Source organism: Oncorhynchus clarkii, chromosome 14, assembly GCF_045791955.1.
Source record: "Oncorhynchus clarkii lewisi isolate Uvic-CL-2024 chromosome 14, UVic_Ocla_1.0, whole genome shotgun sequence".
In the NCBI taxonomy this organism is placed as follows: Eukaryota; Metazoa; Chordata; class Actinopteri; order Salmoniformes; family Salmonidae; genus Oncorhynchus; species Oncorhynchus clarkii.
In genome coordinates this window covers 32,062,907-32,134,570 of record NC_092160.1, presented here as the reverse complement: position 1 = coordinate 32,134,570, position 71,664 = coordinate 32,062,907, and the positions used below count along the sequence as shown (strand labels likewise).

Here is a 71,664-nt window from a genome sequence, read left to right as displayed (position 1 = left end):
CATCAGACAGGTGAGAGGCTGGGGGGGCAGATGGGGGAGGGGTTGTATGGGTCATCAGACAGGTGAGAGGCTGGGGGGGCAGATGGTGGAGGGGTTGTATGGGTCAACAGAGAGGTGAGAGGCTGGGGGGTATATGGGGGAGGGGGAGGGGTTGTATGGGTCAACAGACAGGTGAGAGGCTGGGGGGGCAGATGGGGGAGGGGTTGTATGGGTCAACAGACAGGTGAGAGGCTGGGGGGGCAGATGGGGGAGGGGTTGTATGGGTCAACAGACAGGTGAGAGGCTGGGGGGGGCAGATGGGGGAGGGGTTGTATGGATCAACAGACAGGTGAGAGGCTGGGGGGGGCAGATGGAGGAGGGGTTGTATGGGTCAACAGAGAGGTGAGAGGCTGGGGGGTATATGGGGGAGGGGGAGGGGTTGTATGGGTCAACAGACAGGTGAGAGGCTGGGGGGGCAGATGGGGGAGGGGTTGTATGGGTCAACAGACAGGTGAGAGGCTGGGGGGGCAGATGGTGGAGGGGTTGTATGGGTCATCAGACAGGTGAGAGGCTGGGGGGGCAGATGGTGGAGGGGTTGTATGGGTCATCAGACAGGTGAGAGGCTGGGGGGGCAGATGGTGGAGGGGTTGTATGGGTCATCAGACAGGTGAGAGGCTGGGGGGGCAGATGGGGGAGGGGTTGTATGGGTCATCAGACAGGTGAGAGGCTGGGGGGGCAGATGGTGGAGGGGTTGTATGGGTCAACAGAGAGGTGAGAGGCTGGGGGGTATATGGGGGAGGGGGAGGGGTTGTATGGGTCAACAGACAGGTGAGAGGCTGGGGGGGCAGATGGGGGAGGGGTTGTATGGGTCAACAGACAGGTGAGAGGCTGGGGGGGCAGATGGGGGAGGGGTTGTATGGGTCAACAGACAGGTGAGAGGCTGGGGGGGGCAGATGGGGGAGGGGTTGTATGGATCAACAGACAGGTGAGAGGCTGGGGGGGGCAGATGGAGGAGGGGTTGTATGGGTCAACAGAGAGGTGAGAGGCTGGGGGGTATATGGGGGAGGGGGAGGGGTTGTATGGATCAACAGACAGGTGAGAGGCTGGGGGGGCAGATGGTGGAGGGGTTGTATGGGTCATCAGACAGGTGAGAAGCAGCAGCAGCAAGGTACACCACCATCTCAAGTCACAGAGAGAGCCCTCCCTCCATCACCCGATATCTGCCATTCTCACTTCACTAATGTAGTGTTAGATCACATTTCACCCAGCCAGGACAGAACCCAGCCAGGACAGAACCCAGCCAGGACAGAACCCAGCCAGGACAGAACCCAGCCAGGACAGAATACTCTGTACTATAGAACCCAGCCAGGACAGAACCCAGCCAGGACAGAACCCAGCCAGGACAGAACCCAGCCAGGACAGAATACTCTGTACTGTACTTCTAAAATAAATAGACTACTTCTTCTGCTGTTGTCAGGAGCCTTGATCAGAATGGTGCAATGTTACAGAGCCCACTGTTAGAAGAGTAGTGTGTAGACCAGATGTGATTGTCTGTTATAGAATAGTCGTGTCAGCTCTCTTCCCTGTCAAGGCCCTGTTCAGGACAACGTTACAGAAGAGACCCCTGACGTGTTGCCTGTTGTGTAGACCAGATGTGATTATAGAGTAGGGAGTCGTGTTGCCTGTTGTGTAGACCAGATGTGATTATAGAGTAGGGAGTCGTGTTGCCTGTTGTGTAGACCAGATGTGATTATAGAAGAGACCCCTGACATGTTGCCTGTTGTGTAGACCAGATGTGATTATAGAGTAGGGAGTCGTGTTGCCTGTTGTGTAGACCAGATGTGATTATAGAGTAGGGAGTCGTGTTGCCTGTTGTGTAGACCAGATGTGATTATAGAAGAGACCCCTGACATGTTGCCTGTTGTGTAGACCAGATGTGATTATAGAGTAGGGAGTCGTGTTGCCTGTTGTGTAGACCAGATGTGATTATAGAGTAGGGAGTCGTGTTGCCTGTTGTGTAGACCAGATGTGATTATAGAAGAGACCCCTGACATGTTGCCTGTTGTGTAGACCAGATGTGATTATAGAAGAGACCCCTGACATGTTGCCTGTTGTGTAGACCAGATGTGATTATAGAAGAGACCCCTGCCATGTTGCCTGTTGTGTAGACCAGATGTGATTACAGAAGAGACCCCTGACATGTTGCCTGTTGTGTAGACCAGATGTGATTATAGAGTAGGGAGTCGTGTTGCCTGTTGTGTAGACCAGATGTGATTATAGAAGAGACCCCTGACATGTTGCCTGTTGTGTAGACCAGATGTGATTATAGAAGAGACCCCTGACATGTTGTCTGTTGTGTGGACCAGATGTGATTATAGAAGAGACCCCTGACATGTTGTCTGTTGTGTAGACCAGATGTGATTATAGAAGAGACCCCTGACATGTTGCCTGTTGTGTAGACCAGATGTGATTATAGAAGAGACCCCTGACATGTTGCCTGTTGTGTAGACCAGATGTGATTATAGAAGAGACCCCTGACATGTTGCCTGTTGTGTAGACCAGATGTGAATATAGAGTAGGGAGTCATGTTAGCTGTTGTGTAGACCAGATGTGAATATAGAGTAGGGAGTCATGTTGCCTGTTGTGTAGACCAGATGTGATTATAGAGTAGGGAGTCGTGTTGTCTGTTGTGTAGACCAGATGTGATTATAGAGTAGGGAGTCGTGTTGCCTGTTGTGTAGACCAGATGTGATTATAGAGTAGGGAGTTGTGTTGCCTGCTGTGTAGACCAGATGTGAATATAGAGTAGGGAGTCGTGTTGCCTGTTGTGTAGACCAGATGTGATTATAGAAGAGACCCCTGACATGTTGCCTGTTGTGTTGACCAGATGTGATTATAGAAGAGACCCCTGACATGTTGCCTGTTGTTTAGACCAGATGTGATTATAGAATAGACACCTGACATGTTGTCTGTTGTGTAGACCAGATGTGATTATAGAGTAGGGAGTCGTGTTGCCTGTTGTGTAGACCAGATGTGATTATAGAGTAGGGAGTCGTGTTGTCTGTTGTGTAGACCAGATGTGATTATAGAAGAGACCCCTGACATGTTGCCTGTTGTGTAGACCAGATGTGATTATAGAGTAGGGAGTCGTGTTGCCTGTTGTGTAGACCATATGTGATTATAGAGTAGGGAGTCGTGTTGTCTGTTGTGTAGACCAGATGTGATTATAGAGTAGGGAGTCGTGTTGTCTGTTGTGTAGACCAGATGTGATTATAGAAGAGACCCCTGACATGTTGCCTGTTGTGTAGACCAGATGTGATTATAGAGTAGGGAGTCGTGTTGCCTGTTGTGTAGACCATATGTGATTATAGAGTAGGGAGTCGTGTTGTCTGTTGTGTAGACCAGATGTGATTATAGAGTAGGGAGTCGTGTTGTCTGTTGTGTAGACCAGATGTGATTATAGAGTAGGGAGTCGTGTTGTCTGTTGTGTAGACCAGATGTGATTATAGAAGAGACCCCTGACATGTTGCCTGTTGTGTAGACCAGATGTGATTATAGAAGAGACCCCTGACATGTTGCCTGTTGTGTAGACCAGATGTGATTATAGAAGAGACCCCTGACATTTTGCCTGTTGTGTAGACCAGATGTGATTATAGAGTAGGGAGTCGTGTTGCATGTTGTGTAGACCAGATGTGATTATAGAAGAGACCCCTGACATGTTGCCTGTTGTTTAGACCAGATGTGATTATAGAGTAGGGAGTCGTGTTGCCTGTTGTGTAGACCAGATGTGATTATAGAGTAGGGAGTCGTGTTGCCTGTTGTGTAGACCAGATGTGATTATAGAGTAGGGAGTTGTGTTGCCTGTTGTGTAGACCAGATGTGATTATAGAGTAGGGAGTTGTGTTGCCTGTTGTGTAGACCAGATGTGATTATAGAAGAGACCCCTGACATGTTGCCTGTTGTGTAGACCAGATGTGATTATAGAAGAGACCCCTGACATGTTGCCTGTTGTGTAGACCAGATGTGAATATAGAGTAGGGAGTCGTGTCTGCTCTCCTCGTTACGTCTTTGAGACGTTCTCACTGTTTCACCTTACTGTTGTGAATACTTCCCAGGTGAGGAATGTGATGTGACAACTGACACGGTTCTTATCTTCAGGTACTCCGGCATGCCCTTATTCCTCGGTATCCTTAATATTTGTAGACTGTTGTTCATAGTGAGGGAAAACATCAAACAAGACTTAACATGCATGTCACAAAGTTAAGAAGAATCAACTTGAAAAAGGCCTCAGGTTGCAACATGTCCAATTAGTACAACAAGATGAAATAGAACACAGAGACTACAAATCAATGTTTACTATATATCCAGCGTTGAAAACACAAACTGTCATAGAAGCAATTCCTGTTCAGTCAGTTCTCTCAGGTTCTTCACAAGTTAAGACAGGTGACATAAGAGGAATTAAATTGTTTTGCTGAGTGAACTCCCCTTATCACATAATCTTTCCAGCCATCTTGAAACCTCACACCACAGTCGTTGAAATAATTATTCAAGCCTTTGGAGTTTGGCACCTTGGGTAATTGCACCTGTCATCATGCTCGGTTTGAAGTGTGTGTGTGTGTATGGGTGGGAGAGTGTGTGTGGGTAGATGAGTGTGTGTATGTGTGAGTGTGCATGTATGCGTGCAACCTCATAGATAGACATCTAGGTAGACAGGCACTATAGGCCACCAACTAGTTTCCTCTACTGTGTCTCCATCCTCATTCCTCCTTAGCGTGTGACTTGGTTTACACAGCAGTCAACTGGATGTTGAAAAAGCCTCACAGAGAATCCACAGTTCAATGGAATGTCAGTGTATTTCCAAAAGCACCAGGAAGGAGTGGTTTTATCCTCTTCTTGAACCCTGAGTCATCTTCAGGTATTCCATGGGAGAAGAGAACCTCCTCAAACTGTAGACTACCGATTCTCAACTTAAAAAGTGTAATTAATAAAATACTCCAGCCTGAACTTAAACAACTTAAAGCAGGTAGAAAGTGTGTAGAAATTTTTAATTATTATTATAATTGAATCTCTGAAGAAGAAAAAATCCCTGTAATTTCAATATAGCGCTATTAGCCATGTTATTTTGGTTCATTTTGTGGTCAAGACAGAATTTATTAACATTCTTCATCAAGAATATGGGCAACATTTGATTATTGACAATGGAAGAGGTGGGGATGTTGTTCCCTTGACAATGGAAGAGGTGGGGATGTTGTTCCCTTGACAATGGAAGAGGTGGGGATGTTGTTCCCTTCACAATGAAAGAGGTGGGGATGTTGTTCCCTTGACAACGGAAGAGGTGGGAATGTTGTTCCCTTGACAGTGGAAGAGGTGGGGATGTTGTTCCCTTGACAGTGGAAGAGGTGGGGATGTTGTTCCCTTGACAGTGGAAGAGGTGGGGATGTTGTTCCCTTGACAGTGGAAGAGGTGGGGATGTTGTTCCCTTGACAATGGAAGAGGTGGGGATGTTGTTCCCTTGACAGTGGAAGAGGTGGGGATGTTGTTCCCTTGACAATGGAAGAGGTGGGGATGTTGTTCCCTTGACAATGGAAGAGGTGGGGATGTTGTTCCCTTGACAATGGAAGAGGTGGGGATGATGTTCCCTTGACAATGGAAGAGGTGGGGATGTTGTTCCCTTGACAGTGGAAGAGGTGGGGATGTTGTTCCCTTGACAATGGAAGAGGTGGGGATGTTGTTCCCTTGACAATGGAAGAGGTGGGGATGTTGTTCCCTTGACAATGGAAGAGGTGGGGATGATGTTCCCTTGACAATGGAAGAGGTGGGGATGTTGTTCCCTTGACAGTGGAAGAGGTGGGGATGTTGTTCCCTTGACAATGGAAGAGGTGGGGATGTTGTTCCCTTGACAGTGGAAGAGGTGGGGATGTTGTTCCCTTGACAATGGAAGAGGTGGGGATGTTGTTCCCTTGACAGTGGAAGAGGTGGGGATGTTCTTCCCTTGACAATGGAAGAGGTGGGGATGATGTTCCCTTGACAATGGAAGAGGTGGGGATGATGTTCCCTTGACAATGGAAGAGGTGGGGATGATGTTCCCTTGACAATGGAAGAGGTGGGGATGTTGTTCCCTTGACAGTGGAAGAGGTGGGGATGTTGTTCCCTTGACAATGGAAGAGGTGGGGATGATGTTCCCTTGACAATGGAAGAGGTGGGGATGATGTTCCCTTGACAATGGAAGAGGTGGGGATGTTGTTCCCTTGACAGTGGAAGAGGTGGGGATGTTGTTCCCTTGACAATGGAAGACGTGGGAATGTTGTTCCCTTCACAATGGAATTGGTGGGGATGTTGTTCCCTTGACAATGGAAGAGGTGGGGATGTTGTTCCCTTGACAGTGGAAGAGGTGGGGATGTTGTTCCCTTGACAGTGGAAGAGGTGGGGATGTTGTTTCCTTGTCATACAGTATAATTGCTACATGTACTATCAACATAACATTGAAAATAGTTTTCAGATTGTATTTTGGTGCTGATTTTTTTTGCTACCCAATTATTGGGTCGCAACTTAGACAACCTGGTTCAATTTGGGTCCCGAGGCAAAACCAGTTAAGAACCAATGGTCTACTGGAAGTCTATTCCTATTCACAGGACGAGCTTTGTTCTGAGGATTTCTCAGGTAGTCACCTGACATAGAAATGACCACAGCCTTATGAAAAGAGCCTTTTATTAGAATGGATCTAGTCTCGTGGCCTCAGAACGTGAGAAGCCTGGGTTCCTGAGGCTATTACATCTAATTCTGATTAGAGCCTGTGTAGAACAGTATAACTTACTGTACATGTGGAGCAGGCTTATCATGTGTAAGGCTGCCACCTGGTGGCTGTGATGTGTGAGGGAAATGATATACTGTTATACTGTATATACTGTCCACCAGCGTTTCCCAAACTAAGGATCGCGAAAGCAATGTGGGGTCATCTAATTTGAGAATGGATTTGTGGGAGAAACTGTGGTTCCTAGAACCAGTGTCACTGAGCTCCGGTAGCCGCTAGACGCGGTTGTAATAAACAGAGCGGCTTTTGTTTTCTTCCTACAAATGTTTATCTTTTGAACCGTTTAATCTACACAATATCATGACCTCATCGCTGAAAGATAAGGCTGGAACACATACGTGTCTTCTATTACCCTCAACAATGCCCACAAGCCTCAGAAGAACAATTGACAAGACCAGGCACTAAATCAGACAAGGGGGGGGGGGAAATAACTTTGTCAATGATTATGTTCTTTTATACACAGAAGAGCATACCAAATTATTGCCTGAACTTCCCAATACTTTTCTGATGCATTTCAGTCAATTCAAACCAGACTTCCTTCAGCTTTAAATACTGTCAAAGGTCCTGTCAGACTGATTTCTAATCGACCGTCATAGTAAAAAAAAATCTATATTGGCCGCTGATTCCGTCTTTTTTACATGGTGGGGTTGCGGGGAAAAAAATTGGGCCCAAAAAATGTGTTCACGGGCCAAAAAAGCTTGGGAACCCGGTTGACTTTATAAGTAAAATATATTTGAGTAGTAAAGAGGTAAACAACAACAACGAGTCCCACACAGTTCGCAACAGGACATACCAGAGTAGGGCTTCGTTTACTAGGCTACATACAGTAAATTATTGGGATCATCTGGTTACCACCAGTGTTTGGAATATATTGAGCTCGTTGGTAATACAGACCATGGGATGCCTTTTCACATGGAGATTTATTTGTCAATGGTCCGTGGGGAGTCTGTGTAAACTATGGGATTATATTGGAGAAAGGTTTATATATCATTTACTGTTCTAGTGTTTCTAAGTAGCAGCCAGGGAAACTAATTGTTCTCACTTTATGACAGAAGATCGAGAGTTTTCTGCCTGACTGGTCTTTTAACCTGAATTCTCTGCCTGACTGGCCTTTTAACCTGAATTCTCTGCCTGACTGGCCTTTTAACCTGAATTCTCTGCCTGACTGCGGCTTTTTAACCTTAATTCTCAGCCTGACTGTGGCCTTTTAACCTGAATTCTCTGCCTGACTGTGGCCTTTTAACCTGAATTCTCAGCCTGACTGGCCTTTTAACCTGAATTCTCTGCCTGACTGTGGCCTTTTAACCTGAATTCTCTGGCTGACTGTGGCCTTTTAACCTGAATTCTCAGCCTGACTGGCCTTTTAACCTGAATTCTCAGCCTGACTGTGGCCTTTTAACCTGAATTCTCTGCCTGACTGGCCTTTTAACCTGAATTCTCAGCCTGACTGAAATATCAAATCAAGTTTTATTGGTCACACACACACACGGTTAGCAGATGTTATTTTGAGTGTAGCGAAATGTTTGTGCTTCTAGCGCAGCAATATCTAATATGTAATCTGACAACAACTACCTAATACACAAATCTAAGTAAAGGAATGGAATAAGAATATATAAATATAAATATATGGATGAGCAATGAACGAGCGGCTTAGGCAAGATGCAGTAGATGGTATAAAATACAGTATATACAGTACATGTACAATGAGCAATGCAAGATATGTAAACATTATTAAAGTGGCATTATTAAAGTGACTAGTGATACATTTATTAAATTGGCCAATGATTTCAAGTCTGTATGTAGACAGCAGCCTCTCTGTGTTAGTGATGGCTGTTTAACAGTCTGATGGCCTTGAGATAGAAGCTGTTTTTCAGTCTCTCGGTCCCTGCTTTGATGCACCAGTACTGACCTCGCCTTCTGGATGATAGCGGGGTAAACAGGCAGTGGCTCGGATGGTTGTTGTCCTTGGTTATCTTTTTGACCATCCTGTGTCATCAGGTGGTGTAGGTGTCCTGGAAGGCAGGTGGTTTGCCCCCGGTGATGTGTTCTGCAGACCACACCACCCTCTGGAGAGCCCTGCGGTTATGGGCGGTGCAGATGCCGTACCAGGCAGTGATACAGTCCGACAGGATGCTCTCAATTGTGCATCTGTAAAAGTTCGTGAAGGTTTTAGATGACAAGACAAATTTCTTCAGCCTCCTGAGGTTGAAGAGGCACTGTTGCGCCTTCTTCACCACACTATCTATGTGGTGGACCATTTTAGTTTGTCCCGTGATGTGTACGCTGAGGAACTTAAAACTTTTCACCTTCTCCACTGCTGTCCCGTCGATGTGGATAGGGGGGGGGCTCCCTCTGCTGTTTACTGAAGCCTGACTGTGGCTGCTGACTGCTGACTGCTGTTTACTGATCTTCTCCTTTGTTTTGTTGACTTTGAATAAGAGGTTATTTTCCTGACACCACACTCCGAGTGCCCTCACCTCCTCCCTATAGGCTGTCTCGTCGTTGTTCGTAATCAAGCCTACTACGGTTGTGTCGTCTGCAAACTTGATGATTGAGTTGGAGGCGTGAGTGAACAGGTAGTACAGGAGGGGGCTGGGCTCGCACCCTTGTGGGGCCCCAGTGTTGAGGATTGGCGATTTGGAGATGTTGTTTCCTACCCTCACCACCTGGGGGCGGCCCGTCAGGAAGTCCAGGACCCAATTGCACAGGGCGGGGTCGAGACCCAGGGCCTCAAGCTTAATGATGAGCTTGGAGGGTACCACGGTGTTGAATGCAGAGCTGTAGTCAATGAACAGCATTCTTACATAGGTATTCCTCTTGTCCAGATGGGATAGGACAGTGTGCAGTGTGATGGTGATTGGATCGTCTGTGGAGCTATTGGTGTGGTATGCAAATTGAAGTGGGTCTAAAGTGGGTCTAGGGTGACAGGTGATATGATCCTTAACCAGCCTCTCAAAGCAATTCATGATGACAGATAGTCATTTAGTTCAGTTACCTTTGCCTTATTGGGTACAGGAACAATGGCGGCCATCTTGAAGCATGTGGGGACAGCAGACTGGGATAGGGAGAGATTGAATATGTTTGTAAACACACCAGCCAGCTGGTCTGCGCATGCTCTGAGGACGCGGCTAGGGATGCTGTCTGGGCCGGCAGCCTTACGAGGTTTAACACGTTTAAATGTCTTACTCACATCGGCCAAGGAGAAGGAGAGCCCACAGTCCTTGGTAGCGGGCCGCGTCGGGGCACTGTGTTATCCTCGAAGCGGGCAAAGAAGGTGTTTAGTTTGTCTGGAAGTAAGACGTCGGTGTCCGTGACGTGGTTGCTTTTGTTTTTGTAGGGTGTGATTGTCTGTAGACCTTGCCACATATGTCTCGTGTCTGAGCCGTTGAATTGCAACTCCAATTTGTCCCTATACTGACATTTCGCTTGTTTGATTTCCTTGAGGAGGGAACAACTACACTGTTTGTATTCGGCCATATTCCCGGTCAACTTTCCATGGTTAAATGCGGTGGTTTGCGTTTTCAGTTTTGCTCAAATGCTGAATTTCAATCAGCTCAAAGAACAGTGCCTGAGTGTGGCAGTGTTTGGCTCTGGATAAGAGTGCCAGCTAAATGACTAAAATGTCAAATGTAGATTGTCCACAGCAACTCTTGTTGATTATTCTCTACCCTCTGTGCATGTGGTGGTCTACGGTGTTAGCCATGCTCTCACTAACCCTCATGTTTTCTCTTTCTCTGTGTCCCCTTCCAGAGGGCCTGAGGCTGAGGACACCCTGGCCTGACACCGAGACGTGCCAGCCCCAATCCACCTGGCCCCCCTTTACCTGCTACCTGCCTGTTGCTGCCTCCACTGGTTCTGTCTCCCTCTCAAACCACTGACCCCCACCCCACATACTTGGATTCCATGACTTACCATGACGTCTTTATGATGAGCCCTCTGACCGCAGGGTCTTGAAGTGTGTTATTTCTGGATATTGTCTGAGCCTGCTGGCTATTAATATTGGTATTGCTCTTTCCTCATTGAAATGGTGAGTAAAGAAAGATTGTGCTTTCATTTTCAATCAAGACAATGTTAGAGATTTAATGTATGCTTTTATATGACCTATATATCTGTATTACAGACAGCAAGTCAAATAAAGATTAGTGCAAACAGGAAGTGTGACTTCTTTCCCTAATGATTTCCTAAGGCTAAGGTATTTAGGCAGTTATCAGTTATTCCACACCAAGGCTAGATGAGGCTGGATGGCAACAACACCACACACAACTACAATGCAACTAATTCATCTCATTGGTACATGACTGCTCAGTCTGTTCAATATTCAATCAATGGAAAGATGGATTTCTTGTCTGAATAAACATTGTATTAAACCTTAAAAAGCAACACGCACAGTAAAGGAAGTTTATAAAATAAAGTCATTGACAGGAAAAGTGATTTACTACATAAATTATAGTCACAGCCTTTCCCGTTCGTGTGATTAACTGGGGGAATGGGATGGAGAAATGGTTTACTGTACAGTAGACTAGTGGGGCTCAACAGGCATCCCAAAGGGCACCCTATTCCCTATTACTTTTTCCTGTGTAATGGGGCTCTGGTCTAAAGTAGAGCACTATGTATAGGGAATAGGGTGCCCTTTGGGATACAACCCATCTGTTGATGAAGCCACCTGAAATGGATGGCTGCATACCAATCATCCATCTCTGTCCTCGTGGATAATAAGGGGAAGAAACAGTCCATGTCAACCAGGACCAACTTTTTAAAGAAATACAATTTATTTCCATCTCTAGTTCAGTAAAATGAGTCGTTTTTTTTTCTGGTCACAAGCTACTCCAGAAAATTGCGGTAAACAGCGCCACACTCAGGCAGAAAAAGTCATATTCTATTCCAACCAGGCCTGTCTTTTCAAAGAAAAAACAATTTAATTCTCTCCATTTGAGCAAAAGAAGTGGTTTTGTCGTGATCACAAGAAAATCCAAACAATTCAGGTAAAGAGCGCCACAGTCAAGCAGAAAAATCTGAACGTTCTATCACATAGTGAGAACAATTAGTTTCTCTGGTTACTTGGAAATAGTTTTAAAAAGTTAATGAATAGATGACATTCACTCAGGGGTGTAAAGTAAAAATATTTTGAAGTACTTTACTTTTTTTTTTACTTTTACTGAAGTATGACAATTGGGCACTTTTTCCTCCACTGCATTCACTGCTATAAACCTGTCTCGAATATAAATCTCACAGTTTACACAGACCCACCACGGACCTTTGACAATACATCTCTGTGTGAAAAGGCATCCCATGGTCTGTTTTGTCAACGAGCTCAATGTACTCCAAACACTGGTGGTAACCATACGATCCCAATAATTTACTGTATGTAGCCTAGTAAACGATGCCCCCCTCTAGTATGTTCTGTTGCGAACTGTCTGGGACTCGTTTCCTTGTTTACGACTGAAAGATATTTGACATATCAAGTCAAAGACGAAATGAACCTCAAAACACCGGTCTCAAATGTATAAGCATAACTAGGCTACACAGAACCATGGAGAGGCATTTCACCATATTAAACCGTGTCCCAGTCCAACATGCCTAGCTCTGCCCACTGGGGCATGGCTTATGGAGGGCTCTTTGAAATCAGCGCTCCTATCGTTGTGTTCCACCGGGTCCAGTTATCTCACAACGCCGGCTTCAAACAGCTTCAAAGAAGCGGACACCAACTGTTTCACACACAGCCACTGTGGGATGCAAAATTGCCTAATGTTCTCACACAACGGCCTAATGTTCTCACACAACGGCCTAACGTTCTCACAACGGCCTAATGTTCTCACACAACAACCTAATGTTCTCACACAACGGCCTAATGTTCTCACACAACAGCCTAATGTTCTCACACAACGGCCTAATGTTCTCACACAACGGCCTAACGTTCTCACAACGGCCTAATGTTCTCACACAACAACCTAATGTTCTCACACAACGGCCTAATGTTCTCACAACAACCTAATGTTCTCACACAACAACCTAATGTTCTCACACAACAACCTAATGTTCTCACACAACGGCCTAATGTTCTCACACAACAACCTAATGTTCTCACACAACAACCTAATGTTCTCACACAACGGCCTAATGTTCACACACAACGGCCTAATGTTCACACACAGCGGCCTAATGTTCTCACACAACGGCCTAATGTTCTCACACACAACGGCCTAATGTTCTCACACAACGGCCTAATGTTCTCACACAACGGCCTAATGTTCTCACACACAACGGCCTAATGTTCTCACACAACAGCCTAATGTTCTCACACAACGGCCTAATGTTCTCACACAACAACGGCCTAATGTTCTCACCCTAATGTTCTCACACACAACGGCCTAATGTTCTCACACAACGGCCTAATGTTCTCACACAACAACGGCCTAATGTTCTCACCCTAATGTTCTCACACAACGGCCTAATGTTCTCACACAACGGCCTAATGTTCTCACACAACGGCCTAATGTTCTCACACAACGGCCTAATGTTCTGACACACAACGGCCTAATGTTCTCACACAACAACCTAATGTTCTCACACAACAACCTACTGTTCTCACACAACAACGGCCTAATGTTCTCACCCTAATGTTCTCACACACAACGACCTAATGTTCTCACACAGCGGCCTAATGTTCTCACACAACAACGGCCTAATGTTCTCACCCTAATGTTCTCACACAACGGCCTAATGTTCTCACACAACGGCCTAATGTTCTCACACAACGGCCTAATGTTCTCACACAACGGCCTAATGTTCTCACACACAACGGCCTAATGTTCTCACACAACGGCCTAATGTTCTCACACAACGGCCTAATGTTCTCACACACAACGGCCTAATGTTCTCACACAACAACCTAATGTTCTCACACAACAACCTAATGTTCTCACACAACAACCTAATGTTCTCACACAACGGCCTAATGTTCTCACACAACAACCTAATGTTCTCACACAACAACCTAATGTTCTCACACAACGGCCTAATGTTCACACACAACGGCCTAATGTTCACACACAGCGGCCTAATGTTCTCACACAACGGCCTAATGTTCTCACACACAACGGCCTAATGTTCTCACACAACGGCCTAATGTTCTCACACAACGGCCTAATGTTCTCACACACAACGGCCTAATGTTCTCACACAACAGCCTAATGTTCTCACACAACAGCCTAATGTTCTCACACAACAACGGCCTAATGTTCTCACCCTAATGTTCTCACACACAACGGCCTAATGTTCTCACACAACGGCCTAATGTTCTCACACAACAACGGCCTAATGTTCTCACCCTAATGTTCTCACACAACGGCCTAATGTTCTCACACAACGGCCTAATGTTCTCACACAACGGCCTAATGTTCTCACACAACGGCCTAATGTTCTGACACACAACGGCCTAATGTTCTCACACAACAACCTAATGTTCTCACACAACAACCTACTGTTCTCACACAACAACGGCCTAATGTTCTCACCCTAATGTTCTCACACACAACGACCTAATGTTCTCACACAGCGGCCTAATGTTCTCACACAACAACGGCCTAATGTTCTCACCCTAATGTTCTCACACAACGGCCTAATGTTCTCACACAACGGCCTAATGTTCTCACACAACGGCCTAATGTTCTCACACACAACGGCCTAATGTTCTCACACAACGGCCTAATGTTCTCACACAACGGCCTAATGTTCTCACACACAACGGCCTAATGTTCTCACACAACAACCTAATGTTCTCACACAACAACCTAATGTTCTCACACAACAGCCTAATGTTCTCACACACAACGGCCTAATGTTCTCACACACAACAACCTAATGTTCTCACACACAACAACCTAATGTTCTCACCCTAATGTTCTCACACAACGGCCTAATGTTCTCACACACAACGGCCTAATGTTCTCACACAACGGCCTAATGTTCTCACACAACAACCTAATGTTCTCACCCTAATGTTCTCACACAACAACCTAATGTTCTCACACACAACAACCTAATGTTCTCACCCTAATGTTCTCACACACAACGGCCTAATGTTCTCACACAACAACCTAATGTTCTCACCCTAATGTTCTCACACAACAACCTAATGTTCTCACACACAACAACCTAATGTTCTCACCCTAATGTTCTCACACAACGGCCTAATGTTCTCACACAACGGCCTAATGTTCTCACACACAACGGCCTAATGTTCTCACACAACGGCCTAATGTTCTCAAACAACAGCCTAATGTTCTCACACAACGGCCTAATGTTCTCACACAACAGCCTAATGTTCTCACACAACGGCCTAATGTTCTCACACAACAACCTAATGTTCTCACACAACAGCCTAATGTTCTCACACAACGGCCTAATGTTCTCACACAACGGCCTAATGTTCTCACACAACAGCCTAACGTTCTCACACAACGGCCTAATGTTCTCACACAACGGCCTAATGTTCTCACACAACGGTCTAATAACAGATATCTGTCAGAGAAATATCAAGAGTAGACTAATGATGTCACAGTGTCTAACCCCCCCCCCCCCCCCACCCCCCTCTTTTCTTCAGTCCATATGTTCCAAAACCAACCTTTACAAACATCAGCCACTACGTCATCTGGTCAGTCCAGCAATCATGGAGCTAGAAGAGAACCCAAACTGCCCTTTATAGGCTTCATTCCTGTAGACTGTTAGCCTCGTACGAATCATCCTGATCTCTCAAGCTTACATTCTGTTTCGCTACATATATCCTTTTAGCCGAAACAAAATGTATGTATGATCAGGATATACAAGGCTAGTAGGCTGTGGCCTATGCCTGTCGATTCACATTGCACAACACAATAATGGACTATTGTTTTGTTTATTATCCCATGAAACAGTAGGCCTACATCACTACTACTAGACCTATTAGACTATGTTACACTTGAAAACAAGAGAAAGAAAGAAAGAAAGAAAGAAAGAAAGAAAGAAAGAAAGAAAGAAAGAGAAAGAGAGAGAGACAGAGAGACTGGACTACCTTTATTTAACCAGGTAGGCCAGTTGAGAACAGGTTCTCATTTACAACTGCGACCTGGCCAAGATAAAGTAAAGCAGTGAGACAAAAACATCAACACAGAGTTACACATGGGATAAACAAACATACAGTCAATAACACAATAGAAAAATATATGTACAGTGTGTGTAAATGTAGAAGAGTAGGGAGGTAAGGCAATAAATAGGCCCTAGAGGCGAAATAATTACAGTTTAGCATTAACACTGGAGTGATAGATGTGCAGATGATGATGTGCAAGTAGAGATACTGGGGTGCAAAAGAGCAAGAGGGTAAGTAATAATATGGGGATGAGGTAGTTGGGTGTGCTATTTACAGATGGGCTGTGTTTTATTTATTTATTTATTTACCTTTATTTAACCAGGTAGGCAAGTTGAGAACAAGTTCTCATTTACAATTGCGACCTGGCCAAGATAAAGCAAAGCAGTTCGACAGATACAACGACACAGAGTTACACATGGAGTAAAACAAACATACAGTCAATAATACAGTATAAACAAGTCTATATACAATGTGAGCAAATGAGGTGAGAAGGGAGGTAAAGGCAAAAAAAGGCCATGGTGGCAAAGTAGATACAATATAGCAAGTAAAACGCTGGAATGGTAGATTTGCAGTGGAAGAATGTGCAAAGTAGAAATAAAAATAATGGGGTGCAAAGGAGCAAAATAAATAAATAAATTAAATACAGTTGGGAAAGAGGTAGTTGTTTGGGCTAAATTATAGGTGGGCTATGTACAGGTGCAGTAATCTGTGGTTCGTTCCAGTCATTGGCAGCAGAGAACTGGAAAGAGAGGCGGCCAAAGAAATAATTGGTTTTGGGGGTGACTAGAGAGATATACCTGCTGGAGCGTGTGCTACAGGTGGGAGATGCTATGGTGACCAGCGAGCTGAGATAAGGGGGGACTTTACCTAGCAGGGTCTTGTAGATGACATGGAGCCAGTGGGTTTGGCGACGAGTATGAAGCGAGGGCCAGCCAACGAGAGCGTACAGGTCGCAATGGTGGGTAGTATATGGGGCTTTGGTGACAAAACGGATTGCACTGTGATAGACTGCATCCAATTTGTTGAGTAGGGTATTGGAAGCTATTTTGTAAATGACATCGCCAAAGTCGAGGATTGGTAGGATGGTCAGTTTTACAAGGGTATGTTTGGCAGCATGAGTGAAGGATGCTTTGTTGCGAAATAGGAAGCCAATTCTAGATTTAACTTTGGATTGGAGATGTTTGATAGAACCATCCAGAGCAGTGATGCAGGCAGGCGGGCGGGCGGACGGGCGGGCAGGCGGGCGCAGGCAACAATCGGTTGAAGAAAGAAAGAAAAAGAAAGAAAGAAAAGGAAAGAGAGAAGGAAAGAAAGAAAGAAAGAAAGATAGAAAGAGAAACATGAAGAAAAATAACATGGAACCTTTTCTGACAAGAAATCTTGGAGATGCTACCAAATGATATGCAAATACACATGGTGCTGCTGACCAACAATGAACTGAAGTACATTTTTTCAAATTGCTACATTTCCTTATCAGTTATTAGTTGAATATTACATGTTACAATTGACAATACGGCATGTATAGCCCCTCATAGCCCTCCTTCATTATCCTCCGTCTTGAACCGTAGTCCATTGAAAAGCGCCCTTGTTTCTTTAAGATTCGACCGTCAGTCATCAACGGGTCAGTCTGTTCTTTGTGTAAGAGAGAGCGAGTTGAGGTTGATGTTTTGGAGACTGGGGACAAGTCGTGCATAATATCACCCGAACAGCACAGAACGCCTCTGTTGAGCGCACATCCTACCAGAGACAACATGGGTAAGTTATCTACGTTTGTTAACGTACCTCTAATAGGCTATTTATAGCCAACCAACCACAAACAAACGATACGTTTTCTTTGGTATTCTTTTAATGATTTTCACATTATAACATATACTATTAGGCAATGGCTGGCATGGAAGGGTAAGATTGCCTATACTCACGGGTGATGCCAGTACTATGTAATTAATTTAATGCTTCTAGAGGCACATACTGGCCTACTTTTCAGAAGTGCCTTGTCGCGTTTGCTTTCACTTACAATTTATTTTATTTTTTTTACCGAAATACCGTGTTTTAAGTAGTATTTGTTTGAGGAAAGTAGCAGGTGAGTTAATTACAGGCTACTTTGCAACAATTTGAACAAAATGGGCTTCGGTTCTTAAAAATGTTAAACTTGCTTCCTCGGGCAATACTGGGCTGTGATGTAGCTGAGAAGTTAATTGAGGTTCCTAATCGGTCCGTATGTTTATTCGGATTGTTGAGGGCCTTTTGAGGTCAGAACAGTGTAAATAGAGACAAGTGGAACTGTTTAAACTAGAGTGAGAACCCCTGCACCTGTTGCTGGGTGACTATGCTATTTTCCTTCCTCTGTGTACTGAGAAGTGCTGCTATTTTGTCAAAATAACAAAATTGCTTGAACATAAGTATTGAGACTATAAAAGTAAAGTGTTGGTTATCACTGCATGTGCTGGCGGTTAGTCAGTGTTCTTTCATTGACAAACTTTTTAATTGGTTTAAAACTCATTTCCACACTGGTGTTGTTATGCAACCTGGAAGACGGTCTGATCTCTGGCTCACACACACAACCCTGGAGTCGCCGAGTGCATGTGTGTGCTTCCTCTTCCTGCCATCTGTTATAATGGTACCAGCTCCGGCCAGTCTTCTGAGATCTTTCCCCACTTCCACCTCAGACTATTGGATATCCCTCTGGTTGTCACAAGCCTCCTTCTGCTCCTATAAACCCCAGTGTGGGTGCTGGAGGTGGCTCTGGCTATTGTTTGCTTGACATTGGTGGCCCTTGTCTTCCCACACTGCACCGGGACAAAGAACGTTGTCTCTGCAGTCACACAAGCAGCCTCTCTCTTCTTCGTCTCTCTTTCGCTGTCCTCCATGTTTTCTCGCTGTCCCCATGGTGTGAGCTGGGGTTAGTGTTGGGACAAACGGACAGATCCTCACGTCCTAACGGCCCATTCTCAGCACATGACTCTGGGGAAGAATGCCCCGTATCTACCAGACAGACCAAACACTACTGTGCATAGAAAACAGAACAGTCCAAGACCTCGGAGTAACTCAGGGATGAGCTATTTTACGACTACAGCTGGATAGTGTAATAACGGTAGCCAGATCCTTCCAGTGTACAGCTGTTGTTTATCCATCCATGTAGTCACAGTGACGTTATGTTCATTAACACTCCCCTGGTGGTGTTATAGCCTGTCTTTGTTGTTGTGACTGCTGTAGTAAGTGCCTGGGAGGATTGCCCTATGCTTCTCTACAGGTAACCCATACATAACCCTACATTAACCCCTATGTCGTTATGTCCTGTCCTATAGGTTGTTATGACTGCTGTATGAAGTGCCTGGGAGGGGTACCATATTGCTCCCTGGTGGCCACTCTGCTGTGTTTCTCTGGGATCGCTCTGTTCTGTGGCTTTGGTCACCAGGCCCTCACTGAGACGGAGAGACTCATCGAGACATACTTCGCCCGTAACCTACAGGACTACAGTACCCTGGCCTACCTGTGAGTGGCTCAAAGGCTATTGCTTTACCCCCCCCCCCCCCCCCCCCCAGGACCAGGATTGGCCACCTCTGGTTTAGATGTCCCCTAGGTCTGCTGTATAAGTATTTTCAACTAAATGGTAGACTTACTGACCTCTGTACTGATGTGTTGTGATACTTTTTCCCCTCCTCTTCTCCCCCCTGCCCCTCCGCCTCTCTGTTCTCCCCCCTGCCCTGCTGCCTCTCTGTTCTCCCCCCTGCCCTGCTGCCTCTCTGTTCTCCCCCCTGCCCCTCCGCCTCTCTGTTCTCCCCCCTGCCCCTCCGCCTCTCTGTTCTCCCCCCTGCCCCTCCGCCTCTCTGTTCTCCCCCCTGCCTCTCTGTTCTCCCCCCTGCCCTGCTGCCTCTCTGTTCTCCCCCCTGCCCTGCTGCTGCCTGCCCTGCTGTTCTGTTCTCCCCCCTGCCCCTCCGCCTCTCTGTTCTCCCCCCTGCCCCTCCGCCTCTCTGTTCTCCCCCCTGCCCCTCCGCCTCTCTGTTCTCCCCCCTGCCCTGCTGCCTCTCTGTTCTCCCCCCTGCCCCTCCGCCTCTCTGTTCTCCCCCCTGCCCTGCTGCCTCTCTGTTCTCCCCCCTGCCCTGCTGCCTCTCTGTTCTCCCCCCTGCCCCTCCGCCTCTCTGTTCTGCCCCTCCGCCTCTCTGTTCTGCCCCTCCGCCTCTCTGTTCTCCCCCCTGCCCCTCCGCCTCTCTGTTCTCCCCCCTGCCCCTCCGCCTCTCTGTTCTCTCCCCTGCCCCTCCGCCTCTCTGTTCTCTCCCCTGCCCCTCCGCCTCTCTGTTCTCTCCCCTGCCCCTCCGCCTCTCTGTTCTCTCCCCTGCCCCTCCGCCTCTCTGTTCTCCCCCCTGCCCCTCCGCCTCTCTGTTCTCCCCCCTGCCCCTCCGCCTCTCTGTTCTCCCCCCTGCCCCTCCGCCTCTCTGTTCTCCCCCCTGCCCCTCCGCCTCTCTGTTCTCCCCCCTGCCCCTCCGCCTCTCTGTTCTCCCCCCTGCCCCTCCGCCTCTCTGTTCTCTCCCCTGCCCCTCCGCCTCTCTGTTCTCTCCCCTGCCCCTCCGCCTCTCTGTTCTCTCCCCTGCCCCTCCGCCTCTCTGTTCTCCCCCCTGCCCCTCCGCCTCTCTGTTCTCTCCCCTGCCCCGCCGCCTCTCTGTTCTCCCCCCTGCCCCGCCGCCTCTCTGTTCTCCCCCCTGCCCCGCCGCCTCTCTGTTCTCCCCCCTGCCCCGCCGCCTCTCTGTTCTCCCCCCTGCCCCTCCGCCTCTCTGTTCTCCCCCCTGCCCCTCCGCCTCTCTGTTCTCCCCCCTGCCCCTCCGCCTCTCTGTTCTCCCCTATGCCTCTCTGTTCTCCCCCCTGCCCCTCCGCCTCTCTGTTCTCCCCCCTGCCCCTCCGCCTCTCTGTTCTCCCCCCTGCCCCTCCGCCTCTCTGTTCTCCCCCCTGCCCCTCCGCCTCTCTGTTCTCCCCCCTGTCGCCTCTCTGTTCTTCCCCCTGCCCCTCCGCCTCTCTGTCCTCCCCTCCGCCTCTCTGTCCTCCCCCCTGCCCCTCCGCCTCTCTGTTCTCCCCCCTGTCGCCTCTCTGTTCTCCCCCCTGCCCCTCCGCCTCTCTGTCCTCCCCTCCGCCTCTCTGTCCTCCCCCCTGCCCCTCCGCCTCTGTCCTCCCCCTGCCCCGCCGCCTCTCTGTTCTCTCCCCTGCCCCTCCGCCTCTCTGTTCTCTCCCCTGCCCTGCTGCCTCTCTGTTCTCCCCTATGCCTCTCTGTTCTCTCCCCTGCCTCTCTGTTCTCTCCCCTGCCCTGCTGCCTCTCGGTTCTCCCTCCTGTACCTCCTTCTCTTTCTACATAGTATCCAGTACTTCCAGTATGTTATCTATGGCTTGGCTTCATTCTTCTTCCTCTACTGCATCGTACTGCTGGCGGAGGGATTCTACACCACCAGCGCCACCAAGCAGACCTTCGGAGAGTTCAGGAGCACCCTGTGTGGACGCTGTCTTAGTAGCACGGTGAGAGAGTGGGGGGAATGGTGGAGGGGGTGTGAGGGTAACAGGGCGGGGGTGTGAGGGTAACAGGGCGGGGGTGTGAGGGTAACAGGGCGGGGGTGTGAGGGTAACGGGGCGGGGGTGTGAGGGTAACAGGGCGGGGGTGTGAGGGTAACAGGGCGGGGGTGTGAGGGTAACGGGGCGGGGGTGTGAGGGTAACGGGGCGGGGGTGTGAGGGTAACGGGGCGGGGGTGTGAGGGTAACGGGGCGGGGGTGTGAGGGTAACGGGGCGGGGGTGTGAGGGTAACGGGGCGGGGGTGTGAGGGTAACGGGGCGGGGGTGTGAGGGTAACGGGGCGGGGGTGTGAGGGTAACGGGGCGGGGGTGTGAGGGTAACGGGGCGGGGGTGTGAGGGTAACGGGGCGGGGGTGTGAGGGTAACGGGGCGGGGGTGTGAGGGTAACGGGGCGGGGGTGTGAGGGTAACGGGGCGGGGGTGTGACGGTAACGGGGCGGGGGTGTGACGGTAACAGGGTGGGGTGAAGGTAGAGTGGGGGCTGAGGCTAGTGGGATGGAGGTAAGAGAGTGAGGGCTGAGGTAAGCGAGTGAGGGTAAGTTTGAGGGTGGAGATGAGCGCTCAACAAAGCGGATTCATTTTTGTTATGATTCATAAATATCCATCTCTCTCTCCCTTCATCTCAGTTTATATTGATAACGTACCTGCTGGTGGTGGTGTGGCTATTGGTGTTTGCCTTCTCTGCCTTGCCTGTCTACTTCTTCTACAACATGGACACTACCTGCCACACCATCACCGTCCTGACTGAGAAGAACCCAGCTAGCATCAACGAGCTCTGTATTGACGCCAGGCAGTACGGTAAGGACATCAAACCTGACCTCACTGTAGTTCTCTATACGACCTACTCATCTATATGTAAACCTGACCTCACTGTAGTTCTCTATACGACCTACTCATCTATATGTAAACCTGACCTCACTGTAGTTCTCTATACGACCTACTCATCTATATGTAAACCTGACCTCACTGTAGTTCTCTATATGACCTAATCATCTATATGTAAACCTTACCTCACTGTACTGTAGTTCTCTATATGACCTACTCATCTATATGTAAACCTTACCTCACTGTACTGTAGTTCTCTATATGACCTAATCATCTATATGTAAACCTGACCTCACTGTAGTTCTCTATACGACCTACTCATCTATATGTAAACCTGACCTCACTGTAGTTCTCTATACGACCTACTCATCTATATGTAAACCTGACCTCACTGTAGTTCTCTATACGACCTAATCATCTATATGTAAACCTGACCTCACTGTAGTTCTCTATATGACCTACTCATCTATATGTAAACCTTACCTCACTGTAGTTCTCTATATGACCTAATCATCTATATGTAAACCTGACCTCACTGTAGTTCTCTATACGACCTAATCATCTATATGTAAACCTTACCTCACTGTAGTTCTCTATATGACCTAATCATCTATATGTAAACCTGACCTCACTGTACTGTAGTTCTCTATATGACCTACTCATCTATATGTAAACCTGACCTCACTGTAGTTCTCTATACGACCTAATCATCTATATGTAAACCTGACCTCACTGTAGTTCTCTATATGACCTACTCATCTATATGTAAACCTGACCTCACTGTAGTTCTCTATACGACCTAATCATCTATATGTAAACCTGACCTCACTGTAGTTCTCTATATGACCTAATCATCTATATGTAAACCTGACCTCACTGTAGTTCTCTATACGACCTACTCATCTATATGTAAACCTGACCTCACTGTAGTTCTCTATATGACCTAATCATCTATATGTAAACCTGACCTCACTGTAGTTCTCTATACGACCTAATCATCTATATGTAAACCTGACCTCACTGTAGTTCTCTATATGACCTAATCATCTATATGTAAACCTGACCTCACTGTAGTTCTCTATACGACCTAATCATCTATATGTAAACCTGACCTCACTGTACTGTAGTTCTCTATACGACCTAATCATCTATATGTAAACCTGACCTCACTGTAGTTCTCTATATGACCTAATCATCTATATGTAAACCTGACCTCACTGTAGTTCTCTATACGACCTACTCATCTATATGTAAACCTGACCTCACTGTAGTTCTCTATATGACCTAATCATCTATATGTAAACCTTACCTCACTGTACTGTAGTTCTCTATACGACCTACTCATCTATATGTAAACCTGACCTCACTGTAGTTCTCTATACGACCTAATCATCTATATGTAAACCTGACCTCACTGTAGTTCTCTATACGACCTAATCATCTATATGTAAACCTGACCTCACTGTACTGTAGTTCTCTATACGACCTAATCATCTATATGTAAACCTGACCTCACTGTAGTTCTCTATATGACCTAATCATCTATATGTAAACCTGACCTCACTGTAGTTCTCTATACGACCTACTCATCTATATGTAAACCTGACCTCACTGTAGTTCTCTATATGACCTAATCATCTATATGTAAACCTTACCTCACTGTACTGTAGTTCTCTATACGACCTACTCATCTATATGTAAACCTGACCTCACTGTAGTTCTCTATACGACCTAATCATCTATATGTAAACCTGACCTCACTGTAGTTCTCTATACGACCTACTCATCTATATGTAAACCTGACCTCACTGTAGTTCTCTATATGACCTAATCATCTATATGTAAACCTTACCTCACTGTACTGTAGTTCTCTATATGACCTAATCATCTATATGTAAACCTTACCTCACTGTACTGTAGTTCTCTATATGACCTAATCATCTATATGTAAACCTGACCTCACTGTAGTTCTCTATATGACCTAATCATCTATATGTAAACCTGACCTCACTGTAGTTCTCTATATGACCTACTCATCTATATGTAAACCTGACCTCACTGTACTGTAGTTCTCTATATGACCTAATCATCTATATGTAAACCTTACCTAACTTTACTGTAGTTCTCTATATGACCTAATCATCTATATGTAAACCTGACCTCACTGTAGTTCTCTATATGACCTACTCATCTATATGTAAACCTGACCTCACTGTCGTTCTCTATACGACCTAATCATCTATATGTAAACCTGACCTCACTGCACTGTAGTTCTCTATATGACCTAATCATCTATATGTAAACCTGACCTCACTGTAGTTCTCTATACGACCTACTCATCTATATGTAAACCTGACCTCACTGTACTGTAGTTCTCTATACGACCTACTCATCTATATGTAAACCTGACCTCACTGTAGTTCTCTATATGACCTACTCATCTATATGTAAACCTGACCTCACTGTAGTTCTCTATACGACCTACTCATCTATATGTAAACCTGACCTCACTGTAGTTCTCTATACGACCTAATCATCTATATGTAAACCTTACCTCACTGTAGTTCTCTATACGACCTAATCATCTATATGTAAACCTTACCTCACTGTAGTTCTCTATATGACCTACTCATCTATATGTAAACCTGACCTCACTGTAGTTCTCTATATGACCTACTCATCTATATGTAAACCTGACCTCACTGTAGTTCTCTATATGACCTAATCATCTATATGTAAACCTGACCTCACTGTAGTTCTCTATATGACCTAATCATCTATATGTAAACCTGACCTCACTGTCGTTCTCTATACGACCTACTCATCTATATGTAAACCTGACCTCACTGTAGTTCTCTATACGACCTAATCATCTATATGTAAACCTGACCTCACTGTAGTTCTCTATATGACCTAATCATCTATATGTAAACCTGACCTCACTGTAGTTCTCTATATGACCTACTCATCTATATGTAAACCTGACCTCACTGTAGTTCTCTATATGACCTACTCATCTATATGTAAACCTGACCTCACTGTAGTTCTCTATATGACCTAATCATCTATATGTAAACCTGACCTCACTGTAGTTCTCTATATGACCTAATCATCTATATGTAAACCTGACCTCACTGTCGTTCTCTATACGACCTAATCATCTATATGTAAACCTGACCTCACTGTCGTTCTCTATACGACCTACTCATCTATATGTAAACCTGACCTCACTGTAGTTCTCTATACGACCTACTCATCTATATGTAAACCTGACCTCACTGTCGTTCTCTATACGACCTAATCATCTATATGTAAACCTGACCTCACTGCACTGTAGTTCTCTATACGACCTACTCATCTATATGTAAACCTGACCTCACTGTAGTTCTCTATATGACCTAATCATCTATATGTAAACCTGACCTCACTGTCGTTCTCTATACGACCTAATCATCTATATGTAAACCTGACCTCACTGTAGTTCTCTATATGACCTAATCATCTATATGTAAACCTGACCTCACTGTAGTTCTCTATATGACCTACTCATCTATATGTAAACCTGACCTCACTGTAGTTCTCTATATGACCTACTCATCTATATGTAAACCTGACCTCACTGTAGTTCTCTATATGACCTAATCATCTATATGTAAACCTTACCTCACTGTAGTTCTCTATATGACCTAATCATCTATATGTAAACCTGACCTCACTGCACTGTAGTTCTCTATATGACCTACTCATCTATATGTAAACCTGACCTCACTGTAGTTCTCTATACGACCTAATCATCTATATGTAAACCTGACCTCACTGTAGTTCTCTATATGACCTACTCATCTATATGTAAACCTGACCTCACTGTACTGTAGTTCTCTATATGACCTAATCATCTATATGTAAACCTGACCTCACTGCACTGTAGTTCTCTATACGACCTACTCATCTATATGTAAACCTGACCTCACTGTAGTTCTCTATACGACCTACTCATCTATATGTAAACCTGACCTCGCTGTAGTTCTCTATACGACCTACTCATCTATATGTAAACCTGACCTCACTGTAGTTCTCTATACGACCTACTCATCTATATGTAAACCTGACCTCACTGTAGTTCTCTATACGACCTACTCATCTATATGTAAACCTGACCTCACTGTAGTTCTCTATATGACCTACTCATCTATATGTAAACCTGACCTCACTGTAGTTCTCTATATGACCTAATCATCTATATGTAAACCTGACCTCACTGTAGTTCTCTATATGACCTAATCATCTATATGTAAACCTGACCTCACTGTAGTTCTCTATATGACCTAATCATCTATATGTAAACCTGACCTCACTGTAGTTCTCTATATGACCTACTCATCTATATGTAAACCTGACCTCACTGTAGTTCTCTATATGACCTAATCATCTATATGTAAACCTGACCTCACTGTAGTTCTCTATACGACCTACTCATCTATATGTAAACCTGACCTCACTGTACTGTAGTTCTCTATATGACCTAATCATCTATATGTAAACCTGACCTCACTGTAGTTCTCTATATGACCTAATCATCTATATGTAAACCTGACCTCACTGTAGTTCTCTATACGACCTACTCATCTATATGTAAACCTGACCTCACTGTACTGTAGTTCTCTATATGACCTAATCATCTATATGTAAACCTGACCTCACTGTAGTTCTCTATATGACCTAATCATCTATATGTAAACCTGACCTCACTGTAGTTCTCTATACGACCTACTCATCTATATGTAAACCTGACCTCACTGTAGTTCTCTATATGACCTAATCATCTATATGTAAACCTGACCTCACTGTAGTTCTCTATACGACCTACTCATCTATATGTAAACCTTACCTCACTGTAGTTCTCTATACGACCTACTCATCTATATGTAAACCTGACCTCACTGTAGTTCTCTATACGACCTAATCATTCATGTAGATTCCGAGTGCTCAATTCAATTCATTAAAATCTACTCTGGAAATCTGGAGTGACGTTTCCAACTACAAAAGCTGAAAATTGACAGCAGAGAATCAGAAGTATTTTTTCCATTTCTTTCAGGGCTTCTACCATGGAATGCGTTGCCAGGCAAGGCTTGTGGAATGACACTATCCACTGTCTGCACAACCAGAGAGGTCAGTCATACAGTTTCTCTCATGATGAGACTTGGCAGACACGAGGACACAAAGCGTGTGTCTAGAGCGTCGCCGCGTGTCTAGAATTGACACATGATTACTTTGACTCATCTCTGATTTTGTTCTTTTACAGTTCCGTCTGACCTACGACCTGTACATCGCAACGTTTGCCGGGGCTGGCATCACACTCTTGGCGCTGGTGAGTGACCCTGCCCTAATCTCTTAACTGGGAGAGCATTGGCTACAGCCTTACAATAGAGTCCCATGTGACATAGTCAGTGTAGGTGTTCAGGAATGGCAGGCCTCCATGGCTGATGAGTCTCACTGTAGCTCTCTGTTCTTTCACTTCTCAGCTGATTCTGATCATAGAAACACTGTAATAACGTCATAACGGCTGGTACTTTTCCTGCTGGGAAGATCCCATAGTTACATTGCCATATCAGTACACTGTTAATGTAGCCTACTGTAGATGCTCAGCATTACACTGAGATTGTCATGGAACTCGATGAACATAATAAGTGTGAAATGGTGCTCAATTCTGTCTTCGTCTCTTTCCTTTTGTTCAATGCTCTCCTTTCATTCTCTCCTTTCTTTCTTTCTCTCTCTCTCTCTAGCTCACCTACATGGTGTCCACCACCTATAACTTTGCGTTGCTGCGGTACCTGGGGAGAAAGGGTATAGGCACACGGTGTTAGACTCTCCATCCGACAGAGACACCCAGAGGGGACACTATGACTCCCTAACACCCCTCTACCTATCTTCACCACCACCAGTGATCGATACCTTGAGCGAATCCTATTCTGTCCATTTCCCCTTCCAGACCCATCAGCCTTTCCCTGTACTGTCTCATTGCACAACGGGTGGATGTGTTGTTGAGAAACCCAGACGTATACTACCTTTTTCTACTGCTTTGTCACTGTCTTTTTCATGTTACGTTTAGTTTGCTCTGAAGCCGTCTTCAAGTTTTCTGTGTTTCTGTTATTCTCCATGTGTATTTTTGTCGTGTGTCACCAAATGTTTGTAAAGATTGATGTAATCTTCTTCATATACTGAGGTGAGTGTACATGGCAAATACTCCTCCATGTTTTATCTTTCCTCAATTTTAAAAAGAAATCACATGTAAAACCTAACTAATCATTTTGGTAACATAACAAAATGTATATTTGACATATCTTCAGTTATAAATGTCACGCTGACTCTCATGGTTCGGGACTACTTGCCTAGTTTAGGCTATGGGATTCTAATCTGTTACTATGGGTACCATCCCTCACATCTGGTTGCCATGGTGCCAGACAAGTGTGCATTTGCAGTTCTTCTCTCTGACCTCAGGTCCTTTTCTCACGGGCAGCAGAAAGGCCTCAACAATGGAGGCCGCCCCCCTTAGAACTTCTTAGAAAACTAACCAATCAGATGGGGTTCCTAGGGTCCACCTGCCTGGGCCCCCGGGTGGGAGGTGGAACAGGGGGTGGGGGGGGGGGTGTGTATGTGTGACAAGGCCCCTTTGTTACTATAAGGACCTTAGTCTGTGACAAGGGTCATATTGAATGTCTTTGGGAGAAGGTCTTCATGACAAAGACAGGGAGAAAGGCTGAAGTCATCTCTCAATGGCCTGAATACAACCCTGCTGTGACGAACCCACTGCTGCACGACATCCCATCTGTTGGAGGTGATGGACCCTGTGAAGGGACTTGGAAAGAAAAGGGTTAACGTTTGTTTGAATTTGGGGATATCTCATCTGAGAAAAGGGACAGCATTTTTAGTGCGTTTGTGTCAAGACTTCTGGTTGGAACAGATGTAGAGAAGTCCTTCATTTCTGTTTTTTTTAATGTTAAGATGGTAAAGTTGTTACAGCTGCTTATTTTTTTAGCAACCTTTTTTATGTTATTTAGAAGATTAAAACCTCTTAAGATGCTTTACTCTGATTGGCACCACATTGAGGTGATTTTAGTATTGCTCTCCCTTCTGGCGGTATTGATGGTATCGTCTGCAAGAGATGAGGTTCCGTTATAGAGGCCAAACGATGCAGTTTGGTCTCTGTAGCTGTCTAGAAAATATTAGTAGTTATTGTATAACACCCCACTACTTACTGTAGATAAATGTACTAATCTTAATTCCAATTTACTTTGTTTTAATCAAAAGACGGCTTCTTTAACTAACAACATATCTTGTAACATACTGTGAGTGTAGGTTATCCAATTGGATGAGCGCTTTATCCAGCAGCACAGGTTGGTTTTGTGAATTGACAGCTGGCTGTTTCTTTGTGTTTTATGAAAACTGTTGGTTTGGTAATAAAAGATGTCCTCTCCTTTTTTAAATAAGTTATTCTCTCTTTTTGTTACGACCGGGTATCGAACCCATGATGTTCATGCTACTCTTAAGGCTCCTCGATGGGGCATTTTATTTATTAACATTTATGTCAAGTCTGCCACGGGAAACTGGGCTGCTCATCACACAAACGTAGCTCACTGAACCAACTCTGTTACACCTCTATCGGTAAATGTGTTGTGAGAAAAGCCTGTTTTTGTGCCTTGATGCTACTGAAGGCCATGTCATCCTGGGGCTGTTTCTCTTCCCCCACAGATCCACTGCTGCCTCCAGCTGGCAGTCAGACAGGTGGACCTAAAGGAAGAGAGGAGGCAGGAGAAAGACCAGAGGAAAAGCTATGAGCTGTACGGTAGACTGCAGAAGGACATAGGAGGGACACTGCGCTCCCCTTACGCCCCCCACATCATATCTGATAGTCTACCTCCTGACTGACCCCCCCCCACCCCCCTCATTCCTCCATGGTAACCCCTGAGAACGATCAGTTGGAGCTGACTCCCTAAACTTGAAGTTTCCTGTACCCAGATTTAAACCTAATCCTGGATTTAAAAGCACTTTCAGTGGAGAATCTCCATTGAGCATGCTTTTTAATCCAGAACTAAACCTACTAATCTGAGTCTGGGGAAACTGTCCCGTGAAAGGTTCCTCCCTAATATTGAATACAATTATTTGGTTTATATCCTTAGTCTTTAAACCCACACACGTTATTGTCTTATCCCAGTGGGTGGTTTAGTTTGGAGAGCTGTTGAGATTCCTGCAGAGTATACTTTCTCCTGTTTTTGACCTAGCTGTTTTAGAACCAGGCCAGATCCATTGTCAGGATATTATTCCATGTTAAAATATATTCTTTATGTACAGATTATCTGACACTAGCCCATACATGGGCTCTGAAGTCCTATGAAGTTAAGTGTGTTCATTTTGTAGGTTTTACATGACTTGCATTCCAGCTTAAATTCCCAGTTAGACTTTGAGTTGTACACAGTGGCGATATGTTGGACAAAACAACCCTATTAGGGCCCTGCTTTTTTAATATTTAGTTTGTTTCTCTGAAGGGATGAATTTGATATATAACCTTTCAGATGTGTTTTGCTTTTCTTTTGGCCAAATCAAGGTAAATAAAGATGTGTTTACTGTTACTATCCCGTTGTTATGATCTGATTGTAACAATGTACTTTCCAAAGAATCAGGTACTCAAAAAGAACCTAAAAACCACAGAAGTCAGTTCCCGTATTTGGTATGTTGCATGTTTTTGGTTTTATTAGTTGTCGTACATTATTGGATAGTATTCACACCTACACCAGTCTTTCTGCATCCCATATGGCAACCTATTTCCTATATATAGTGCCCTCATTTTAACCAGGGGCCATAGGGCTGATTCCCTATATAGTGCCATCATTTTAACCAGGGGCCATAGGGCTGATTCCCTATATAGTGCCCTCATTTTAACCAGGGGCCATAGGGCTGATTCCCTATATATAGTGCCATCATTTTAACCAGGGGTCATAGGGCTGATTCCCTATATATAGTGCCATCATTTTAACCAGGGGCCATAGGGCTGATTCCCTATATAGTGCCATCATTTTAACCAGGGGCCATAGGGCCGATTCCCTATATAGTGACATAATTTTAACCAGGGGCCATAGGGCTGATTCCCTATATAGTGCCATTTTAACCAGGGGCTATAGGGCTCTGATAGAGTTGTGCACTATATACGGTATTAATAGGGTGCCATTTGGGATGCAGGACTGTAAAGGGACAGTCTTAACCTCCATAGGGCAATGAAGAGGTTAAGGAAGGTTTGATATTGGCGTTACAAGCAAATCAGCAGATATACAGTTATATTCCTACATCAACTCTATGATAGTCAGTTATACACCTCTTACTCAGCTCAAAGCAGGCTAACAAACACTTAGGTGAGGTTAAAAATGATATTTTAGTCAGTTCGTACAGTAGTATTGAGGATTTCATTGATTGTACAGTTATTTCAGGAATGAAACGAATGCCCTTTTACAATGTACAAGTAGCCATGTCTTGGTGCACTGTGGCAAGCAAATAAACATTACTGTGTACATGTCTTATTCAACATATAGATTAAAAACAAAAACAGGTCATCAACATTGGTTAGTGAGACAAGACTAGATGGTGAGGAGGACATGAACTGTATGTTAAGAGTTTGACAGATGGAATACATTCTCGGGAATATAGTTGACATAGCAGTGGAATGTGATGTCTCGTAACAGACGTCCAGCCCTCTTTCTATTGGGTAAAATACATGTCGTTTTTTCATCTGTTAACACTTTGTTACAGAACATTCCAACTGTACTTGTTGTACTGTTCTTCTAAATACCACAGGTTGAGTAAATTGACAATCAACATCTTCAATAGATACAGGTGTACCGCGACGTCAGCGTGAACATCACAGTGCTGAAGTTTCAGTGAACGGCTGGATCTTTCACAGTGGACCCCTCTGCTGTACCAGACAGTCATTTCATTTGAATCGAGAGGCAGATGACTTCCTGTAGATTGGTACCGCACACAAACATAACTTTAAAAAGACAAAGACATGTAAGTTGAATCAGTGAATTTCACATGCACGCAAATAAAATAACGATGTATTGTAGTAGTAATGCAACACCGCATTGGTTGATTAATGTGGTAGGCATAGCAACGGTACCATGGTGACGACTAGGTGAAATACTGGAAACAGACAACTGAAGTGTCAACTGTGGCTTCAGGCATCAGAAGTATTGTATAAACATCAGTAATGCTATTTTCCTTCAAATAATGACCAAATAAGGTCCTCAAAATGTTTCAAACTGATCCTTTGATTTTGGCTTCATCGTTCAAATCCAGTGAGGGCAGGCCAGCATAGGTCACCAATGATGTAAAATAACAGGAAAAAACTAAGTACCCAAAAATAATGCTTTTAAGATAATCCTCACTTGTGTTTCCCTCTTATCAATACCTACGGGAGAAAATGCTATATCTGTACATTAAAAAGGTACAATTATTTTTCTGTCTGTTCAGGTTGTTTCACATTCAAATAAGACGAGTAGAGAGGTGGCTATGATATCAGATGAAGGACTGGAATGTTCTTATATTCTGTCTAGAATGTTCTCTGACTGGAATGCTCTACAGCTACCAATGTTCTAGATAATATAATATAATAGAATGTTCCAGAACTGTCAGAATCTTATATTATCTAGAACCTAGAATGTTCCAGAACTGTCAGTGTTCTAGAGCAGGGCCCATGCGGTAGACAGGCAAGGCAGTAGGGCTGAGAAACAAACCATCACTCTTCCTTAGTGACACACCAACCCAAACATAAGTTACAGTGCCTTGCAAAAGTATTCATCCCCTTGGCGTTTTTCCTATTTTGCTGCATTACAACCTGTAATGTAAATAGATTTTTATCTGGATTTCATGTAAGGGACATACACAAAATAGTCCAAATTGGTGAAGTGAAATTTTAAAAAATTACTTGTTTAAACAAATGACAACTTTAAAGCAGAAAAGTGATGTGTACATGTGTATTCACCCCCTTTACTATGAAGCCCCTAAATAAGGTCTGGTGCAACCAATCACCTTCAGAAGTCACATAATTATTTAAATAAAGTCCACCTGTGTGCAATCTAAGAGTCACATGATCTCAGTATATACACCTGTTCCGAAAGGCCCCAGAGTCTGCAACACAACTAAGCAAGGGGCACCATGAAGAACAAGGAGCTCGCCAAACAGGTCAGGGACAAAGTTGTGGAGAAGTATAGATCAGGGTTGGGTTATAAAAAAATATCCCAAACTTTGAACATCCCACAGAGCACCATTAAATCCATTATTAAAAAAATGGAAAGAATATGGTACCACAACAAACCTGCCTTTAGAGGGCCGTCCACCAAAACTCACGGACCAGGCAAGTAGGACATTAATCAGAGAGGCAACAAAGAGACCATAGATAACCCTGAAGGAGCTGCAAAGCTCCACAGTGGAGATTGGATTATCTGTCCATAGGACCACTTTAAGCCGTACACTCCACAGAGCTGGGCTTTACGGAAGACTGTCCAGAAAAAAAATAAGCAAACACTTTGTGTTTGCCAAAAGGCATGTAGGAGACTCCCCAAACATATGGAAGGTACTCTGGTCAGATTAGACTAAAATTGTGCTTTTTGACCATCAAGGAAAACACTTTGTCGGGCGCAAACCTAACCTCTCACCACCCCGACAGTGAAGCATGGTGGTGGCAGCATCATGCTGTGGGGATGTTTGTCATCGGCAGGGACTGGGAAACTGGTCAGAATTGAAGGAATGATGGATGACGCTAAATACAGGGAAATTCTTGAGGGATTGTTTCAGTCTTCCAGAGATTTGAGAATGGGACGGAGATTCACCTTCCAGCAGAACAATGACCCTAAGCATACTGCTAAAGCAACGAGTTGTTTAAGGGGAAACATTTAAATGTCTTGGAATGGCCTAGTCAAAGCCCAGACCTCAATCCAATTGAGATCTGTGGTATGACTTTGCTGTACACAAGCAGAGCCCATCCAATTTGAAGGAGCTGGAGCAGTTTTGCCTTGAAGAATGGGAAAGAATCCCAGTAGCTAGATGTGCCAAGCTTATAGAGACATACCCCAAGAGACATGCAGCTATAATTGCTGCAAAAGGTAGCTCTACAAATTATTGACTTTCGGGGTTAATAGTTATGCACGCTCACAAGTTGTCTTATTTCTTGTTTTTTTTACCCCAAAAATATTTTGCATCTTCAAAGTGATAGGCATGTTAGGTAAATGATACCCCCCCAACAAACAAAAAAATATATTTTAATTCCAGGTTGTAAGGCAACAAAATAGGAAAAATGCCAAGGGGGTGAATACTTTCACAAGCCACTGTAGATGGTAGAAAACCCACAGTAAATATCAGAACCTAAATGAACTAATGAAAAGCAAACGGGGATCTGCTATAAGCCAAACAAAATAACTGTTACATCTAGAAGGAATACACTTTATTAAGAACATATCATTGGTGTCAAGAGAGACCGACTAAAAAAATGAAAGGGATCTCACAAAAAAAAACGGTGTGTACCGTAGTAGGTAAGGGATGAAATTAAAACAGGCGTCTCCTGCAACTCTCACACGTAGACATAACACTTCTGATTCAGACAGGCCTAGAAAGCCTAAAGGACGAGAAAATTAACACTTCTGATCCAGACAGGCCTAGAAAGCCTAAAGGAGGAGAAAATTAACACTTCTGATCCAGACAGGCCTAGAAAGCCTAAAGGACGAGAAAATTAACACTTCTGATCCAGACAGGCCTAGAAAGCCTAAAGGACGAGAAAATTAACACTTCTGATCCTGACAGGCCTAGAAAGCCTAAAGGACGAGAAAATTAACACTTCTGATCCAGACAGGCCTAGAAAGCCTAAAGGACGAGAAAATACTGTCGCATCTGATATAGATACAAACTACCTCAGATATGTACCCAGTGTTGAACAGATATGACAGAACAGAAACATCTTTCCCTTTTTGGAGAAAATCAAACAAATCAAATCCCTTTTTATGCCGTAAACATTTGTCCTGGTACAGTAATGTGTGTAACCAATGTTGTCAGTTCTTAAACAAGAGGTATGACTGGATCAAGTCCAGCTTCATGTAGAGGTCTATGTCAGTGTATTAAATATCTATATGTATTATATTAAATGATATTCCTCTGGTCAGTCAACACACCATGTCTATATGTATTATATTAAATGATATTCCTCTGGTCAGTCAACACACCATGTCTATATGTATTATATTAAATGATATTCCTCTGGTCAGTCAACACACCATGTCTATATGTATTATATTAAATGATATTCCTCTGATCAGTCAACACACCATGTCTATATGTATTATATTAAATGATATTCCTCTGGTCAGTCAACACACCATGTCTATATGTATTATATTAAATGATATTCCTCTGGTCAGTCAACACACCATGTCTATATGTATTATATTAAATGATATTCCTCTGGTCAGTCAACACACCATGTCTATTTGTATTATATTAAATGATATTCCTCTGGTCAGTCAACACACCATGTCTATATGTATTATATTAAATGATATTCCTCTGGTCAGTCAACACACCATGTCTATATGTATTATATTAAATGATATTCCTCTGGTCAGTCAACACACCATGTCTATATGTATTATATTAAATGATATTCCTCTGGTCAGTCAGTCAACACACCATGTCTATATGTATTATATTAAATGATATTCCTCTGGTCAGTAAGCCAACCACTGTCATGAGACCTGACAGTGTGATAGGTACTTTGACCAGAACACGATTCTATGAGACCTTAGAAGACTTAGCAGACAGACAGATAAAGAAATGAATGAGAATGTTGCTGTGCCACAAGCAGCCTGTGCTCTTGGAGAGGAGAACAGAAATGACACATGAATATTATCAGATTAAAATTACTGTTCTGTAAGAGGGCTAGGGTAGCCTAGTGGTTAGAGCTTTGGACTCGTAACCGGAAGGTTGCAAGTTCAAATCCCCAAGCTGACAAGGTACAAATCTGCTGTTCTGCCCCTGAACAGGCAGTTCCTAGGCTGTCATTGAAAATAAGAATTTGTTCTTAACTGACTTGCCTAGTTTAATAACAAAATATGCTGAAAACATTACACAGGGCAGATACATGAAGCTGGATGGATGTAAAGAGCAGTTTTGTGCTATACTGCTGAAAGCAGACCGAGTTGAACAACATGGTGTACCTGTTACATTGTACCTCATTGATAAACTTTAAAATTCAGATGTGTCGATACCGACAACCCAACACTCTTTAAAATCAGCTGCATTGATAGCCGATCATCAGTCTCAGCAGCTTGTACCTGCATCAGGTAAGTAACCATAGAGATCAGTGGAGAGCAGAACAGCTCTCTAGCCCTCAGGATGCTACAGGCTGGACGGAGAGAGAAACCAGTCCTTTCAACCAATCAGCAGCAAGAAGAGCGCGGTACTTTACGGTTGCCGTGGAGATCGATAGTGCTACTCAACAGCGTGTGGTCGATCTGATCCTCCGCCGCCAGAACCTCCCGTACCGCTGCCTCGAATGCCACTCCCACGTTAGTATCGTCCTTAGCACTGGTCTCGAAGTAGGGACAACAGCCGTTCTCCTCGCACCAGGCCCGAGCCTCATCCTCCCCCACCTCCTTCCCCTCCTCCTTGTCCACCTTGTTGCCCAGGACAACGAAGGGGAACCTCTCTGGGTCTCGTACGTCAGAGTAACACATGAACTCTTTCTTCCAGCTGGCCAGGTTCTGGAAGCTGTGCAGGTCGTCTACAGCGAAGGTGAGGAGGCAGCAGTCGGCGCCACGGTAGAACGGTGTCCTCAGTGATTTGAAGCGCTCCTGACCCGCCGTGTCCCAGATCTGAAGGGTCACCAGGCGCCCGTCCACCTGGAGGGAGGAAGTGAATGAAAACATGAATTGTCCCGAAGAGAAACCTTTACTGTCCCCAAAGACAATTAGATTTGTACATAGTATACACCGCCATCATAAAGATATAAAACAGTAGGCAAGAATCAATGACAGTAGTAAAACAAAACCTTAATAAAACACATTTTGTCAAAAAGTAATCCACTGCACTAGCCTATAGAGAGAACAGAACAAATTACTGCTCAACCTGCCCACCCCAGGAATTTAAATTAACAAACCGAATTACGAACTGTATCCACATGTTGTCTGCTGTAATTATTGCATGTACTTATGTATCTATGCACTCACGTGCAGATGCTCTGGTTTGTTCAGATGCAAGACACATTATAATAATTATTATTATTCAATTTCAGACAGACCTTGGCTCTATCTCCTCGCCGCCTCCTCCTCAATCTTATTGGAGAAAGTCCAAGGTCCCTCCCCTCATTTTAAATTTTGAGACGAAGGCAAGGGGATATAATGCCACGAATGAAGAAAAGATGAATTCAGAAAGGGCTCTAAATCTGACCTCCAGGTCTCTGTTGAGGAACTCGACCCCGATGGTGTGGAAGGACTGGGCGTCGAAGCGGTCCGTGACGTAGCGGTTCATTAAGGAAGACTTCCCCACGCCACCGTCCCCCAGCAGGATCACCTTTAACAGCAGGCTCTTCCCACTCATCACAACCCCCCCGCCGCTGCTAGTCTCCGCAGCTCACCAGGCCGTTCCGTGGCAAGGCAACCCTCCCTCTGCTGACAGGCTGGCTAGCCTGGAGCCAAGCCTTCTAGCTGGGTTACTGACCACTGTGACCCAGCCTTCACCTCGTGCTAGGCTACTGGGGTAGTACTATCAGGGTCAATGCAACCTGAAGGATGAGCAGAGAGATTTAAAAAATATATCAAATCAAATGTTATTGGTCACGTACACATATCTGGCAGATTATCGCGAGTGTAGCAAAATGCTTGTTCCTAGCTCCAACAGTGCAGTAATACCTAACAATATAAAACATGCAAATCTCAAATATTTTAAGAAAATAATTTAGAAAAATATAAATAGTAGAATGTCAGAGTCCGGAATATACAGTTGAAGTCGCAAGTTTACATACATTTAGGTTTGAGTCATTAAAAACACATTTTTCAACCACTCCACAAATTTCTTGTTAACAAACTATAGTTTTGGCAAGTTGGTTAGGACATCTACTTGGTGCATGACACAAATAATTTTCCCAACAATTGTTTACAGACAGATTAGTTCACACAATTAGAGTGGGTCAGAAGTTTACATACACTAAGTTGACTGTGCCTTTAAACAGCTTGGAAAATTCCAGAAAATTATGTCACGGCTTTAAAAGCTTCTGGTAGGCTAATTGACATAATTTGAGTCAATTGGAGGTGTACCTGTGGATGTATTTCAAGGCCTACATTCAAACTCATGGGAAAATCTAAAGAAATCAGCCAAGAAAGCCAAAAATTATAGAACTCCACAAGTCTGGCTCATCCTTGGGAGCAATTTCCAAACGCCTGAAGGTACCACGTTCATCTGTACAAACACTTGTACGCAAGTATAAACACCATGGGACCACGCAGCCGTCATACCACTCAGGAAGGAGATGCGTTCTGTCTCCTAGAGATGAATGTACTTTGGTTCGAAAAGTGCAAATCAATCCCAGAACAACAGCAAAGGACCTTGTGAAGATGCTGGAGGAAACAGGTACAAAAGTATCTATATCCACAGTAAAACGAGTCCAATATCGACATAACCTGAAAGGCCGCTCAGCAAGGAAGAAGCCACTGCCCCAAACCCACCATAAAAAAGCCAGACTACGGTTTGCAACTGCACATGGGGACAAAGATCATACTTTTGGAGAAATGTCCTCTGGTCTGATGAAACAAAAATAGAACTGTTTGGCCATAACGACCATCGTTATGTTTGGAGGAAAAAGGGGGAGGCTTGCAAGCCGAAAATCACCATCCCAACAGTGAAGCACGGGGGTGGCAGCATCATGTTGTGTGGGTGCTTTGTTGCAGGAGGGACTGGTGCACTTCACAAAATAGATGGCATCATGAGGAAGGGAAATTTGGTGGATATATTGAAGCAACATCTCAAGACATCAGTCAGGAAGTTAAAGCTTGGTCGCAAGTGGGTCTTCCAAATGGATACATGCGGGGTAGACCCTGACAATGAGCAACAGAACTTAGGCCTAGACAGAACCACATCAAGTGGCTGTCTTTCACCAGGAGGAGAAGTGGAGAGAGAGAGTAGCTAGAGACAGAACCACATCAAGTGGCTGTCTTTCACCAGGAGGAGAAGTGGAGAGAGAGAATAGCTAGAGACAGAACCACATCAAGTGGCTGTCTTTCACCAGGAGGAGAAGTGGAAAGAGAGAATAGCTAGAGACAGAACAAGAGAGAGTGGTTACTAAAATTAACAAACTAAAATAGCAGCAGCCTTAAAAATGGTAACAACAATACTGATACAACAACAATCTCTCTTCTCACACCCACTGTATCTGGAGCTATTTGCAAGTGATGCCCCTCCTGTATGAGATGTGCTGGGTATAGAGATGTGTAAGATCACCGGGGTGGTTGTCCTTAGGGACACCTGATAGGGGTGAATGACCCAGAGAAACTCCCCCTCTAACAAACCCAGGGATTGGTTGAGCTGGAGATTGGCAAGTCGTAAAATGTACTACTGATGAGCTAAAGTTACTCTGCTGTACATCACGACGTCCATGTTGTTGATAACAATGTATAGGAAGCAACGCTGAACCCGTGTACAGTATGGTTGAAAATCACATGGGAGAAGTACGTATTAATGTGACATGGTTCTTGATTTACAATACAGCTTTTAGTAAACTGCTTCTTACTATGCCACATATCTGGAATGTGGATGAGAGATCCCAAGAATAGATCGTTAGCTATTTCTCATTACCACAACAAAACATTTTCTGAATCTTGTTTTTGTCATAATTACTTGTGTATACATATTTTTTTTTATGTACACATTTGTATAAAGAACAAAAGGCACACTATCAGATTAAGCCAAAAATAACTAAAGTATTTTTATTTTCCTAAATATCGGTGCAATAAGGTAATGATAAGCAGGTTTCAGAGATGAGGGTTTTATAGTTTGAAAAACTGAACTGAGCTCTATTAGAGATTCAGTAACCCAATACATCAAACTGTGTCAGTTGTTAATCCCAAATGACTTGCATAAAACTAAAATCACTGATCAAAATGCAATTGACTAAAATACCCCTTATTTTAGCCTAAGTATAAAGGACTGTAATTACGTACATGTATCTTCAAAAATCCAAAATGGACTTAAGCATTAAAAAAAGTTCCTTAAATGTAACATTTCCAAGGTCTTTCCAGGTAATATTGCTGTATTAGTACATGGATGTGTGTGGTTCTTTAGATGTATTTGTAAATTGAACGGGACGGCATAAAGTATCTCAATATGTGAGATATGGACCAAAAACTGTCTTGGGATATCAAACAACAGTATAAGTAAGTGCTAAAACAGATTCCTGTGCCATAATAGGGAATAACCTACTTTAAGTGGAAGTTTCTCTTTGCTGAAAAAAACAAACTCTAGATTGTAAGTAAATTAAATGGGGTTTACAAACCTATATTTATTGACTACCACCTACCTAATCAAATAACTGTTTTACAAATAATCCATACAATAGGTGTAAGCAATGGTCCTAGTAAATAATGAAAGCTACCAGCACAGCACACCCATTAATTATACATTAGAACGAGTTTATTTTATTACCGAAATTAAAAGTCTCACCTAAAAATGATGCAGTAATGAGAAATGTGTGTTTGGTAATGTCACATGCGCCAAATACAAACAGGCATAGACCTTACAGTGAAATACTTACTTACTTACTTACTTACAAGCCAACAATGCAGTTAAGAAAAATACCTAAAAATTTTAAAAATTTTAAAGTAACAAATAATTAAAGAGCAGCAGTAAAATAACATGAGGGGCCCTTAGCTCAATCTGCAAGAAATAGGAGACTGCCATAATGGATCAACAATTGACCACATCAGTAAAGCCCATTCATGCCTCCATGTTGGTAAGGTAATGGTTCTTCAAGTTTATCCCAATTTGAGCATTTTAGTCATTTCGGTAATGAGAAAGTTAAGTGTTGTAAAAAGGGTGTTTGAGAATACCATCCTCATTCTGAAGGTATATAAACTCATCTAACGACTGCTCCTCTAGTCTAGATGATGCATCATGGGTGAATAACACTTTATTTTAAGAAATATCTTTTTTTTTATAATTTTTTTTACAGCAACTTGAAAGTGTTATGGTAATGAGTGTATGTATATAAAAATATTATAGTTTAATGTAAACTTATATTAATGTTAAAAAAATATATATATCATTTAGTGTGTGCCCCTGGTTATCCGCAAATAAGAAAACAAGAAAATGGTGCCGCCTGGTTTGTTTAATATAGGGAAATTGAAATTATTTATAATTTTACTTTCGACACTGTGTCATAAACTAGGCATCTTAGTCTTCAGAAAGATAGAAAACCATGATGCATCTGCAACAAACTAACTCAATTTGCCACTGCCATGACTAAAACTGGTTTCATGAGATTCACCGAATTGATTAGAGGCTCACCAACTACTGTACCTATTAACGTTATATTGTTGTTCTGATGCAATGTTACTGTAGCGAATGAAATCGGAGGGTTCCCATTTCGTAAATGCAGCTAGATATTACACAGGACATCTAGCTAGATATAGGGATGAATAGCTGGCAAATGAAATGGCGATGATGATGATAACAAAATACCAAACAGTAGCCAGCTAGCCTAGCCAGCTAGCCTGTTACCGTTAGCTAGCTTGACATCAATTGTTCTGAATTATTAAACTAAACTACGAATAAATAGACTGGTTTGAACAAACACGCACCATATTCAATACATGTGACTGCATTAATTTAAGGCGTAAAATCGTTTTCGTTACCTCATGTTGTACCGTGTTATAAATCGTAGCTTGCCCAGTTTTGCGTCTGAGATTTTGACGGATTGTGAACACTTGCTTGTTGAGGCGCGTCCCCAGTATTTTCCAGTCCAGGGTAATAATTAGTCCAAACGGTTGCAAACAGTTTATTTTTGCAACAAACCCGAGATTTTATATTGGACAAATTCAATGTAGGTCGCGCCCCGTTCCATTCCATTTGCTTCCGTTTAAGAACGTTTTGAAACAGAATTGGCGTAATGAATACACCCCTGAGTCCAGTCGCGACGCTTGGTCCTAAAGCCCGCGAGATCGCCCTCCCTGGTCTACTTATTTAATTTGCTGTCAAATTTGGTCCATGCTCTGTGAGCCTGGATACTTCAACATGTTCAAATAGTCCTGCTTTGACTGTATATATTCTGTATTTTTTTAACTGAAAAAAAAACACTTTATCGTTGAAGAAAATAATGTCAAATTGCACAGTCAGTGTGCGATTCCACTCCAGATCTGTAGATGGTAGTAATGCAGCAAGAGTTTATTTTTATTTTTACCTTGACTTAACTAGGCAAGTCAGTTTTTTAAATTTATTATTATTGGAGAAAAATCAGTATGCATAGAAGTATACAAACAGACAATGATAACATATGCTAGAGGGTGCAACAAATGACAGATTATACAAAGACCTTAAATGATGCACACATGTTGATTGTTTTAACAGCTTTCTCATTAGAAGGATGTATAATGGTCTTAATGTACTGCTCAAATTCCTCATAGAAAACACAGAGTGGTTTTTTATTAGTAAATTTATATTCATGAATATGACATTTTTCCATTAACACAATTAGATGCATAATTGTTTTTCTCCCATGAAAATACAAAAAAGTCATCAAGAATATTAACAATTCTAAAACTATGAATATCTTTCCATAATTGTTTTACATGTAGACAATGCCAAAATAAATGTGAAACTGTTTCTGGATGCTCAACACAAAAAGTAGGTGTATATAAAATGATATTTGTTTGTGGATGAATTTACTGCTACCGGATGAAGACTATATTGCACTGCGAATTTGAGCATTGAAGATCCATTCAAAAAAGTTTTCAAAAACGTTAAAAAAACTACAAGGGTGAGGGGGTAGTCACTTCCTGCTTACTTTCATAGCATATTTCATTTCATCGTTTTCGTCTCTTTCATTTCATTGTTGTAAAGAATGAATTTTAAATTCACTTTAAATAAAGTTGGATTAAATTTGATTTGATTTCCTCCAGGACTACATGACAGAGAACCTATGGTTCCCTCTCCACCAGGGCTGTGTACCAGTCTACCGCAGCTCCTCGTCAGTAGCCGACTGGATGCCCATCCACCGCACTGTCATCCTTATCAATGACTTCCCATCACCTCAGGACGTAGCCAAGTTCCCCAAGCCGCTGGATGAGAACGATGAAGAGTACGCTAAGTATTTAGTTTAAGAAGCCGAGCCAAGTTACCAACGTTGGCCTGATGGAGGCTCTGGAGAGCAGGGAGTGGGGCATGAACGACATGAGCAAACCCAACTACCTCAACGGCTTTGAGTGCTATGTCTGTGACCAGGATAATACCAGACTGGAAGCTGAACGGGCCTATAGGAAAGCACCAGAGAAGAGCCCCCCCCCCCCCCCAGCCTAAGCTGGCCAATAATTCTCATAGGGGATGTCCTCTACCCAGTCCAGGATTTTGAGACCGTCAGGACCGACACACCAATGACAGGTAGGCACCACCAGCCTCTGAAATAAAGGGCTTTATCTTTGTGTAAATTGTAGGCTTGACCCTTATAGTACTGTATGACAGTGTACTGTTTGCAGTGAGAGATATTCCTCCTTTGAGGGAGTGTCTTCAAATACACGCACGTGTTTGTTTTTCTCCTAATATTTCAAATAAACTGCTGTGCTTATTAGCCTGATTTATTTATGTGTTTTTCCAGCTTGGTCCAGATGTGGCCACAGGACTACAGGCAGAGTCTAGGTCAGGCTGAAGGATTGGAGTCTCCAATCAGACATAACGAGTCAGACCCTGCACTGCTCTGGCATCACATCCAGGAGTTGGCTATGAGGAGGGCCAAAGGAGGACAGGCATAACTAGTCGAACCCTGCACTGCTGAGGAACCACATACAGGATGAGAGCCAGAAGTAACTGAGAAAGTCCCTTATTGACAGTATTTTTTGACAGGAAGAGGACAAGGAAGGAAAGACATGTACAGTTGAAGTCGGAAGTTTACATACACCTTAGCCAAATACATTTAAACTCAGTTTTTCACAAATCTTGACATTTAATCCTAATAAAAATTCCCTGTCAGTTAGGATCACTACTTAATTTTAAGAATGTGAAATGTCAGAATAATAGTAGAGATAATGATTTATTTCAGCTTTTATTTCATCACATTCCCAGTGGGTCAGAAGTTTACATAAACTCAATTAGTAGTTGGTAGCATTAATTTTGGAAGTATGCTTGGGGTCATTGTCCATTTGGAAGACCCACTTGCGACCAAGCTTTAACTTCCTGACTGATGTCTTGAGATGTTGCTTCAATATATCCACCAAATTTCCCTTCCTCATGATGCCATCTATTTTGTGAAGTGCACCAGTCCCTCCTCATGATGCCATCTATTTTGTGAAGTGCACCAGTCCCTCCTGCAACAAAGCACCCCCACAACATGATGCTGCCACCCCCGTGCTTCACTGTTGGGATGGTGTTCTTCGGCTTGCAAGCCTCCCACTTTTTCCTCCAAACATATCGATGGTCATTATGGCCAAACAATTCTATTTTTGTTTCCTCAGACCAGAGAATATTTCGTCCCTATGTGCAGTTGCAAACCGTAGTCTGGCTTTTTTATGGTGGTTTTGGAGCAGTGGCTTCTTCCTTGCTGAGAGGCCTTTCAGGTCATGTCAATATAGGACTCGTTGTACCTGTTTCCTCCAGCATCTTCACAAGGTCCTTTGCTGTTGTTCTGGGATTGATGTGCACTTTTCGCACCAAAGTACATTCATCTCTAGGAGACAGAATGCATCTCCTTCCTGAGCGGTATGACGGCTGCGTGGTCCCATGGTGTTTATACTTGCGTACTATTGTTTGTACATCTGTTGTGGACCAGTAATGCTTGGAGAATCTACCACAATGTTAATGAACTGTTACTGAACTAGAGAAGATCAGCTGTTACTGAACTAGAGAAGCTAAACTGTTACTGAACTAGAGAATATCAACTGTTACTGAACTAGAGAATATCAACTGTTACTGAACTAGAGAAGATCAACTGTTACTGAACTAGAGAAGATCAACTGTTACTGAACTAGAGAAGATCAACTGTTACTGAACTAGAGAATATCAACTGTTACTGAACTAGAGAATATCAACTGTTACTGAACTAGAGAAGATCAACTGTTACTGAACTAGAGAAGATCAACTGTTACTGAACTAGAGAAGATCAACTGTTACTGAACTAGAGAAGATCAACTGTTACTGAACTAGAGAAGATCAACTGTTACTGAACTAGAGAAGATCAACTGTTACTGAACTAGAGAAGATCAACTGTTACTGAACTGGAGAAGAAGAAGAATACAGTATAGTGTTTATGCCATCCACTTGAGGTGTTTGGTAGCCGCATCTGTGGCATCCAAGGGCCTAATGTATCTCCAAGTAACAGTAGATCAGCAGATTTTTTTACCCCCCTCTGCAATGAAAATCTTTGTGCAATATATTTGATATTGTTCTACAGTTCTCAAACCTGTCGCCTTAACTGCTCTTTTCGACAATATTTTCAACACTCAATCATGTACAAAAATATGCTATACTCTATAATGATCATGTTTATGTGAATCTGTTTTGATTGTTTATTGTGAGGAAAAGGCATCAGACAATTAAAAATGAAAATTTGAAAAAAATATATAATTATTTAATTTGCATAGTCAAGCCTGAAATTAGGAAATTGTACCCAACTACTAATCTACATAGCCAGTTCCCAGTTAAATCGTGTCATTACATAATAATATCTAGAGACTTTTACATACAGTTCCTTCATATTTCACAATAAATTCACAAAGTTTCGACATTAAAGGGCCAATGCAGCCGTTTTTATCTCAATATCAAACCATTTCTGGGTAATTAATTACCTCACTAAAATTGTCAAAAATAAACAAAAATAGCTTCTAAGCAAAGAGCAATTTCTCGAAAAACAATTTTGGTAGGCCTGAGTGAGAGTTCTAACTGGACGAGACTAATGGGAAGGATATGTTTGATGAAAACGTGTTGTTATTCGTATACCACCTGGTGATACCTCCAATCTGGCCAAAACTCCTCCCACTAAAACAAGCAGACATTTCTGCCGTTTTTTTTTCTTCAAACAGAGCTTACACACTGTTACTGTAAATTAATGATGCCAATGTGTTTTCATTCATTGAAAACCCTTAATCTATTTTATGAGAATTTGTAAGATTCTTGTTTGCATAAAATAGACGGAGACCAGTCTTTTCAATAATAGGTAACAGAATTTATTCTCGGAGCGCGCTGCCACTTCACCACGATCAACAGTTTATATACAAAACATGACGTCATTTCATTGCTTAACAGAAACCCCTCCTCTCGACAGGGACAAAGTGAGGTGAAAAGTTCATTCTAACTTACTAACACACTCCCAGGTAACTTTTGACCCCTCAACATTATCGATCACCACTTAGCTGACAGTTCTAATTAACAGAAAAGACAGTGAGTGCATTCCTAGGTTATCTAAAAACCCCAGAGCTCAGTTTCGTCGGTTCAACCATAGGTTAACTACCTTATCTGTTTACTTAATCCACAACCCATTTGTTTCTTCCTAGTTGGAATGGTGTTAATTAACTTTAATTACTCCTTGTCCGTGTCTCACAATCCCTTCTTATGAACTCATATTGTTAATCAGATATAATAAAACAGAGTCTAAGTTATACAGTTCCATTTAAAATGATTTGTTCGGTAATTTAATCATAATTTTCCCAATTTTCCCAATTTCGTAGTATTATTCCGACCTCATAGCATGGAAATACAGTATATGTAAAACATAGGAAATCACGTTTTTTGACTGCACTGGGCCTTTAAGGAGAAAAAAAGACAACAAAAAGTGGTAATTCAAATGGACGGAAGACAATATCAGTCATTTTATCATATTATTCTCTTTAAACCGTAGAGTAACTGCCATAGAATTCCAGTGTTAACCTCATGAAATTCAGATCCATACAAAGGTATGAAAACAAAATCTCACACATGGAAATTAATTTAAAACTCAAGGTGCAGTGTCCCTGTGTCTGTTAGCAGACGACAGGTCTTGATGGGAAAGAGCAGTTATATCAACCATCCAGTCTTGTCACCTCTCAGTGGCCATGAAGGAAAAGAGACGAGGAGACAAGGAAAGGAAGCATCCTACAAGACGTTGGCATAGCAGCTCTCACAGTGGACTTTCCCTTTGTGCAGGAACATGTTGAACAGAAAGTCTCCCATTGGCTTACTGCAAACACCACACTGCAATGACAACAGCATATTGTTAATGTAGCACAGCCAAGACTATATGAAGGCTTCAGCTTACTTCTAGTCTTCAATAATTATACCTGCTAGTAACACAACAACCACTTTTACCACTACCGCAGCCACCACAGCTGATACAGGCTCAAAGTGTACAGCCAATCACATGATTGTAACCAGAGTATAACATGTTTATAACCAGAGTATAACATGTTTATAACCAGAGTATAACATGTTTATAACCAGGTGTCGTTACCTTGAAGCAGGCCGGGTGGCAGTAGATGTTGAGGTGCTCGATGGTGATCTTGGCATCGTTGCCCACCTGCTCTCCACAGTACGTACAGGCAGACGTCATGGTAGACCTAGAGGATGGGGGAGAGGTGTTGAGCATGGGACTCAGCTCTAATCGATCAAAGCCTGTATCTACAAGTTTCCAGCCAAGGCATGACAAAATGGCATGACAAAAGGTTATTATAGTTTTGTGATTTAATATTTGTTTTTATTTCTATTAGTATATATATTTTTTAAATAGAACATTTGGTTTAGTTACAGTTAGTGTTCAGACTTGATTTGCTCGTCTTTATTTAGTTTCAGTTTGATAAAAAAAATTCTATACTATTTCGTTTTAGTCAGGGCCTTGTCGTTCTGCCGCTCTCGGCGAGAGTAAAGAATACAGCCCCCGCAAAACTAGAATACACCCAGTAAGCACAATGACGTTTGAAAGACATGTAAAATAGGTATTTTCCAGACGTCGAAGTTAAGTTCAATTTAAGGTCTGAATAAAAGGTGAAAATACTTATTTTCCATAAGTTTAAAATACATGTTTTCTAGGACATTGAAAAGGAGTCTTTTCCGGATGTTGAAAAATACGTATTTTACGGATGTTGAAATCAAGTTCATTTTTGGTTCTGAATGAAAGTTGAAAAGATGTCATTTATCGATGTCTATGTTTGGGCCAAATCAAGGCTGGTCCAGACCGGACAAAATCTGAACTAAAAATAGACGTCTATGATTGGCTCAGATTTGGTCTGGACCGAACAAAAAACCAATGCCCCCAAAAATATTTCCAAAGGGCATTGGTCAGCTCGTGCTTACAGTGTTGCCTGAAACTGACTTTTATGAATGCCCATCTATATGTTAGGCACACCATTTGTAAAACATTGGCTTTATTAGTCCTGATTCCTGTGACTTATCGATTTGACTATTTAAGCTCTGAATATCAGATACCCAACTTTATCAGGAGTTATCGTGAGCCTATTGAAGCTCTGAATATCAGATACCCAACTTTATCAGGACTTATCGTGAGCCTATTGAAGCTCTGAATATCAGATACCCAACTTTATCAGGACTTATCGTGAGCCTATTGAAGCTCTGAATATCAGATACCCAACTTTATCAGGACTTATCGTGAGCCTATTGAAGCTCTGAATATCAGATACCCAACTTCATCAGGACTTATCGTGAGCCTATTGAAGCTCTGAATATCAGATACCCAACTTCATCAGGACTTATCGTGAGCCTATTGAAGCTCTGAATATCAGATACCCAACTTTATCAGGACTTATCGTGAGCCTATTGAAGCTCTGAATATCAGATACCCAACTTCATCAGGACTTATCGTGAGCCTATTGGAGCTCTGAATATCAGATACCCAACTTTATCAGGACTTATCGTGAGCCTATTGAAGCTCTGAATATCAGATACCCAACTTTATCAGGACTTATCGTGAGCCTATTGGCAGGAAACACAGAAGTATTTTCTTTTTCACTATGATCAGCTTGTCAAAAATGTATAGATACAAACGTGAAAACACTGATCATGACAATGAAGTGAAACTCCTAGACAATAGTTGGGTGTCCCATTCCATATTGTCCATTCCATATTGTCCATTCCATATTGTCCATTCCATATTGTCCATTTACCTCGACCCGTCCTGTTGTTAGGATATGTTGTTTGTTTTAACATGACAGAGCATGTTTATTTGATTGGGTGCCATTTAGGTTGGGCTATTCGATGGGAGAAACCTGCATGTTTATTTGATTGGGTGACATTTAGGTTGGGCTATTCAATGGGAGAAACCTGCATGTTTATTTGATTGGGTGCCATTTAGGTTGGGCTATTCGAAGGGAGAAACCTACATGTTTATTTGATTGGGTGCCATTTAGGTTGGGCTATTCGATGGGAGAAACCTGCATGTTTATTTGATTGGGTGCCATTTAGGTTGGGCTATTCGATGGGAGAAACCTGCATGTTTATTTGATTGGGGTTCACAGCCAGCCTGTGTGTGTATCAGTTCACAGCCAGCCTGATTGAGTGTTTCAGTTCACAGCCAGCCTGATTGAGTGTTTCAGTTCACAGCCAGCCTGATTGAGTGTTACAGTTCACAGCCAGCCTGATTGAGTGTTTCAGTTCACAGCCAGCCCGTGTGTGTATCAGTTCAAAGCCAGCCTGATTGAGTGTATCAGTTTACAGCCAGCCTGATTGAGTGTATCAGTTCACAGCCAGCCTGATTGAGTGTTTCAGTTCACAGCCAGCCTGTGTGTGTATCAGTTCACAGCCAGCCTGATTGAGTGTATCAGTTCACAGCCAGCCTGATTGAGTGTTTCAGTTCACAGCCAGCCTGATTGAGTGTTTCAGTTCACAGCCAGCCTGATTGAGTGGGTGTTTTATTTTTTTCTTATTTTCAACCAAACAAGATGTTCTGGTTTAGAAAGCTTGGGGGCAGAAACCAGATCCATTCCCACAGGGCACAGCTTTGGATAAACAAACACTTGCCTCTGTAAACATGCCCTCCTTTACCTCTTCCAGGTATTTCCACACCTCACACTTAAGGCCCTGCCAGGTTGATCCTCCGGCTGGACAGTGACCCCAGACACAGTCTTCGATGCGAGGAAGCTATTGTTCTGATGCACTGTGGTCGAGATGCTTGCTGAATTCATCGTGTTGGGATCTTACTGGGGTCCTGCTGCTCCACGGCTGTACTCTCTGATTTGCTGAAGTACAAAAGACTCTGCTTCCCTTATCAGCGGCTTCATCTCTGTTGGGTGAAGTGCCAGAGACACTCCTGGGTCCATCAGGCAAGCTGCTGCAGGGTTTGGATTGAAGTTGGCTGCCAGAGGACTCAGTATGCATGTGAGGTGCTCACGCAGTGACTTCAGGAGGACCTGTGCCAACTGTTTTGCAACAGTAGTGACTGCAAGTGTGCCTCAAGGTTGAGGAGACACGACGTGTCGACAAGCGTCTGGCTGTCAGTTTGAAGTTGGTCGGTGTGGACGGCTCCAGCAACTTCACAAGCTGCTCTAGCTTGGCCCAGTCATGCTCCGTGCTCGCCCTCTGACTTCATCCCTGTTAGCTAGTGATAGTGATGCACAAGCTGCTCTAGCTTGGCCCAGTCGCGCTCCGTGCTCGCCCTCTGACTTCATCCCTGTTAGCTAGGGATAGTGATGCACAAGCTAGGCCTATTTGAAACATCGTCATCTACCGGAAGCTTTTGCTTGCAAGATTCAGAAGCTCGGAAAACCCATTAGGAAAAAAAGCTTGAAAACCCCATTTGATTTTTGCACAAGGTTAAGATGAAAACAACTAAAACAAAACATAATTTGATGGTTTTTATTATATTTTTGCAGTCAAAGATAGTTTGTTTTTCGTTAAAATGTTTATTTCAGTTTACTAAATAGTTTTTCCAACTATAGTTTTATTTTAGTTTCAGTTTTTGTTGACTATAATAACCTTGGTGTCCATACCACTTGGTGTTTGCCGATCTGAAAGAACCAGATATGCGTAAGCAATAAAGTTTGATTTGAATATGGTGATGATCCCACTCCACCCAGCTAACCTTGTAGCTTCCTTCTGCCGTGTTGATTACACCTATCTGGGTTCCTTCAGATTTAAACAACAAGGGCCTATGGGTTGTTTTCAAACTGGGGCTTGGACAAAGTATTGTTACCTGGTGTAAGAGGAGGGGCTACTGTAGGAATGGCTGGTAGAACTAGACGTTACATAGTCAGGATCGTTGTCTCTAGTGTTGTGCTTGGTTAGATCTGTAACGTCCACATACTCCTTCAGGTACACAAAACACCTGAGGGAGGAGAGAGAGAGAGAGAGGGAATGAGAGAGAGAGGGAATGAGAGAGAGAGAGAGAGAGAGAGAGAGAGGGAGGGAATGAGAGAGAGAGAGAGAGAGGGAATGAGAGAGAGGCAATGAGAGAGAGAGAGAGAGAGAGAGAGAGAGGGAATGAGAGAGAGAGGCAATGAGAGAGAGAGAAAGGGAGAGAGAGAGAGAGGCAATGAGAGAGAGAGAAAGGGAATGAGAGAGAGAGAGAGGGAATGAGAGAGAGAGAGGCAATGAGAGAGAGAGAGAGAGAGAGAGAGAGAGAGAGGAAATGAGAGAGAGAGAGGCAATGAGAGAGAGAGGGAATGAAAGAGAGAGAGGGAATGAGAGAGAGGCAATGAGAGAGAGAGAGAGAGAGAGAGGAAATGAGAGAGAGAGGCAATGAGAGAGAGAGAGAGAGAGAGAGAGAGAGAGGCAATGAGAGAGAGAGAGGCAATGAGAGAGAGAGAGGCAATGAGAGAGAGAGAGGCAATGAGAGAGAGAGAGAGAGAGAGAGGCAATGAGAGAGAGAGAGGCAATGAGAGAGAGAGAGGCAATGAGAGAGAGAGAGGCAATGAGAGATAGAGAGAGAGAGAGAGAGAGAGGAAATGAGAGAGAGAGGCAATGAGAGAGAGAGAGGGAATGAAAGAGAGAGAGGGAATTAGAGAGAGAGAGGGAATGAAAGAGAGAGAGGGAATGAGAGAGAGAGAGGCAATGAAAGAGAGAGAGAGGCAATGAAAGAGAGAGAGAGGCAATGAAAGAGAGAGAGAGGCAATGAAAGAGAGAGAGAGGCAATGAAAGAAAGAGAGAGGCAATGAAAGAGAGAGAGAGGGAATGAAACAGAGAGAGAGGTAATGAAAAAGAGAGGGAATGCAAGAGAGAGAGAGGGAATGAAAGAGAGAGGGAATGAAAGAGAGAGGGGGAATGAAAGAGAGAGAGAGGCAATGAAAGAGAGAGAGAGGCAATGAAAGAGAGAGGGGGAATGAAAGAGAGAGAGAGGCAATGAAAGAGGGAGAGAGGCAATGAAAGAGAGAGGGGCAATGAAAGAGAGAGAGAGGCAATGAAAGAGAGAGAGGCAATGAAAGAGAGAGAGAGGCAATGAAAGAGAGAGAGGCAATGAAAGCGAGAGAGGCAATGAAAGAGAGAGAGGGGCAATGAAAGAGAGAGAGGGGCAATGAAAGAGAGAGAGAGGCAATGAAAGAGAGAGAGGGGCAATGAAAGAGAGAGAGGGGCAATGAAAGTGAGAGAGAGGCAATGAAAGAGAGAGAGGGGCAATGAAAGAGAGAGAGAGGCAATGAAAGAGAGAGAGAGGCAATGAAAGAGAGAGAGAGGCAATGAAAGAGAGAGGAGGGGTAGAGGGTCGAGAGAGACTTAATTTATTGTAACCATCACAAATAGTACCCATCACATGATAGTAACCATCACATAGTAACCATCACTACTAGGCTAATGGTTATAACTAACTGTACTTCCAAAGTTATACCCCCATCCTTCTCATGATTCACTCACTTCTTGGACTCGGTGTCTGGTGCCTTGGGTCTCTGGTTGGCAGAACTGTCCAAGGTCCTGGAGTAGGAGCTAGAACTAGAGGAAATAATACTGTATATCAGACAGTGTGTCGTTATGGGGTGAAATACAACATAGCAGAGAAATAGAATGGGACAGAAAAATACAGGATAGACTATACTGGTATGTCTATGAGTAGTACGAGAGAGGATTGATACAGAGGACAGGCTATACTGGTATGACTGTCAGTAGTACCAGATAGGCTTGCTATGACCCTCTCAGTTTCTCCTGATTAACCTGGATGTACTATGACCCTCACAGTTTCTCCTGATTAACCTGGATGTACTATGACCTAACAGTTTCTCCTGATTAACCTGGATGTACTATGACCCTCACAGTTTCTCCTGATTAACCTGGATGTACTATGACCCTCACAGTTTCTCCTGATTAACCTGGATGTACTATGACCCTCACAGTTTCTCCTGATTAACCTGGATGTACTATGACCTAACAGTTTCTCCTGATTAACCTGGATGTACTATGACCCTCACAGTTTCTCCTGATTAACCTGGATGTACTATGACCCTCACAGTTTCTCCTGATTAACCTTGATGTACTGTGACCTTCACAGTTTCTCCTGATTAACCTGGATGTACTATGACCCTCACAGTTTCTCCTGGATATACCTTTAGTACCCCCAATATCACATGTATTTCGATTTCCTATCTTACTACCAATAGATTCCTTACTATTGTAGAGTCCCTAACTGACTTATAACCAACATTAGGTTTCCTTACCACAACAGCAAAGAGAATGTTGTAAAGATTTTAGATTACAGCAGACAACGGGAAGATGTGCTATCACAGGCATGAGGGAAACAAGTTGAGATATTAACATGTTGCTGTGTTAGACAGATCATGACTCACTCACCGGTCCATTGAAGGCTCTGGGTCTCTGCGATGGAGAGACAGTAATATCAGTCAGAGCATCCATTTCTAGAGAATGGCTTTCAATAGCCAACACGCGTCTTCACACTGGGCACAAATGTCTATTCCACATTGGTTCAACGTCATTTCATTACAATTACGTGGAAACAACATTGATTCAACCAGTGTGTTCCCAGTGGGTTCTCATTTAAGTGTTCTCTAACGTGTTCCTTCTTCTTCTAACTTTTCACTTCTTCCTCTTCTAACTTGGGGATTATGTTTCTCTAGCTGCTTTACTGCTTAAGAAAGGTGTGGTCTGAAACTTCTTCACTATAGTGTTACCTTCCCTGACCGACCTCTCCTCTGACCGACCTCTCCTCTGACCGACCTCTCCTCTGACCGACCTCTCCTCTGACCGACCTCTCCTCTGACCGACCTCTCCTCTGACCGACCTCTCCTCTGACCGACCTCTCCTCTCCTCCATTTTAGTCATACTGCATCTCTCAGTTAACCATTACCTCACTCACTCTTTCATCTCTCTCTCATTCTCTGTCTCTCTCTCATTCTCTGTCTCTCTCTCATTCTCAGTCTCTCTCTGGTATTTTCCCCTCTCTCTCCTTCCTCTCCCTCTCTGACATGCTTCTAACATTATGTTAGTCAATGATTAAAGACATTGTGTTGTAATATAAATAAGTCAATATGACTAAATAGTCCTATAAAGGTTGTAATATAATATAGGTACATACCTGTCCTCCTTCTCTTTATAGACAGTTGGTGCACTCCATCTATCCCACGGTGAATCACTGTCAGATGACCTACAACACACACACATACACACACACACACACACACACACACACACACACCATTAAGACATCATACATACAAGTGTAATCCAAAACGTAAAATAATTTACAAGCACAATGTCTCTCAGTAGACCAGTACAGTATATCTAACAGGTGTTCTCTCTCAGTAGACAGGTACAGTATATCTAACAGGTGTTCTCTCTCTCAGTAGACAGGTACAGTATATCTAACAGGTGGTCTCTCTCAGTAGACAGGTACAGTATATCTAACAGGTGGTCTCTCTCAGTAGACAGGTACAGTATATCTAACAGGTGTTCTCTCTCAGTAGACAGGTACAGTATATCTAACAGGTGTTCTCTCTCAGTAGACAGGTACAGTATATCTAACAGGTGTTCTCTCTCAGTAGACAGGTACAGTATATCTAACAGGTGGTCTCTCTCAGTAGACAGGTACAGTATATCTAACAGGTGATCTCTCTCAGTAGAGCAGTACAGTATATCTAACAGGTGGTCTCTCTCAGTAGAAAGGTACAGTATATCTAACAGATGTTCTCTCTCTCAGTAGACAGGTACAGTATATCTAACAGGTGGTCTCTCTCAGTAGACAGGTACAGTATATCTAACAGGTGGTCTCTCTCAGTAGACAGGTACAGTATATCTCACCAGGAGTCAGTACTAGGGGTCGAACTGTCAGGGGACACTACCTCTGTCGAGACAATATCTCTGTTGAAATAATATCATTATATGTTACTGTTAGAATTGAACACAATGAAGTAGTAGTAGTAGTAGTAGTGGTAGTAGTAGTAGTAGTAGATTTAGTAGTAGTAGTAGTAGTAGTAGTAGTAGATTTAGTAGTAGTAGTAGTAGATTTAGTAGTAGTAGCAGTAGTAGTATATTTAGTAGTGGCAGGCAGTAACAGTAGCAGTATATTTAGTAGTGGCAGGTGGTAGTAGTAGCAGGTAGTAATAGTAGTAGTTGTAATAATAATAGTAGTAGATTTAGTAGTGGCAGGTGGTAGTAGTAGCAGTAGTAGTAGATTTAGTAGTGGCAGGCAGTAGTAGTAGCAGTAGTAGTAGTAGATTTAGTAGTAGTAGTAGTAGATTTAGTAGTAGCAGTAGTAGTAGATTTAGTAGTGGCATGCAGTAGTAGTAGCAGTAGTAGTAGTAGATTTAGTAGTAGCAGTAGCAGACTCCTTGCTGTCCCCAGTCCACCTGGCTGTGCTGCTGCTCCAGTTTCAACTGACCTGAGCCATAGGACCATGCCCCAGGAATACCTGACATGATGACTCCTTGCTGTCCCCAGTCCACCTGACTGTGCTGCTGCTCCAGTTTCAACTATTCTGCCTTATTATAATTCGACCATGCTGGTCATTTATGAACATTTGAACATCTTGACCATGTTTTGTTATAATCTCCACCCGGCACAGCCAGAAGAGGACTGACCACCCCACATTGCCTGGTTCCTCTCTAGGTTTCTTCCTAGGTTTTGGCCTTTCTAGGGAGTTTTTCCTAGCCACCGTGCTTCTACACCTGCATTGCTTGCTGTTTGGGGTTTTAGGCTGGGTTTCTGTACAGCACTTTGAGATATCAGCTGATGTACGAAGGGCTATATAAATAAATTTGATTTGATTTGAATTTGATTTAGTAGTAGATTTAGTAGTGGCAGGTAGTAGTAGTAGATTTAGTAGTAGCAGTAGTAGCAGTAGTAGTAGATTTAGTAGTAGCAGTAGTAGTAGTAGATTTAGTAGTAGCAGTAGTAGCAGTAGTAGTAGATTTAGTAGTGACAGGTAGTAGTAGTAGTAGTAGTAGTAGATTTAGTAGTGGCAGGTAGTAGTAGTAGTAGTAGTAGTAGTAGTAGATTTAGTAGTGGCAGGCAGTAGTAGCAGTAGTAGTAGTAGTAGTAGTAGTAGATTTAGTAGTGGCAGGTAGTAGTAGTAGTAGATTTAGTAGTGGCAGGTAGTAGTAGTAGTAGATTTAGTAGTGGCAGGCAGTAGTAGTAGTAGTAGTAGATTTAGTAGTGGCAGGTAGTAGTAGTAGTAGTAGTAGTAGATTTAGTAGTGGCAGGCAGTAGTAGTAGTAGTAGTAGTAGTAGTAGATTTAGTAGTGGCAGGCAGTAGTAGTAGTAGTAGTAGTAGTAGTAGTAGATTTAGTAGTGCCAGGTAGTAGTAGTAGTAGTAGTAGTAGTAGATTTAGTAGTGGCAGGCAGTAGTAGTAGTAGTAGTAGTAGTAGTGGTAGATTTAGTAGTGGCAGGCAGTAGTAGTAGTAGTAGTAGTAGTAGATTTAGTAGTGGCAGGTAGTAGTAGTAGTAGTAGTAGTAGATTTAGTAGTGCCAGGTAGTAGTAGTAGTAGTAGTAGATTTAGTAGTGCCAGGTAGTAGTAGTAGTAGTAGTAGTAGTAGATTTAGTAGTGGCAGGCAGTAGTAGTAGTAGTAGTAGTAGTAGATTTAGTAGTGGCAGGCAGTAGTAGTAGTACAGTGCCTTGCAAAAGTATTCATCCCCCTTGGCATTTTTCCTATTTTCTTGCATTATAACCTGTAATGTAAATAGATTTTTATCTGGATTTCATGTAAGGGACATACACAAAATAGTCCAAATTGGTGAAGTGAAATAGTAGTAGTAGTAGTAGTAGTAGATTTAGTAGTAGCAGTAGTAGTAGTAGTAGTAGTAGTAGTAGTAGATTTAGTAGTAGCAGTAGTAGTAGTAGTAGATTTAGTAGTAGTAGCAGTAGTAGTAGATTTAGTAGTAGCAGTAGTAGTAGTAGTAGATTTAGTAGTAGCAGGTAGTAGTAGTAGTAGATTTAGTAGTGACAGGTAGTAGTAGTAGTAGTAGATTTAGTAGTGGCAGGTAGTAGTAGTAGTAGTAGTAGATTTAGTAGTGGCAAATAGTAGTAGTAGTAGTAGATTTAGTAGTGACAGGTATTACTAGTAGTATATTTAGTAGTGGCAGGTAGTAGTAGTAGATTTAGTAGTGGCAGGTAGTAGTAGTAGTAGTAGTAGTAGTAGTAGATTTAGTAGTGGCAGGTAGTATTAGTAGTAGTATATTTAGTAGTAGCAGGTAGTATTAGTAGTAGTATATTTAGTAGTGGCAGGCAGTAGTAGTAGATTTAGTAGTGGCAGGTAATAGTAGTAGATTTAGTAGTGGCAGGTAGTATTAGTAGTAGTAGATTTAGTAGTGACAGGTAGTAGTAGTAGTAGTAGATTTAGTAGTGACAGGTCTAGTAGTAGATTTGGTAGTGACAGGTAGTAGTAGTAGTAGTATTAGTAGATTTAGTAGTGTCAGGTAGTCGAGGTAAGAGGCTAGCTGGGGAGGGTAGAGGCTAGCGGGAGAGGGTAGAGGCTAGGTTGGAGAGGATAGAGGCTAGCGGGAGAGGGTAGAGGCTAGGTTGGAGAGGGTAGGGGCTAGCGCGAGAGGGTAGAGGCTAGCGGGAGAGGGTAGAGGCTAGCGGGAGAGGGTAGAGGCTAGGTTGGAGAGGGTAGAGGCTATGGGGAGAGACTGAGCATGAGGGAGAGACAACCAGAGACACAGTTGGTCAGTAAGTTTCCCTCTAACCACTGGCCTATCAGAACTACAGACACAGTTGGTCAGTAAGTTTCCCTCTAACCACTGGCCTATCAGAACCAGAGACACAGTTGGTCAGTAAGTTTCCCAATAACCCCTGGTCCATCAGAACCAGAGACACAGCTGGTCAGTAAGTTTCCCCCTAACCCCTGGTCCATCAGAACTACAGACACAGTTGGTCAGTAAGTTTCCCCCTAACCCCTGGTCCATCAGAACCAGAGACACAGTTGCACTGTGATGTATGGAGGAATGAATTAGTGTCTTATATAAGGGGTCTCCTCTCTTCCCACCTGTCTGATCCACTGAGAAGCTCCTGACTCCTAGATCCTGGGCTGGGAGGGATGGGCTTTACCAACTCCTCTTCTAGACTACACAGAGGAGAGGAGAGTTCAAATATAATTACAAGGCTTATAGTGTGACATGATACATTGTCGTATTAAATTTAAAAAAATTGTAAAGATGTTTTTTTTTAAATGTTGGAACAAACCCGTTAGTGAGAGAGAGGAGATCATCAACCATGAGCTGAGGGATTGGCTCACCATGAAATCTGCATACAAGACAGAGATGATTTGAATAGAAGAGCACAACGGTTTACATCTAACTGACTGTTATAGCAGCAGCTAACAGACTGTTATAACAGCTAACAGACTATTATAACAGCTAACAGACTATTATAGCAGCTAACAGACTATTATAGCAGCAGCTAACAGACTATTATAACAGCTAACAGACTATTATAACAGCTAACAGACTATTATAGCAGCTAACAGACTATTATAGCAGCTAACAGACTATTATAGCAGCAGCTAACAGACTGTTATAACAGCTAACAGACTATTATAGCAGCTAACAGACTATTATAGCAGCAGCTAACAGACTATTATAGCAGCAGCTAACAGACTATTATAGCAGCAGCTAACAGACTGTTATAACAGCTAACAGACTATTATAGCAGCTAACAGACTATTATAGCAGCAGCTAACAGACTGTTATAACAGCTAACAGACTATTATAGCAGCTAACAGACTATTATAGCAGCAGCTAACAGACTGTTATAACAGCTAACAGACTATTATAGCAGCAGCTAACAGACTATTATAGCAGCTAACAGACTGTTATAACAGCTAACAGACTATTATAACAGCTAACAGACTATTATAGCAGCTAACAGACTGTTATAACAGCTAACAGACTGTTATAGCAGCAGCTAACAGACTATTATAACAGCTAACAGACTATTATAGCAGCAGATAACAGACTATTATAACAGCTAACAGACTATTATAGCAGCTAACAGACTATTATAGCAGCAGCTAACAGACTATTATAGCAGCAGCTAACAGACTATTATAGCAGCAGCTAACAGACTATTATAGCAGCAGCTAACAGACTGTTATAACAGCTAACAGACTATTATAACAGCTAACAGACTATTATAGCAGCTAACAGACTATTATAGCAGCAGCTAACAGACTATTATAACAGCTAACAGACTATTATAGCAGCAGCTAACAGACTGTTATAACAGCTAACAGACTATTATAGCAGCTAACAGACTATTATAGCAGCAGCTAACAGACTGTTATAACAGCTAACAGACTATTATAGCAGCTAACAGACTATTATAGCAGCAGCTAACAGACTGTTATAACAGCTAACAGACTATTATAGCAGCAGCTAACAGACTATTATAGCAGCTAACAGACTGTTATAACAGCTAACAGACTATTATAACAGCTAACAGACTATTATAGCAGCTAACAGACTGTTATAACAGCTAACAGACTGTTATAGCAGCAGCTAACAGACTATTATAACAGCTAACAGACTATTATAGCAGCAGATAACAGACTATTATAACAGCTAACAGACTATTATAGCAGCTAACAGACTATTATAGCAGCAGCTAACAGACTATTATAACATCTAACAGACTATTATAGCAGCTAACAGACTATTATAGCAGCAGCTAACAGACTATTATAGCAGCAGCTAACAGACTATTATAGCAGCTAACAGACTATTATAGCAGCAGCTAACAGACTGTTATAACAGCTAACAGACTGTTATAGCAGCAGCTAACAGACTATTATAGCAGCAGCTAACATACTATTATAGCAGCTAACAGACTGTTATAACAGCTAACAGACTGTTATAGTAGCAGATAACAGGTTATTATAGCAGCTAACAGACTGTTATAGTAGCAGATAACAGGCTATTATAGCAGCACCTGGCTAGCCATCATGCACACACTGCACAACACCTGTGTAAAACCACATTTAATTCTGTATCAAAAGTTGTTTGATCACTTCCTCTTTTGGTTCTATTTAAGGTACTTCACCAGCAGGATTGTGTTTTAATATTCACTGAGTATATAAAACATTAAGAACACCTGCTCTTTACATGACAGACTGACCAGGGGCATCCAGCTGAAAGCTATGATCCTTATTGATGTTACTTGTTAAATCCACTTCAATCCGTGTAGATGAAGGGGAGGAGACAGGTTAAAGAATGATTTTTAAGTCTTCAGACAATTGAGACATGGATTGTGTATGTGCCATTCAGAGGGAGAATGGGCAAGACACAATATTTAAATGCCTTTGAACGGAGTATGGTAGTAAGTGCCAGGTTCCACCAGTTTGTGTCGAGCACTGCAACGCTGCTGGGTTTTTCACACTTAACAGTTTCACACGTGATTCAAGAATGGTTCACCGCCCAAAGGACATCCAGCCAACTTGACACAACTGTGGGAAGCATTGGAGTCAACATGGGGCAGCATCCTTGTGGAACACTTTCAACACCTTGTATTGTCCTTGGCCCCAATGAATTGAGGCTGTTCTGAGGGGGGTGCAACTCATTATTAGGAAAGTGTTCCTAATGTTTTGTTCACTCAGTGTAGAAGTACAGAATGACCGTTGACACCAGGGATGTATTCACTAGACACCAAACGGAAGCAAACGCCTGAAACAGGGAAGGACTAGCCTGAAGGTGTCCAATTAAACACTAGTTTTCATTGCAAAACATTTTGTTACGGTTTGCCCTAATGAATACACGTCATTAGTAACCTACTGTAACCGGTTTCATATCACCCACTATGACGTGAATGAGGAAGTGTGTCTCTGTGGTTTCCTACCTGTCCTCTGGCTCTGCTGTCTCTGTCCATACTGGGTCAGGGACTCTGGAGCTATGGGGGATGGGAGATACACTTTGTGTTATTGGACTACAGCTATCTGGGGTTCAAACTGTACAACTGACTAATGGAGGTTTTCTAAAGACAATGGGTTGGACCAACTTTAATAGTCTCACCCAGAGCCCTACCCATAATGTCAATAAAATGGTCTGGTCTCAACACTACACACACTGTGGTGCCACATACCTGATCATTGTTTGGTCAATACGTCCAAATGTTTCTATCTATACTTTTTCAAATGAATAGATACAGTAATGAATCAATACTGTACCTGGATGAACCTGTGTCGAAGGAGATGAGTGTGTCAGACAGGGCTGTCAGAGTGTCCACTGGGGCAGGATCTGTCTTCACTGGTTTGTATGGGACAGGGGACACTGGGGAGACCACTTTCAACAGGACACTACTCTCTGGGGACAGCTCAGTGGCCACTTTGGTACGCCCTGGCTTCATGCCCTCATATTGGTCAATCACTGCTGGGGTGTCAACTATGACAGGGGTTGAAAGGAGGACGTCTTTCACAGATACAGGAGAGACACCTTTCACACATACAGGAGGGACACCTTTCACAGATACAGGAGAGACGTCTTTCACACATACAGGAGAGACGTCTTTCACACATACAGGAGAGACGTCTTTCACACATACAGGAGAGACATCTTTCACACATACAGGAGAGACGTCTTTCACAGATACAGGAGAGACGTCTTTCACACATACAGGAGAGACGTCTTTCACAGAAACAGGAGAGACATCTTTCACACGTACAGGAGAGACGTCTTTCACAGATACAGGAGAGACGTCTTTCACAAATACAGGAGAGACATCTTTCACAGATACAGGAGAGACATCTTTCACAGACACAGGAGGGACGTCTTTCACAGATACAGGAGAGACGTCTTTCACAGATACAGGAGGGACGCCTTTCACAGATAGTGCAGCTGGTTCTTTGGGGACAGAGGGAGTCTCAGTGAAGACAGAGTTGTCATTGTCTGTGATCACCACCCTTTAGACACACAAGAAAAACAACATGTCAGAAAAACGAAACATCTCCCGTCAAGCCTTTCCTTTCAGACAACATCATCATTTTACATACGGGACAAAACAAGTCAGGACGGTTCTTTGACAGGCATCAATTACCTTTTAGCCACAAAAGATGTAACATCTGTGGTCAAGGAGGTTTCTGGTGGTTTGTCAGTACAACTGTCAGGTGAACAGGATAACAGGTGATAAGACACAAACAGAGGAATAGAGAGATGGAGAGAGAGAAAGAGATGGAGAGAATGAAAGAGATGGAGAGAGTGAAAGAGAGAAAGAAAGAAAGAAAGAAAGAAAGAAAGAAAGAAAGAAAGAAAGAAAGGGAGAGAGCGAGAGAGAAAGAAAGAGAGAACGAAAGAGAAAGAAAGAGAGAACGAGAGAGAGAAAGAAAGAAAGAGTGAAAGAGAGAAAGAGAGAAAGAAAGAGTGAATGAGAGAAAGAGAGAAAGAAAGAAAGAAAGAAAGAGTGAAAGTGTGAAAGGGAGAAAGAGAGAGAGAAAGAAAGAAAGCTATATTTTCTGAGGTAAAATAAGAGTTTCGCAGGCTGCATCTGAAATGGCACCCTATTCCCTATATATGGCCCTATACAGTATAGGGCCCTGGTCAAAAGTAGACCTCTATAAAGGGAATAGGGTGCATTTTGGGATGCACTTTTTGTGTTTCTCACCGTTTCTCCTTCTCTTCTGGAGAAAGCTGGTCCTCAGTTTGAACTGGGAGGTTTGAGGTGGGATGCACTGTGTGAGGAGCTCTGGAGGGAAGGACACACACACATACAGTACTTATCAAACACATTCCCTTAAGTCACTACAGTTATCTCTGATAATCCTTTACCACACACAGCGTCACACACTCAAACACATTCACCGAGTTTACTCATATGAATTGTATAAGGTTTACATTCTCTTGTAGCTCTCTGAAGGCCTCTTGGTGAAGCTGGATGTTGACCCACTATAAATAGAAGGACACCATGTAATCAAGCCATCTAACAGGGCATTGGCTGTCTAAATGATAGACTGAGTACACAGAATAGACTCTACTCTATTTAATAGAGTCCCTGCTGTCAGTAGACTGTGACATTACTGCTGTCAGTAGAGCTGTGACATTACTGCTGTCAGTAGAACTGTGACATTACTGCTGTCAGTAGAGCTGTGACATTACTACTGCCAGTAGAGCTCTGACATTACTGCTGTCGGTAGAGCTGTGACATTACTGCTGTCAGTAGAGCTGTGACATTACGGCTGTCAGTAGAGCTCTGACATTACTGCTGTCAGTAGAGCTGTGACATTACTGCTGTCAGTAGAGCTCTGACATTACTGCTGCCAGTAGAGCTGTGACATTACTGCTGTCAGTAGAGCTCTGACATTACTGCTGCCAGTAGAGCTGTGACATTACTGCTGCCAGTAGAACTGTGACATTACTGCTGCCAGTAGAGCTCTGACATTACTGCTGTCAGTAGAGCTGTGACATTACTGCTGTCAGTAGAGCTGTGACATTACTGCTGCCAGTAGAGCTGTGACATTACTGCTGTCAGTAGAGCTGTGACATTACTACTGCCAGTAGAGCTCTGACAGTACTTTATTTACCTGAAGCCATTGGATGTAGATGAGTTGGCCGCAGGCTTGGTGTCTGTCTCGGTAAAAAACCCTCTGAAAAAATATATACGATTATTCACCTTTTGGATTATTCACAATTAATGAATGTATTACATTGAATAAGCAGTTGACCAAGTGATGCAATGGTGGAGGTCTGTTTTACCTGATGAGGTATCCTGGAGATGGTGCTCTTTATTTAGGAACGAGAAGTTTGTGGGCAGTTTATGATGAAGAACATGTTTTGTGGTTTGTGTTTTGAGGTGTCAGTGTGTAGTGTTGAGTTGGGTGTGTAGTGTTGAGGTGGGTGTCAGTATGTAGTGTTGAGGTGGGAGTCAGTGTGTAGTGTTGAGGTGGGTGACAGTGTGTCGTGTTGAGGTGGGTGTCAGTATGTAGTGTTGAGGTGGGTGTGTAGTGTTGAGGTGGGTGTCAGTGTGTAGTGTTGAGGTGGGTGTGTAGTGTTGAGGTGGGTGTCAGTGTGTAGTGTTGAATTGGGTGTGTAGTGTGGGGGTGTAGTTTTGAGGTGGGTGTCAGTGTGTACTGTTGAGGTGGGTGTGTAGTGTTGAGGTGGGTGTGTAGTGTTGAGGTGGGTGTGTAGTGTTGAGGTGGGTGTCAGTGTGTAGTGTTGAGGTGGGGGTCAGTGTGTAGTGTTGAGGTGGGTGTGTAATGTTGAGGTGGGTGTCAGTGTGTAGTGTTGAGGTGGGTGTCAGTATGTAGTGTTGAGGTGGGTGCGTAGTGTTGAGGTGGGTGTCAGTGTGTAGTGTTGAGGTGGGTGTCAGTGTGTAGTGTTGAGGTGGGTGTGTAATGTTGAGGTGGGTGTCAGTGTGTAGTGTTGAGGTGGGTGCCAGTGTGTAGTGTTGAGGTGGGTGTCTGTATGTAGTGTTGAGGTGGGTGTCCGTATGTAGTGTTGAGGTGGGTGTCCGTATGTAGTGTTGAGGTGGGGGTCAGTGTGTAGTGTTGAGGTGGGTTTCAGTATGTAGTGTTGAGGTGGGTGTGTAATGTTGAGGTGGGTGTCAGTATGTAGTGTTGAGGTGGGTTTCAGTATGTAGTGTTGAGGTGGGTGTGTAATGTTGATGTGGGTGTCAGTGTGTAGTGTTGAGGTGGGTGTCAGTGTGTAGTGTTGAGGTGGGGGTCAGTATGTAGTGTTGAGCTGGGGGTCAGTGTGTAGTGTTGAGGTGGGGGTCAGTTTGTAGTGTTGAGGTGGGTGTCAGTGTGTAGTGTTGAGGTGGGTGTCAGTGTGTAGTGTTGAGGTGGGTTGGTGTGTAATGTTGAGGTGGGTGTCAGTATGTCCTGTTGAGGTGGGAGTCAGTGTGTAATGTTGAGGTGGGTGTCAGTGTGTAGTGTTGAGGTGGGTGTCAGTGTGTAGTGTTGAGGTGGGGGTCAGTGTGTAGTGTTGAGGTGGGGGTCAGTGTGTAGTGTTGAGATGGGTGTCAGTGTGTAGTGTTGAGGTGGGGGTCAGTGTGTAGTGTTGAGGTGGGGGTCAGTGTGTAGTGTTGAGATGGGAGTCAGTGTGTAGTGTTGAGGTGGGGGTCAGTGTGTAATGTTGAGGTGGGTGTGTAATGTTGAGGTGGGTGTCAGTGTGTAGTGTTGAGGTGGGGGTCAGTGTGTAGTGTTGAGTTTGGTGTCAGTGTGTAATGTTGAGATGGGAGTCAGTGTGTAGTGTTGAGGTGGGGGTCAGTGTGTAATGTTGAGATGGGAGTCAGTGTGTAGTGTTGAGGTGGGTGTCAGTGTGTAGTGTTGAGGTGGGAGTCAGTGTGTAGTGTTGAGGTGGGTGTGTAGTGTTGAGGTGGGGGTCAGTGTGTAGTGTTGAGGTGGGTGTCAGTATGTAGTGTTGAGGTGGGTGTCAGTATGTAGTGTTGAGGTGGGAGTCAGTGTGTAGTGTTGAGGTGGGTGTCAGTGTGTATTGTTGAGGTGGGTGTGTAGTGTTGAGGTGGGGGTGGGTGTGTAGTGTTGAGGTGGGGGTCAGTGTGTAGTGTTGAGGTGGGTGTCAGTGTGTAGTGTTGAGGTGGGTGTCAGTATGTAGTGTTGAGGTGGGAGTCAGTGTGTAGTGTTGAGGTGGGTATCAGTGTGTATTGTTGAGGTGGGTGTGTAGTGTTGAGGTGGGTGTCAGTGTGTAGTGTTGAGGTGGGTGTGTAGTGTTGAGGTGGGTGTCAGTGTGTGGTGTTGAGGTGGGTGTGTAGTGTTGAGGTGGGTGTGTAGTGTTGAGGTGGGTGTGTAGTGTTTACCCATCTTCTGCAGGTCTGGTGGGGGAGGGAGGGGTCTTGGATGTGGGAGAGGCTATTGGGCTGGTGTCTATAGGGGCTCCATTCAGTCGATTCACTCTAACTTCTGCCATCCTGTTCAGAGAGAGAGAGGGGGAGAGAGAGGGGGAGAGGGAGAGAGAGAGGGGGAGAGAGAGAGGGAGGAGGGAGGAGATAGGCTGAGCGAGAGGGAGATGGAGAGAGAGAGGGAGAGGGAGAGGGGTGTAGGAGAGAGGGAGATGGAGAGAGAGCGAAAGAGAGAGAGGGTAGGAGAGAGAGAGGGTAGGAGAGAGAGAGAGAGCGAGAGAGGGGGTAGGAGAGAGAGAGAGCGAGAGAGGGGGTAGGAGAGAGAGAGAGGGAGAGCGAGAGGTGGTAGGAGAGAGAGAGAGAGAGAGAGGGGGTATGAGAGAGAGAGAGAGAGAGAGGGGGTAGGAGAGAGAGAGAGAGAGAGAGAGAGAGAGGGGGTGAGAGAGAGAGAGAGAGAGAGAGGGGGTAGGAGAGAGAGAGCGAGAGAGAGGGGGTAGGAGAGAGAGAGAGCAAGAGAGAGTGGATAGGAGAGCGAGAGAGCGAGAGAGGGGGTAGGAGAGAGAGAGAGCAAGAGAGAGTGGATAGGAGAGCGAGAGAGCGAGAGAGGGGGTAGGAGAGAGAGAGAGAGAGAGAGGGGGTAGGAGAGAGAGAGAGGGCGTGAGAGTGGGGAGAGACATTGAATAGGGTCCATATGAGTGGAGCCTCATCCCCAGTGTTAACTGATACCACGTAGAGAGATGTGACTAACTTCATTCTAATGACTGTTTCTCTGTCTCTCTGTCTGTCTGTCTGTCTGCGTTACCATGGTTTCTCCTCCTCTGTTTCAGACTGAGGTTCACTGAGTCTCTGCATCCAGCTGGCATCTCCCTTCAGCTTGGTCCGAACCTTAGAGGTCTTCAACACTGATGCTCTGTCCCCCTCTGAAACACACACAGTACACACGTTAGACAGAAACACACACACACACACACACACACACTAGACAGAAACAGAAACACACACACACACACACATTAGACAGAAACACACACACACGTGCACATAATAATGAAACAATCCCACACACACATGCACGCACCATCTGAATAAGAGAAAACAGCATTATGATACATACTTCACACTGATCACACCGCAGGAATGGATGGAACTATAGTGCAATAAACATGGTATCCATCACCTCATCCCCTTGGTATGGACCTACTAACACATCTTACAATGGTAGGAAATACACTATCACATGCTCATCCTACTGAAATCCGCTCAGTCAGTCAGTAAACCTGTCAACTCACCTTTTGACATATTCGGGTCGTTTGTAATCTGGTTCCTATGATTCCTCCGCTGGCTCCCAATCTAGTTCCTATGATTCCTCCGCTGGCTCCCAATCTGGTTCCTATGATTCCTCTGCTGGCTCCCAATCTGGTTCCTATGATTCCTCCGCTGGCTCCCAATCTGGTTCCTATGATTCCTCCACTGGCTCCTTGAGTACCACAGACAGCAGTACAGACATAGGTTAGTTTATGTGTCGGGGGGCTAGGGTCAGTCTGTTATATCTGGAGTATTTCTTCTGTCTTATCCGGTGTCCTGTGTGAATTTAGTATGCTCTCTCTAATTCTCTCTTTCTCTCTCTCGGAGGACCTGAGCCATAGGATCATGTCTCAGGACTACCTGGCTGACCATGACCATGCTGGTCATTTATGAACATTTGAACATCTTGGCCATGTTCTGTTATAATCTCCACCCGGCACAGCCAGAAGAGGACAGATGGAGATAGATGGATAGATGGACACACACACATACACACGCATGCACACACAAACTGGAGCAAACATACCCTCTGTCAGCCAAAGATAGATGCACACACACACATACACACACATGCACACGCATGCACACACAAACTGGAGCAAACATAATTCCTCAACGTATGGTTTTAGAAGTAGGGTCTGAGATGTTAATTAAAACCTGGTCTGCTTGCTTTTTCTCACAAATATTCTATTTAAATATTCAATGAAGTGGCTTGATAGAAATGAACTACAAATATATTACACAATTCACAGGTGTCTTTCTCTTATCCCTAATCAAACACAAACGGCTCACTCACATTTCTCCTCAGGAAACTGAAAGCAAGTGGAAATTGTAATAAAACACTGTTATGATTTTTCCTAATCAAATGACAGGCAAAGTTGACCTCATGCCAAATAAAATGGAGTGCTGTCAATTTCGCTATGCAAATGATGCCCCAGTGGTAAATTCACAGCCTGAGGCAGTGGAATGTCTCTTTCTGAATACCTTCTGCCAGTGAGGACAGATCAAATAGACTGAAGGCTTAGATACTGTATTGATCATACATGATACACACCAGTCTACACACATGATACATTTTACAAGATACACACCACCAGCACACACACGCACACACACACACACACAGACACACGCACACACACAGACACGCACACAGACACAGACACACGCACACACAGACACGCACAGACACGCACAGACACGCACACACAGACACGCACACACACACAGACACACGCACACACAGACACACACAGACACGCACAGACACGCACACACAGACACGCACAGACACACACACACAGACACACACACACACACACACATACAGACACAGACACACACACACACACAGACACACGCACACACACACACACACACACACAGACACAGACACACAGACACACAGACACGCACAGACACAGACACAGACACACACACACACAGACACACACACACACAGACACAGACACACAGACACACACACAGACACACGCACACGCACAGACACACGCACACACACAGACACACGCACACAGACACACGCACACACACACAGACACAGAAACACGCACACAGACACAGACACACACACACACACAGACACACACACACACACACACAGACATACAGACACACAGACACACACACACACACACACAGACGCACACGCACAGACACACACACGCACACACAGACACGCACACACACAGACACACACAGACACAGACACACACACACACAGACACAGACACACAGACACACACACACACAGACACAGACACACACACAGACACACACACAGACACGCACACACACAGACACACACAGACACGCACACACAGACACAGACACAGACACACACACACACGTTAAATGATAAGGTACGGTAAGGGAGCAGAAGGATGGAAAGGCTCATATGACAGGCAATTATGGCAAACAAGGCACAGAGAATAATGGTTCTGGGGGGACAAACAGACTGCCTGACAACCATCGTAGGTGTCTGTCAGGGTCTGAGGATTTAGCATAACATTAAACCGTTAGCTAAGGATATGATTGATTATATTCCTGATCTATACTGATTGAAAAAGAGAGGGTCAAGAAAGAGAGAATCCACATTCTAAAAGCCCTGACAAACATGGCACAAAATAACCTAATAAGCAACAGGAGTAAAAAGTACCTACTTTCACTGGATACTGTATCCACAGACGGTCTCCCAAACTGTAGAGAATCCCACACAGGTAGAGTGAGAGCAGGTGAGGGACAGACGGTCTCCCAAACTGTAGAGAATCCCACACAGGTAGAGTGAGAGCAGGTGAGGGACAGACGGTCTCCCAAACTGTAGAGAATCCCACACAGGTAGAGTGAGTGCAGGTGAGGGACAAAACTATAGGTAAATGATTGCTAGGTCTGTGTGTGAACGGAGAGAGAGGGAGTGTGACTAGCTGTGTGACAAGCTGACAGGTGTTTGAACAGAAACGGGCGTGGACACAGACTAACTCAGACAGTCCTAGAGGCTACGCCACCACCCAGGGGGTGTGTGTGTTAGGGTGTGTGTGTGTTTTTGTAGGGGTGAGATTGGTAAGAAGTGAGTTTTGTTTACTGCTTATTCTCCTCTCTTTTAACACATACCTGAGAGCCAGATGAGCAGGAACATACTTGGCATAGCCAGTAGGAGTGTAGAGCATACAAACATACACACACACACACACAGACGACACACACACAGGCTCCTATAAAACTGTTTCTCTCATGCTTACTGGACAGGGAGACATCAGAAAGAGAGACAACACATCTGAGAACAGTGACTGGATATTCTCTAACAATTGGGTCACACTTTAAAGTCTACGTGTTAAATAAACACCAGGACTGCTATTTGCTTTGTAATGTTACGAGTTCAATAAGCCTCTCTGTTTCTCTTCCAAGCTAGAGGCAATTATGATGTAGCCCCATTAAAACATGCCTCATCTTGATAAGGTGTGTTTAAGTTAATAGCAGTCTCTTGTAAGACAGACCTGGGTAACACTGTCAGTCGGCTGACCTATGAATAGTTAAACCATGGGACCATGAGGTGTAGATGTAGGCAGAACAGGGTGTTAGGTCACAGATGTGTGTGTGTGAGACACACTTTCTCAGAACACCTGCGTCCTCCAACATCTACCATCTGCTCCAAAGCACAGTTGTCAATAGCAACATAATAGATTAACTCTCAAAATGAACATCCACACCAGATAGTGTTTACAGTACACAACCCTGCCCTTATTTAGTCTTATTCAAATAGATCAGGGTGGAGACATGGGAGGGATGTTAATTTACACATATTTAGTCTTATTCAAATAGATCAGGGTGGAGACATGGGAGGGATGTTAATTTACACATATTTAGTCTTATTCAAATAGATTAGGGTGGAGACATGGGAGGGATGTTAATTTACACATATTTAGTCTTATTCAAATAGATCAGGGTGGAGATATGGGAGGGATGTTAATTTACACATATTTAGTCTTATTCAAATAGATCAGGGTGGAGATATGGGAGGGATGTTAATTTACACATATTTAGTCTTATTCAAATAGATCAGGGTGGAGACATGGGAGGGATGTTAATTTACACATATTTAGTCTTATTCAAATAGATTAGGGTGGAGATATGGGAGGG

The 71,664-nt window shown here is 43.6% G+C and overlaps 3 protein-coding genes across 7 annotated transcripts; 1 reads left to right on the top strand and 2 right to left on the bottom strand.

The window, feature by feature from the left end:
- Positions 1 to 17,491: 17,491 nt before the first annotated feature.
- LOC139366525 (myelin proteolipid protein-like) lies at positions 17,492 to 30,917 on the top strand. 3 transcript variants are annotated; one of them, XM_071104125.1, is made up of 7 exons: positions 17,492 to 17,669; positions 19,220 to 19,406; positions 21,257 to 21,413; positions 22,089 to 22,260; positions 27,383 to 27,456; positions 27,590 to 27,655; positions 28,071 to 30,917. In XM_071104125.1, exons 1-7 carry the CDS (start codon positions 17,666 to 17,668, stop codon positions 28,149 to 28,151), a joined length of 741 nt encoding a protein of 246 aa, XP_070960226.1. In that variant the 5' UTR covers positions 17,492 to 17,665; the 3' UTR covers positions 28,152 to 30,917. The 3 variants fall into 3 exon arrangements, with proteins under 3 accessions (XP_070960226.1, XP_070960227.1, XP_070960225.1); XM_071104126.1 differs by lacking the exon at positions 17,492 to 17,669 and having other exon boundaries at positions 19,204 to 19,406; positions 30,037 to 30,290; XM_071104124.1 differs by lacking the exon at positions 17,492 to 17,669 and having other exon boundaries at positions 19,204 to 19,406; positions 28,071 to 28,397.
- Positions 30,918 to 36,117: 5,200 nt separating this feature from the next.
- Positions 36,118 to 42,279, bottom strand: LOC139366081 (ras-related protein Rab-9B-like). Of its 2 annotated transcripts, none has more exons than XM_071103171.1 (3): positions 42,222 to 42,279; positions 37,768 to 38,101; positions 36,118 to 37,220 (listed from the first exon to the last, which is right to left on the bottom strand). In XM_071103171.1, exons 2-3 carry the CDS (start codon positions 37,915 to 37,917, stop codon positions 36,759 to 36,761), a joined length of 612 nt encoding a protein of 203 aa, XP_070959272.1. In that variant the 5' UTR covers positions 37,918 to 38,101; positions 42,222 to 42,279; the 3' UTR covers positions 36,118 to 36,758. The 2 variants fall into 2 exon arrangements, with proteins under 2 accessions (XP_070959272.1, XP_070959273.1); XM_071103172.1 differs by having other exon boundaries at positions 37,768 to 38,024.
- A 4,958-nt stretch (positions 42,280 to 47,237) lies between these two features.
- LOC139366080 (proteoglycan 4-like) lies at positions 47,238 to 70,384 on the bottom strand. Of its 2 annotated transcripts, XM_071103169.1 has the most exons (19): positions 70,191 to 70,384; positions 67,992 to 68,179; positions 67,505 to 67,622; positions 66,661 to 66,771; positions 64,430 to 64,492; positions 63,744 to 63,794; positions 63,514 to 63,594; positions 62,950 to 63,012; positions 62,084 to 62,815; positions 61,756 to 61,806; positions 59,110 to 59,169; positions 58,913 to 58,990; positions 55,729 to 55,788; positions 55,007 to 55,075; positions 54,265 to 54,288; positions 53,338 to 53,412; positions 51,686 to 51,817; positions 47,996 to 48,101; positions 47,238 to 47,739 (listed from the first exon to the last, which is right to left on the bottom strand). In XM_071103169.1, the coding sequence occupies exons 2-19, from the start codon at positions 67,999 to 68,001 to the stop codon at positions 47,641 to 47,643; spliced, it is 1,983 nt and encodes a 660-aa protein (XP_070959270.1). In that variant the 5' UTR covers positions 68,002 to 68,179; positions 70,191 to 70,384; the 3' UTR covers positions 47,238 to 47,640. The 2 variants fall into 2 exon arrangements, with proteins under 2 accessions (XP_070959270.1, XP_070959271.1); XM_071103170.1 differs by lacking the exon at positions 70,191 to 70,384 and having other exon boundaries at positions 67,992 to 68,258.
- Positions 70,385 to 71,664: the final 1,280 nt, after the last annotated feature.

Excerpts from the sequence above, each read along its gene's own strand:
- LOC139366525 (XM_071104126.1), top strand. The coding sequence starts at position 19,204 with ATGTCCTGTCCTATAGGTTGTTATGACTGCTGTATGAAGTGCCTGGGA. Across the intron at positions 19,407-21,256 it reads TACAGTACCCTGGCCTACCT|TATCCAGTACTTCCAGTATG; the intron begins GTGAGTGGCTCA and ends CTTTCTACATAG. Across the intron at positions 27,457-27,589 it reads CTGTCTGCACAACCAGAGAG|TTCCGTCTGACCTACGACCT; the intron begins GTCAGTCATACA and ends GTTCTTTTACAG.
- LOC139366081 (XM_071103171.1), bottom strand. The coding sequence starts at position 37,917 with ATGAGTGGGAAGAGCCTGCTGTTAAAGGTGATCCTGCTGGGGGACGGT. Across the intron at positions 37,221-37,767 it reads TCCTCAACAGAGACCTGGAG|GTGGACGGGCGCCTGGTGAC; the intron begins GTCAGATTTAGA and ends TCCTCCCTCCAG.
- LOC139366080 (XM_071103169.1), bottom strand. Across the intron at positions 55,789-58,912 it reads CTTCTCAGTGGATCAGACAG|AGATATTGTCTCGACAGAGG; the intron begins GTGGGAAGAGAG and ends TTATTTCAACAG. Across the intron at positions 55,076-55,728 it reads ACCCCTAGTACTGACTCCTG|GTCATCTGACAGTGATTCAC; the intron begins GTGAGATATACT and ends TGTGTGTTGTAG.